The sequence below is a fragment of the Cannabis sativa genome, unplaced genomic scaffold (assembly GCF_029168945.1).
Source record: "Cannabis sativa cultivar Pink pepper isolate KNU-18-1 unplaced genomic scaffold, ASM2916894v1 Contig3, whole genome shotgun sequence".
NCBI classification, from domain to species: Eukaryota; Viridiplantae; Streptophyta; class Magnoliopsida; order Rosales; family Cannabaceae; genus Cannabis; species Cannabis sativa.
The window spans coordinates 3,260,163-3,332,251 of record NW_026870039.1 but is presented as its reverse complement, the minus strand read 5'-3'; the positions used below and the strand labels follow the sequence as shown (position 1 = coordinate 3,332,251).

Here is a 72,089-nt window from a genome sequence, read left to right as displayed (position 1 = left end):
TTAGAGGGGGATAATTGTAATATCCGCTAACTCCGAAAGGGTATTTTTGTAATTTTATTTAGCTGAGAGTATTTTTTTTATTTTACATATTTATGGATTTAAATATGTATGGGATTATTTTTATGATGATATAATATTTGATTTTATTGGCATGTGGATAATGCCTAATAGATACATATGTCTAGATATTGTTATATGGGTATATTATTATTATTATTATTATTATTATTATTATTATTATTATTATTATTAAAATATTATTATTATTATTATTATTATTATTATTATTATTATTATTATTATTATTATTATTATACGTATTATTATTATTATTATTATTATTATTATTAACAGTAAGTATATGCGATACGTATACACGAACCGAACCGAACCTAATGCCTATTTTGGTGGAATGGGAATCGCTCCACTTCGGTTCAATGCGATATTTTTCTCGGGTTTAAACACGATAGAAATTAGGTTTTAAACTCTATTTTTCGTTCACCCAAAACAGAGAACCAACGAGAGAGAGAGAGAGAGAGCACGTATACGGCGTATACGATACCGAAAATTTTTGTTTCTTCAAGCGGAGTGAAACCTGGGTGAACGTGGGGGTTTGGGATCACTTATATACGACCTAAGGAAGCTTTTTAACGTGGTATAAGGGGCGAAAGTCGTCGTTTTAAGATTCGCCATTTTTGAAGCTTCAAAGGTGCGGCTTAGTTACGGACTCGAATTCGAACGTGTTTAAGTTTGTTCTTGGGTCAAGGGAGGTTATATTTGAGTGCATGGGACCCTAAGGATTGTTTTTGACGTAAGAAAACGAAGCTTTAACGTCCAAAACGAAAATCCAAAATTTTGGACTCCATTAAAGACGGTACACCGCCAACGAAGAAGACAACCCCGATCTGCCTTCTCGGACCACTTTTCTTGATCGTTTTGAGGTCCTGAGCATTGTGGAGAGCTTCCCCAATCGAAAGGACGCTTCAAGAGCAGTCGGAGACAAAGTTACACTTTACCGGCGACGAAACCGACGAGAACTCCGGCGACACTCCGTTCAGGGGTTTTTGGAGGTTATTTTTCGATTTTCTTTCAGTTCTTGACTTGTGCTAGGTGTTCTTAGGCCTACTATGAAGTTTGATAATTTTCTTGCAATTATTTGATTTATTATGAATTATTTGGTTTATTTGTTAAATTAATTATGAAAAATACTTAGATTACTCAGAAAAATCTAAATATATTTTATATGATTAGTTATGAGATATAAACTATTGCAAAATTGGTAGATTCGAATTTCGGTTAATTTTGTATTTTTCATGAATTATTTGTGTTATTTATTAAATTAATTATGAAAAATACTTAAGTTGCTCAGAAAAATCTAGATTTATTTTATATGATGGACTATGATATATAAACGGTTATAAAATTAGTAGATTGAATTTTTAGGCGATTATGTATTTTTCATGAATTATTGATGTTATTTCTTATTTTAATTATGAAAAATACCTAGGTTGCTTAGAAAATTCAAATAAAATTATTTATGACTTATTACAGATTATAAAGTGTATTAGAAGAGTTAGATTTGGTTTTTAATCAATTTTGGTATTTTTCATGAATTTACTCAATTAATGCTTAAGTTAATTATGAAAAATAGATAAGCGTTGTTAAAATAGTAAAATGTATTTTTGAAATACCATTTACTGTCTATGATATCAAAAGGAATATGTTTTATTATTTATTGGTTGCTAAAGGTATTTATTATAATTATTGGTGATTAATTAACTATTTATTTGGACTTTAATAAGAATAAATAGTATTTTAGTAAATTTTACGTAAAAATGTGTTGTATGAATTCATGTTTTACGTTAAGAATATTTGTTTGAGTCCATGCAATATGTTTGTGTGAATCAAAATAATAAATGTTATGTATGGTGTGTCATGCAAGTGAAATAGACCTATGTGTTACGTATTTTTACGTAAGTTTCTGTATGAGTTTAGAGATTCATACTTGAATGTATTTTGAGTGTATTGTTGTGTTAATGAATGTCTAGGATCTTGTTCTCAACAAGGAAATTCGTTGAGGTGCTCGAGGTAGCAAGTGTGGTCTTAAAGCTTATCGAGGTAAGAAGAGTGGACATACGTACACGGTGGTGTATGTTATGCATACAACTTGGGTTGGTTTGCTATTTAATTTGATTGTGTTATGATTTTCTTATATTTTGTGAGCATCGTTAGCATGAGAATAATATTAGGGTCTTGCTGCTTGTGTGAGCATAACACTTGCAGGTTATAACATTATCATGGGTGAGTACAACTTATGGTAATTAATTGCCCTGTTGGATGCCAAGTGTGAGAATAACACAAGGCAGGATAGGTTACCTCATGTCTGATCAACATGAGAGAATAGTTGATTATCGTATGTGAGTATAATGTGCGGTACGAGACTTGATGTGTGCATGTGAGAACAACATGCGTTGTGGATATATTTATGGAATGTGAATTACTGTTGATTAATATTAAAGAATAAATTATGTCAAGTAACTAGTTAGGATGGTTATGTCCTACATAGCTCTTCTTACTGGGCGTTAGCTAACGGGTACTCTGTGTGCAGGTAAGGGTAAGGCTAAGCAGTGAGAATGAAGAGCTCGAGGCGTGGACCGCATGTTAGGGGGGCTGGCACAGTATTTTGCTTTTAATGTTTTTTTTAACTGCTAAACATTTTGGAACTATTATTTTGACTTAATTAGTTCTTATTTAAGTTTACGGTACTAAAAGAATTTTGTTTTAAACAATGAGATCTCATGCTTGGATATTTTTCAATAAAGAAGTATTTGTTTGTCTTTATCTTATTAAATTGTTTTATACGGACTATCCTATGTGACATCTCGGGAAATCGGGGTGTTACAGTGTTTCAGTCTCTGGCCATTCACTTTGAATTTTCTCCCATCGGTTGGGTCTTCGATCTCAACAACACCGTGGGGGAAGACAGTTTTGACAATATACGGCCCAGTCCACCGGGATCTCAGCTTCCCAGGGTGGAGATGTAGTCGAGTGTCATAAAGATGCACTCCCTTATTTGGCTTAAATTCTTTCCTCAAGATCTGCTTGTCATGAGCCGCTTTTAATTTAGCCTTGTAGATCCTAGAGTTGTCATAAGCATCATTCCGTAACTCCTCAATTTCAGACAACTGGAGCTTACGATTAAGGCCCGCCGCGTTGAGATCAGTATTTAGGCTTTTTACAGCCCAGTATGCTTTATGTTCCAGTTCAGCAGGGAGATGGCAAGCCTTGCCATAGACTAGTCTGTAAGGAGACATGCCTAGCTGAGTTTTGTAAACAGTGCGGTAGGCCCAGAGAGCATCGAGAAGCCGAGAGGACCAATCATTGCGGTCAGGGTTAACCGTCTTTTCTAAAATTTGCTTAATTTCACGATTAGCTAACTCAGCTTGGCCATTTGTTTGTGGGTGATAAGGTAGGGCAACCTTGTGAAATACACCATACTTTTGCAGCAAATGCTCAAAAGAGTGGTTGCAGAAATGGATGCGTTGATCACTAATGATAGCTCGTGGTGTGCCAAAACGAGATAACACATTTTCTTTTAAGAATTTCACAACAGTTGTGTTATCTGCATTTCGACATGGCACGACTTCAACCCACTTAGAGACATAGTCTATGGTGAAGAGAATGTAAAGGTAGCCAGAAGAAGGCGGAAATGGTCCCATAAAATCAATTCCCCAACAGTCGAATATTTCTATTACGAGCATTGGGTTCAATGGCATCATTTGTTGTCGGGACAGTGCACCTAGTTTTTGGCACCTTTCACAAGATCGACAGAAATTGTTAGTGTCTTTGAACAAGGTGGGCTAGTATAGACCATAGTGTAAGATTTTTGCAGCAGTCTTTTTCATACAAATATGATCACCACATGCTTCGTTGTGGAAAAAGTTCAAGACTCTAAAAATTTCATCATTTGGAATGCAACGTCTCATAATTTGGTCGGGGCAGTACTTGAAAAGATATGGATCATCCCAGTAAAAGTTACGGACCTCGACCAAAAATTTACGGTTATCCTGTGCATTCCAGGAAGCAGGAATCTCACCAGTCACTAAGTAATTAACAATATGAGCGTACCATGGTAACTTAGTGATGGCGTAGAGATGTTCATCAGGGAAGTCATCTTGGATGGCAGGGCCATCAGCGAAATCAGAAAACTCAAGACGGGATAGGTGGTCCGCTACCACATTTTTAACTCCTTTCTTGTCCTTGATGGTCAAGTCAAATTCTTGTAATAGAAGGATCCACCTAATTAAGCGTGCCTTAGCATCCTTTTTGGAAAGGAGGTACTTAAGGGCAGAATGGTTGGTGAAGATCGTGATAGGGGAACCGATCAGATAGGAACGAAACTTGTCAAGTGCGAATACTATGGCAAATAACTCCTTCTCAGTAGTAGAATAGTTCATTTGGGCACTATTAAGAGTTCTTCTTTCATAGTATACGACGAAGGGCTTCCCTTCCCTTCATTGACCAAGGAAGGCCCCTATAGCATAATTGCTAGCATCACACATGATTTCGAATGGCAAGTTCCAATCTGGTGGCTGAATGATAGGGGCACAAGTGAGTTTGGTGACAAGTGTTTGGAAGGATTCCTCACACTCGGGTGTCCAGTTGAACACCACGTCTTTTTCCAGGAGGTTCGATAAGGGTCAAGCTATCGTCGAAAAATTCTGGATGAACCTCCTATAGAATCCAGCATGCCCAAGAAAGGATCGAACATCCTTAACAGTCTTGGGGGCGGGCAGCTTTGATATGAGTTCAATCTTGGATTGATCAACCTCAATTCCTCGTTGTGATACAATATGCCCCAAGACTATGCCAGATGGCACCATGAAATGGCACTTCTCCCAGTTGAGTACTAAGCCTTTCTCTTTCCAAATTGAGAAGGCTTGATTCAAATAAATCACCAAAGACTGTCAAATCATCCATATATACTTCCATACAATTCTTGATCATATCACTAAAGATACTCATCATGCAGCGCTGGAAGGTGGTTGGGGCATTACACAAGCCAAATGGCATACGCCGAAAGGCATAGGTACCAAAAGGAAAAGTGAATGTGGTCTTTTCATGATCTTCTAAAGCAATCTCGATTTGGTAGTACCCTGAATAACCATCAAGAAATGTGTAGAAAGGATGACCTGCCACACGTTCTAAGATTTTATCGATGAATGGAAGTGGGAAATGGTCTTTACAGGTGGCGGCATTTAATTTTCTATAATCAATGCACATGCGCCAACCTGTTGTGACCTTGGTAGGGATGAGTTCTCCCTTATCATTATGTACCACTGTTACTCCCAATTTCTTGGGAACAACCTGAGTTGGGCTAACCCATTTACTGTCGACAACAGGATAAAGTATCCTGTAATCAAGAAGCTTCAAGATTTCTGTCTTTACCACTTCCTTCATTGGTGGGTTTAATCTCCTTTAAGGATCTCGTCGTGGTTTAGCCCCGTCTTCCAATTTAATGTGATGGGAGAAAATCAAAGGACTAATCCCTTTAATGTCAGCTAACGTCCAACCAATTGCTCCTCTTTGCTCTATAAGCACGTTGATAAGTTGTTGCTCTTGAGTTGCATTAAGGGTGGAGGATATGATGACAGGGAAAGTGTTGTTTGCTCCCAAGAAGACGTGCTTAAGTTCCTTTGGAAGTTGAGCCAAGTTTGGTTGACGAGCTTGTACAATGGATGGTTTTGGTATTTCTCTATCTTGAGGAAGTCCCTCGAAGATTGGATTCCAAAACATGGTTCTTTTGGTCGGTAATTGATTGATGACTTCAGGGTTGAATTTAGTATTACCCGACTCAGAACTCTCAGAAATTTTGAAGAGGTCGTTCAGATGAGTGGAAGTGTATTGTGCTTCTACCTCTTCTAAAATAAGTGTATCGATCAGAAATGATTGGAAACACTCATCGTTATCAGGTGGTTGTTTACCAATGTTGAAAACATTCACCTCTAGAGTCATGTTCCCAAAAGAGATTTTCATGAGACCATTCCTACAATTGATGAGTGCATTTGCTGTTGCGAGGAATGGTCGTCCGAGAATGATAGGAATTTTGGACTCTAAGTTGACTTCCGATTGAGTGTCCAAGATGAGAAAATCCACGGGGTAATAGAATTTATCAATTTGAATCAAGACATCTTCAACTATTCCCCGAGGTTTCTTAACTGATCGATCGGCCAGTTGTAGCACCACAGATGTGGGCTTAAGTTCTCCTAGGCCTAGTTGCAAGTATATGGAATAAGGCATGAGATTTACACTTGCACCTAAGTCGAGAAAGGCTTGCCCAAAATCCTGTTCCCCTAGTTGACAGGAAATGGTGGGACAACCAGTATCTTTGTATTTAAGCGGTGTCATACAGTCAATCACCGCACTAGCTTATTCTGCCAAGAATGTAGTTTTCTTGACATGGTGCTTCCTTTTGATAGTACATAAATCCTTGATAACTTTGGCATAAGCTGGTACTTGCTTGATTACATGAAGTGATGGAAAGTTAACCTTAACTTGTGTCAAAAAGTCAAGGATCTCACTATGACTTTCCAGTACCTTCCCAGTGGATTTCAAGGCCTGAGGAAAGGGCACCTTTACTAGAAGGTTCTGTGTCACGTCAGCATCTGGAGCGGGCATTGGTACACTAGTGGTTGTTTTTGGTAATAGTGATACCGTACTTTGACCACTTCGAGTAGTAATGGCATTAACCCCTTTGAGATTAGACTCTGAAGAAGCGGAGGTTTGTGCCATATGTTGCCATTTGGGAGTGATTAGAGGCTGAGCAGGAAGCTTACCACGCTCTTAAATGACTGAAGAATCATTTAATTTTGTTAATTGAATCTTTATTTCTTTCAATTCCTCTATCACCTGAGTAAAATAAGTCCTGAACTCTAGTTGAGAGTCTGCAAGAATTTTCATGGAATTCTCAAGAGACTTATTTTGTTGATCAAGCCTCCATTGGCTCCCAAATTCTTGATTTTAACTTGTATCCTTTCAACTGAAATTGGGATGGTTACGCCAACCAGGATTGTATGTGTTGGAGTAGGCATTATAAGGATTCTTGTAATCTCCTAAGGCATTACATTGTTCCTCATCTCCTCCCCTCAACATACTAAGAGTAGGGCACTCTTGTGGTTGATGATCAGTCCCTCCACAAATGAAGCATGGTTCTTGCTTTTCCACTTTTGCAGCCATCTGGAGTGCTTTACCTTCTTGAGTTTTGAAAGCCTCAAATTGCTTTTTCAAAGCTTCAAGTTGAGCTTTCACACTGTCCTCCTCCTTCAATTGGTAGACTTCGGTTGTTCATGGCTTGTCAGTAGGACTTGGCGCACTCCATGTGTAGGATTTTTCAGAGATTTCTTCAAGATATTCCAAAGCTTCTTTGGGATCTTTCTGAAGGAAGTCGCCATTGCACATCATTTGTACGAATTGTCTTTTGTCGGCTGTGAGACCGTCGTAAAAATAGCTGACAAGACGCCAACTTTCATATCAATGATGTGGGCATTGGCCCATCAAATCTTTAAACCTCTCCCACACCTGATGAAACGTTTCATGGTCCTTTTGGGTTAAGGTAGAGATTTTCCTCTTAAGGCTGCTGGTCTTATGGGGTGGAAAAAATTTAGAGAAAAATACTTTTGTCATTTCATCCCATGTCCCAATAGACCTAGGCCTTAAGGAATACAACCAGCTTTTGGCTTTTTTCCTTGAGTGAGAAAGGAAAGAAGTTCAATCTCACCAAGTTTATGATGACAGCTTGGTTGTTGAATGTGGCCACCACCTCTTCGAAGGCCTGAATATGGACATATGGACTCTCATTTTCCATACCATGAAAGGTTGGTAAAAGTTGAATCATGCCAGGCTTGAAATCGAAGTTGGGCATATTAATGGGGTACATTAGGCATGAAGGTGTGGTGGTACGCGTAGGATGTAGATAATTCTGTAGCGTTCTTGGTTGGGCTTCCTCTTGTTGAGCCATCATTGGCAGTGCAGGTAGTATGGGTGATGGTGGTGAATGAGAACAAGTGGAAGAAGACGATTTAGGAGAGTTTTCTAAAATTTCAATTTGTTGTTTTACAAATCTCCCTAATCTATCTCTATTTCGTGACATTCACTTTTTTTTTTTAATTTTTCTTTTTTTATTGTGTATTTTCACTTGTTAAATAATGTAAATTACAACTTTGTAAATAATGCAAGGGTATTCACATAAGATATTCCCAGGCCGATTGGGAAGGTTGCCAAGGTGCCGCTTCGTCCCAGACTTTTACTAGAACTCCCCGGGTTCCTAGAAAGTGTAGAGGGTACTCTACCACAAACCTTTAAAGCCAATCTTTCTTAGACAGAATAATCTCAGTTTGTACCAGTTTTACCATTACACACCTAAAAAGTTTATAAAAATATTTTATGCACAACTTTTTTTTTTAGCCTAAAGGATAAAAGTCTACAGCTAACCTAAAATAAATAAAATAAAAGTAGCTAATCCTAAAAAAAAAGTATACAAAATAAAATAATGTACCAAAAAAAAAAACTAACATCCTAATATAACAAAATAATAAATACAACTAACGAATAAACTAAAAAAAAACTAAAATACTTGCTGCTTTTATTTTTTTACTAAAAGAGTAAAGAAGAAAATAATAATAATAATAATAATAATAATAATAATAATAATAATAATATATAATAATTTTTTTTTGAATCTATATATAACTAAAAAAAATAAATTATATTATATTAACTAAAAAGTTTTTTTTTATATAAACAAATAAAGAGAGACAAAAAAAAAACTACTATACTAACCTCTTGTAGCGGAGAAACCTCCCCGGCAACGGTGCCAAAAATTAATGTCGCCCAATTAGTTACACTGCGATCGCGGTAGTAAATGGGCTATATGTCGTATCCATAGGGAGGAAAAATACACTCAAAAGGACAGTTAGTAATTTTACGAGAATAAAATAAGAACCTTGAATGTGATGAGAATATTGAAAAAAAATATATTTTTAAAAATTAAACAAGTAATTAAAATGAGAAGTGATCAGAAAATGATTATGGAAGACACAAGCTTCGTACATGTAATTATATTTTCTTAATAAAATTAATTTTTTAAACTCAACTACAATTCTACACCATTAATTACAGTTAGAAAATGTATATAATTAAGTTCACTGAAAAAATATGTTCTCTAATTATATTAATACTACTTCTAAAAATACTATCATATTATATAATTTAAATCGACAAAATACCACCGGCAGAATGCAGTAAAAAGCATACAATATAATAAACACCCTAATAATTAATAGCCTAACTTACATCAGAAAAGCATGACTGAACTTATATAAAAGGTACTATTAAATTTAATGTGCAATTTAGAAAAAGAAAAATTTAATATTATAAATATGGAAATGAAGAACAAAGAGAATCAATATATTAGAAAAATAAAAATTGCATGAACTTACACTTGAATCTTGCTAAATGAATTAGCCTAGAAAAGACATTGTCTTTACACTAAAATTAATAAAGTAAAATAAAGAAGAAGGAAAGAAAAGACAAAATTGTGGTATATTAGGTAGTGGTAAAATCTGATGCCTTTTACGTTGGATTTGGGTCCTATTTATAGTGCAAATTTTCTCCTCTAATATGGTATTTTCGTGTACCATTTAGTGGGATAAATCGCACAAAAAAATTGAGAAAAGTGCGACACATGGCTGAGTTGAAGTGTGGAGACAAATGTGGAGTGGCATGTAACCGTGTCCCTTGCTCGCTGGAATTGTTGAGAGACGAAAGGAATTTGGCCACATATATAATAAATTGATGTTGATTATGGTGGGCTTCTCTTTTCAAGTGAATAGATCAACATATAAGGCCCAATTACACATTAATACTTGAGGAAATTATACTTATTATGGGATTTTAAAAGTTCTTATGATAAATATGGCACATTTAAGTTTGACCAATTTATATGTTATTTTTTTTATTTTTAGGTCTTTTTATAGTATTTGATATGCCATATATATGTAATTAGGTTTTCAAATCTCATATTTAATGTTTTTATTTGTTTAGGAAATTTAATTTGTTATTGATGCTGGAAAAGTCACCGGAGTTGCTGCCGGTGCCGGAAAAGTCACTGGAGTAGCGATCGGTGCCGGAAAGTCGTCGGAGTTGCTGTCGGCGTCGAAAAATTCGTCGGAATTGGCATTTTCGCCGGAAAAATCACTGAAAAAATCACCAAGAAACTAAGAAACCGGTTTCTAAGAAACCGATTTGTTGGTAATTTTTCCGTTGACAATGCCAATTCTGACAACTATTCTGACGCTAGCAGCTACTCCGGCGACTTTTCCGACACTGACAACAAACTTCGGAAAAGTCATCAGAGTTGGCATAATCGCCGGAAAAATTACCAAGAAACTGGTTTCTGGTTTCTTGATGAAGAAACCAGTTTTTTGGTGATTTTTTCGGTTATTTTTCTGACGACAATGATGATTCTAACGAATTTTCTGGCGTTGGTAGCAACTCTGATGACTAATACACCGGCAGCTACTCCAGTGACTTTTTCAATACCGACAGTAAACTCTTGAAAATTCGTCAGAATTGGCATTGTCGCCGGAAAAATCACCAAGAAACTGATTTTTTTTCTTCATCAAGAAACCAATTTCTTGGTAATTTTTTTTGTTTTTTTTTCTCTATTTGGTTGATTGATGAAACTGGTTTCAATTATTTTCAGTGTATATCATTTTTGTTTTGTTTTTCACAATCTTTATTATTGTTCTGAAAAAAATTAGTTTCTTGATGAAGAAACCACTTTCTTGGTGAAGAAACCGGTTTCTTAATGAAAAAACTACTTTCTTGGTGATTTTTCTAGTGATTTTGCTGGCGACAATGTCAATTCTGACGATTTTTTTGACTCCGGCAATTTTTCCGACACCGACATCAAACACTAGAATAGTCGTCGGACTTGGCATTGTCACCGGTAAAATTACTAGAAAAATCACCAAGAAACCAGTTTCCAAGAAACCAGTTTCTTCATCAAGAAACCAGTTTCTTGGTGACTTTTCCAGCGACAATGCTAATTCTGACGACTTTTTCCGCGCCGGCAGCAACTCCGGCAACTTTTTCGGCACCGGCGGCTACTCCGACGACTTTTCCGGTGCCAGCAGTAAACTCCGGTGACTTTTCCGGCACGAGTGACAACTTCGGCGATCACAATAGTTTTATTTATTTTATTTTTTAAAAAAAATAAATATGAAGGAAATTTTAATAATTAAGTTTTTATTTTTTATGAATTTTAAATTCAGATTTCTTTTTAATGTTTTATATAATTTTTTTTCTAAAAAAAAAACTATATTTTAGTTTGATTGGTTAGATAATGCCATATTTAGTGGCATTTACTTTTTATGCCATATTTATCATAACCTTAATAATATTTCCCATATTTTTGAAAATAGCCCTTAATACTTTGAACCCATTTGAGATGCATATGGTCTTGGCCTATTCTCTTGGACTTTGAATTGTACTTTTCACACATTCTTTTTTTTAATCACTTATCACTTGATCATTTATACTTTAAACTTGAAAAATAACATAAAATCAAAATAAATAAAATATTTTCAATTAAAATAATTTTACAATTCAAACCATGAAAATATTAAACTAAATTAATTTTAAGAACACAATTAAACTTTTAAAATGTACGAATTTAAACTGTAATCAGACTTCCTGAGCCAAAATGACCCAACGAAGTTGGTATGACAAATGACCCAATTTAATGCTGCTACGACCAAATTGAGCCATCCACTGTCGGATTGCGACATCCTTAAAATATTATCGAAGGCATGATCAAGAGAAAAGAGATTGAAATTGACTCTTCTCCTTGAAAAACGAAAACAAATACAACCTCCTTAACATAGAATGACCAAATACTAAACGATCCCACACAAAGGGACGTAATTTCTGTGGCATTCAAAGTTGACAAGGAAGTTACAATAATCTAGGCCCACTCTGACATGTCGAAGTCAGGAAACCCAAATATTCCTACATTGTATGAGCTCATGACAGAGCCCAATCTAGAAATTTGGGATGACTGGTATGATAGTGAAGAGGATTCGAAAAGTACATGGCAAATATGTACTCTAAAAACCTTACAAAAATTCCATCTCGGAAACCATTTGGAAACCCCAGAGTCAAATTTTGGGGTAGACTAGATATAAAGAATTAAAAGAATAAGAAAAGGATTGGAAATCAAAAGGCCGTTTCAAAAGAAATGAATTTGAACAGCCAAAATGAAATCCGGTAACTCTGGAGGAGTTTTTACCAAAAGGGTTACAGGACAAGGCAACTGTTGGTGTTGACAGCGTGTCAGATTGCTACATGACCTTATTAGCAAAAGATCCTGAACCTACCCCTCTTGAAAGTGAAAAAGATGTAGATGAAATCACCTTGCAAGATATGCGGCAGAAATTTTTTGCAAAGAAGGAACAAGACCCTCAAAAGCCTTCATCTTCGGCCAGCCAAGAATTTGATAATGATAGTGGAAGAGACAAAAGCACTGGTGAAAACGAAATGATGCGAGAAAAATATGATATATTAGCTCATCTAAAATGCATCCCTGCTCTGTTAAGCATTTAGGATGCACTGCGAATGTCTCCTGAGCATAGAAATGCACTTGTTATTGCATTGACAAGTCCTGACTTTTATACGGAGAAAATAGGGCGAGTGAAACCTACATCACTTGAGACACATACCTCTTGTATGGCATGCATAACCTTTGATGATAAGGACCGTCAGTTGGGAGCTGCCTTGCATAATCGACCTCTCTATGTGATGGGTATGGTTGCTGATATCTGCGTGAGCCGCATCATGTTGGATTGTGGATCGGCTATGAATGTACTCCCCTTAAAAACCTTGAGAGATGTTGGTTTACACCCACGTCAATTGTCTCCATCATCATTGACAATTCAAGGTTTTAACCATGTCGGAGATAAAAGTAAGGGGAAGTATTACACTAAAAATTGAAATAGGTGAATTAAATTCTAAAGCCTTATTTCATGTCATCGATTTAGATACATCCTACAATGTGTTGTTAGGGTGACAGTGGCTTCATGAATATGGGATCATTGCTTCAACACTTCACCAATTCTTTAAGTTTTACAAGGAAGGCAAAGTTAAAAGTGTCAATGCAGACCCAAATCCCTTTTACGGGGAACAAGTGAATTAAGCTGATGCAAAATTTTACAAGCCTGCTAATGTCACCATTCTGAAAGGGAAATCTGTGGAGGGTAAATGTCATGAAAGCTCAACCTCACAAAACTCCCTAGAAATTAAGAAACTATCCCTTGTGAAATCTCCTCAGCCCAAGGAGGAGAACTTAAAGGTATCTAACTAAAAATGGACCTTCAAGTACATCCTTAAAAATCAATGAGGAGTAGGGAAAAAAGCTTTGACACCGATTGAAGATTCGATGACAGCTCTTATGACAAGCTTCACTTTACTGCTAAGGTAAATTGATCAGTCACTACCTAAGGGTAAAATGCAAATTTAAATTTCCTTTGGTAAAAATAGCAAGAAAAATAAAGGTTTTGTTACTCTTAATAAAAAATCTTCCACTTCTATAACTTCGAAGGCCTTCAAAACGGAGAAGAAAAAGTTTAATTTGAAGAAACAAAAAGGAGTCACAATCCATCAAAATAGTGATTGTTTAAAAGCTTCTTTTGAACCAGACGAGTTAACAGAAGAGGAACAAAAAATGTTTTGCAATGATGACGTACCCACACCTCCCCGCGGGTGTCTATATTCGATAGACTTGAATCAAGTACATCCACCTCACGAGTGTCAGCATTCAAAAGACTTGTTTTCCCAATTGCTCCACAACCAAAGGGAACTAAAAAGCACAAGCAATGGGTGCCAAAACAAATGAAACCCTTGAGAGTTACTATTATTCAGGGGCGTAAAATAGAAGATGAATAAAATTTTGCTCAAGTCAACTACCTCTCTTTTGAAGAAAGTTTGACCATAGAAGATGAAGGCTCAAGCTCAAACCTTTCAGAAGATTTTATAGACATCTTTCAACCAGTACCTCAAGAATTCGAAGACAAAGGACAAGCAACTATGGATAATTTAATAGAGATCAACCTTGGGACTGAGGACGATCCAAAGCATGTGTTTGTCAGTGCTTTATTAACTGAAGAAGAGTTACCATAGTATAAACAAGTCCTTTGTGAGAACAAAGATGTATTTGCTTGGGGGTATCGAGACATGCCATGGTTGAATGCAAAGGTTGTTGTGCACAGGTTGGCAGTATCAAAAGATGCTACCCCTGTTAAACAATCTTAAAGAAGAATTTGACCAGAATTACTTCCCAAAGTCGAGGTAGAAATTGACAATTTAAGACACTACTGGTTTATTCGGGAAGTTAAGTACCCTATTTGGCTTGCAAACATCGTCATTGTGATGAAGAAAAATGGGCAACTCCGTATATGCGCGGATTGCCGAGATCTTAATCGGGCTTGCCCAAAAGATGAATTCCCACTCCCCATCATTGAGTTATTGGTAAATGCTACCACTAGTTTCAATGCCTTGTCATTCATGGATGGGTTTTCTGGGTACAACCAAATCAAAATGGCACTCGAGGACGAAGAGCTCATTGCTTTTAGGACACCAAAAGGTCAATTTCACTACACAATGATGTCATTTGGCCTCAAGAATGCAGGGGCAACCTACCAAAGAGCAATGACCATAATTTTTAAAGACATGATGCACAATATTGTTGAATGTTATGTTGACGATTTAGTGGTCAAGAAAGAAGAAAGGAAAAATCATCTTGATGATTTAAAACGAGTCTTTGATAGGCTCAGGCAACACAGATGAACCCTCTAAAATGTGCATTTGGGGTAACATCAGGAAAGTTCCTCGGGTTTATTGTCAGACATTGAGGAATTGGAATTGACCCCGCGAGAATCAAAGCAATTTTAGAAATGCCTCCCTCATGTAACTTACATCAACTACGTGGACTACAAGGAAGACTTGCATATATCTGAAGGTTCATCTCAAACCTGTTCGGTAGATGTCAATTTTTTTTCGAGATTGATGCAAAAAAAATGTCCCATTCATTTGGGATAAGGCATGCCATAATGCTTTTAAAAGTATTAAAAAGTACATGTTACACCCACCAATATTGAGAGCTTCTATCTTAGGAAAATTATTGATATTATATATCACCTCACTTGATCGCTCCTTGGGAGCCTTGCTGGTGCAGAACAATGAGGAGGGAAAAGAAGTTGCTCTTTACTACCTAGCTAGAACTTTAATAGGGGCAGAACAAAACTACCCTCCAATTGAGAATGTGTGTTTGGCTCTAATTTTTGCCGCGACAAAATTACGGCATTATTTACTCTCACACCCTGTGACGACCATTTAAGATACATTCTATCAAAACCCGTGCTGTATGGATGACTATCCAAATGGTCTATGATTCTGTTAGAATTTGAAATTAATTTTGTCCCGCAAAAAGCAATAAAAGGACAAGCTTTGGCTGATTTCCTAGCTACTCACCCAATTCAAGATGATATGGAATTGTGAGAAGATCTTCCAGACGAAGAAGTTTTCACAGTTGATACTTCATCATGGAAATTATATTTTGATGGGGCAGCAAGAAGTAGTGGGGCAGGTGCTGGATTTATCTTTGTGATACCATCGGGAGGCCTAATACCTTATTCTTTCCATATTCTAGCTATATGCACCAATAATGTAGCAGAATACGAAGCATTAGTTATTGACCTCGAAGTTGCACTCGAAATGAAAATATAATCATTTGAGGTATTTGGCAATTCTCTTTTGGTTATTAAACAAATGAGTGGTGAATTGGCAGTCAAGCATGAGAATTTAGTCCCTTAATATGAAAAGGCTAAATATTTGCTTGGTCAATTTCAAGATATAACTCTAAATCACATCCCCAGATCAAAAAATGGTAAAGTTGATGTGCTAGCTAATTTAGTTGCATCACTAACACTTCTTGAAGAAAGGGATATCCAAATTACCATAGGAGATCGCCATGTATTATCCCAACCTAAGAAAAGAGTTGAAGAAGAAAATACAGTCAACTTGATAACTTTCCTACATAGTGCAAATGAAAACGGCTCGCATTAACCAATCAATGACTACATCTAAAATGGAGTCTTGCCAGAAGACTTGAAGAAAACAGTGGATGTAAAAAGAAGAGTGCCTCGATCTACTATTCATTCGATGGGATACTGTTGAGATGTCTCTCGATAGAAGAGGCGGCACATGCACTTCAAGAGACTCATGTCGGTACATGTGGCGCCCATCAAGCTGGCCCAAAATTATTGGCTCAATTAAAGCGGTTGGGTTACTATTGGCCTACTATGGTTCAAGATGCGATTAATTTCGCTAAATGTTGTAAGTCAAGCCAATTACATGGAGATTTTATCCACTAACCCCCGCAACCACTCCATCCTTCTATACTGTGATGGCCTTTTGAAACATGGGGAATGGACATCATTGGTCCTTTTACGCCACCTTCTTTCAAAGCCTATAAATATATTTTGGCCATCACAAATTACTTCTCCAAATGGGTCGAAGTCGTACCACTAAAAGAAGTACGGGTAAAAGATGTCGCTGATTTTATAAGGACTCACGTAATTTATCGATACGGGGTTCCTTCAAAAATTATCTCTTGTAATGCCGTTTATTTCAAATGTAAGGCAATGGTCAAGTTGATGAACAAGTACAAATTCAAGCATAGTTTCTCGGCTAGTTACAACCCGTCTTCAAATGGTCAAGCAGAAGCATTTAACAAAGTGCTATGCAAAATCATGAAGAAGATAGTGACAAAGAATAAAAGGGAATGGCATGAATGCCTCCTAGCAGCTTTATGGGCTTATAGAACCACGGTAAGGACCCGCGACTGGTTGCACACCATATAACATGGTGTTTGGGTCTAAAGCAATTTTACCTTTGGAGGTTCAAATACCTTCATTAAGAATTGCTACTCAATTAACAGACCCAGATGAAAATGTGCAAGTCCATCTAGCCGAGCTTGAAGCATTAGATGAAAAGCAGCTTGCTATTCAACAAAAGCTCAAAATTTACCAAGCCCAGGTAGCTGGGGCATTCAACAAGAAAGTTACATTTTGATCTTTTTCAGTTGAAGATCTAGTGCTTACTGTGAAAAGATCAAGTGTTATAACGAGAATGATGAAAGGCAAATTTGAGGCAAAATTGGAAGGACCTTATGTTGTTACTAAGGTCTTCCTAAGAGGAGCATATGAACTTTCAGATTCAGAAGGCCGACGCATTTATCTGTGTGTTAATGGGAAGTTCATCAAAAAGTTCTATACTTAAACAAAAAGGTATTTACCCATGGTGTAGGCAGCTGTAAAGACCGCTTAGCTTTAATTTTGAAATTAGCAGATAATTAGGGCCTAATTATGAAAATTATTTATTAGTATTGAATTATTTATTTATGATGATTTATTTGAATTCAGAATGCATTTTATGTCATATATAGAAATTTCATAATTTTTGCATGTTTTGTGTCCTGCAACATTTGAACGCGGTGTTTGACTATTAGAATCACATTCTAGTATTTTTTTTAAGTATAGCGGGACAATAAAGTTAAACATTGGGAATGTCAGGAATAGTCGGGATTTTAGAATTTCCCAAAATACCCTTAAGTGCCCTTTATGACTTTTAGTGTGGGAGGCGCAAAATGGTCATTTTGCCCCATTAGCCTTTTATCATTTTGTGAGTTATTTAAGTTGATTACATCAGATTTTTAGATAAATGATAAGCTGATATTTATTAAACAAAAACCATTTTATTACATTAATTTTACAAAAATAAGAAAATTGGAAAAGGAGGCAATTCTCTCTCTTTCATTCCTCTCTCTTTCAAAAACACTAGGCAGCTAGGGCTTGATGTTCTTCTTCAATCTGGCATTTTACAGCAAGGTTTGAGTGTCTTTATGTTCTAGGTGAGTTCTTAACTTCACCTTCTTTAATTTCTTGAATTGGAAGAAAATAGAGTTTTGCATGAAATGGAGTTTTAGTTGTTGTTAATACTATAGTTGTTTGATGTTGATTTCTAAAGTTAATATATGATTTAATATGTTGAATTAAGCATGTATTAGTAGTTGTTGATAGATCTAACCAAGTTTTGAGTTTTAGAACTCAAACTTGGAGCTTTAATGGTGTTTTTCAATTATGAGCTTGGGTAGTTGATTTATTGCTTGGAAATGGTTTATTGGGGTATAATATGCAGGTCTGGAATGTTTGGTTGAGTTTGGAATCGTTTTGGTGAAGCTTTGAATTTTTGTGGGTTTTCTAGGGAAAACCGGGTAACTGACTTTACATGTACCTGGTTAACCGGTTTTTGCAGCTGGATTCCCGAAATATTCAGCTTGTTGATTCGCGTTAGTTTCAGGTTTTTGTTTGGTTAGTTCCCTGCTAGTTTAGGGTATTGCCATATTAAGTTGCAGTAATTAGGGTTTTGGTTTAAAACCTAGGTTCCGGTTGTGATTTAGCACGTCACTTATTCGTGTTGTTATCGCTGTGATTTAGGAGCTTATAATTTGTCGAGCAGTTGTTCCACTCAGGTTGACCGGCACACCTGAATTCCGAATTGAGGTAAGATTAGTATAATGTCATGCATATGTTATTACATATTTAGCATACATGTTGTTTATGCCTATTAGATTACACTGAGAGCAGTAATAGTATACTTAGAGTTGTACTGATTACTGATAACTGTATGTTGGCTAAAATACTGATCGATGACTAGTATATTGAGTATAGGCTGATATTATGGTCGATAGTATTGTCGTATGAACGTTCTAGACTCAGTACCGTGTGAGACACGAGGATTAGTGTTATGATCGAGTGTATGGGCGCCAAGTTATAACCTGAGATATTAGTATGTTTTATGTTATGCTTTTCTTACTGAGTCCGTCGACTCACAGTGCTATTTCCATGTGTAGGTAAGGGCAAGGCTAAAGCTGATGAGCCGTGAGAGCTATCAGGTGAAGATTGTACATATCGGGGCGGTTAGGCTTGGAGCGTACGATCTTAGGGGACATCAAGGGTTTTGGCTGACAGTCGCTTGGCGACAAAACTTTTGTATATGTGTAACAAACTTTTATAAATGTATTTTGTAACGGGATTCTGGAATTTTATAAATGTAATACTTTAAGTTTTTAATTAATTAAGAAAATTTTAATTAATCACGATTTTTAATAACCTCGTTGATTAGCAATGAGCTGCACAGTACGTTAAAAATCACGCTAACACGCCTATATTAGTTAAGGTGTTACAACAGCGCACTTAAAAAGACGAGTGTGTAATGAACTACGTAAGGCTTGATCCCATTCGGGGTGCGTAGGCAATCTAGTTTATAACTAGGCCCAGCCACATAATGTTAAAAATTTATCTCCTCAAAAAAAATGTGAAGAACTACGAATGACTTGATTCTTTAGAAGGGTACGTAGGCAATCTGAACAAAATTGGATGCAGCCACAAAATATATATATAAAAAAAAATATATTATTTATTCCTCCTAACAAAGGAGCCAAAATTCTAAAAGGTCTAGATGACAAAATACTATTAGTCTTCAAGGCTAATAAACACAAAAAAAAAAAAAAAAAAAACTAACAAAAACTAAAATTAAAAATTTTGAGAAGCAAAATGATAAGATCTTCAGTCCATTTGGAGAAATAAAGTCAAAGCGCCAAGTCTTCTCTGGATTTCTTCTTCTTGAATCTTGAGTTTCATCTTCGCCCTCTCAGCTTCATGGAATCTGTCTACACCAGCTTGTTTCTTTGATCGATTTATCTCCCCAACAATATGTTGAAGCTCCTTCAAAGAATCATTAATACTAGAAAGATCTACTTCAAATGATGCCATTTCAGCTTCAAACTCAGCTCGTTGTTGTCTTATGGCCAGTTCTGTAACATTAATCTCAGCTTCCTTTGTCTCAAAATCTTTGAAAGCCTTTGTCTTATTGGAGACGAATTTAGACAAACGATCCACAGTTGCCAAATTATCCTCATCACGACGAAGGAGGTCCATGATAAGAGACTCATCAAGATTAAGGGCATTCTCAACAATTTGGGTAGAAGTGACAGGCTCTTCTTGTACTTTGAAAAAATCATTGACAGAGTCAGTAAACCATGCAACCTCTGTTAAGCCACATTTATAATGCCAACAAATGGTACTCAATACGTCAAGTTGCATGCCCATGTCAGCACGATGTTTTGAAATGTCTGTTGTTGTCAAAGGAGAAGACCACAAATGAAGAATGTCTTTCATGCATTCCATCACAAACCTTTTAGTATACTCATTCAAGTCGGAGTTGGTGATTGCTGAAGCTGACATTGTCAATACTAGGTCTGGTAGAGGAATAAGCGAATCTGAGGGAACAACTGATGATGGAACACCCATCTTAGCCGAAACAATGGATCCTGATGAAATGATTGGCTCTGCAGGCAATGCCTCACTGTTAAATCCCTTGTCGACATAATTATCAGAGCCATGAAAGTCGGTAAGTTCTTCATCCCTAGAGCTAGAAGTGCCAAAGCAAGTATCAAACGACGGCATCTCTAAACTCTGAGTAAGCTGCAAGGAGACATCTTCAATAAGACTAGACTTGTCATGCTTTGCATGTTTCACTCGTTTGAAATGTGGACCTAAAGAATGGTCATTTTTTGATCCGATGTCCGATTCAGTATCGACATAGTTGGCACCAGTGACGGCATAGTCAGCATCAGTAAAATCATACTTTTCATGGGCACATCTCACAAAAACCTCATCAAGGGTGGAGTAAATTTCTCGAATGTCCTTGATCAAATCTCTATACTAATTAATGGTGATCAAGCATTAAGAAGATGATAATTAGCACAAAATTTCATAAACGAATAACAAGAAAAAAAATATGGGAATAATCTAAAAACTTAAATTCATAATCTAAAATAGTTCCATCAACACTCCAAAATGGGTGTTTAGTTCATAATCACAAACATAATAACCACAATAATCATGTTCATAATTAAATAACAAAGCAAAAGAATAAAGAAGAAGAAGAAGAAGAAAAGAACTCTAATGATGATTGCTTGAACGATTTGTCAGATGCATCACTAGTGCTTGCAATATTGGCAGAGTGTTGTTGTCGATTCTTAAACTGTAACTTCCTACACTCAAACTTGGTGTGGCCTGGTTTCTTACAATAGTTGCACATGATGCTTCCAGAATTTGGTGTTCGATTATCAGGTCCTTGTGAATTGCCTCCTTTGAAACCACTTGGAGTAGAGTTTTTTTCCGGTGTAGAAGTATTACGACTCACCAAGGCGCTATTAAGAGGAGTTGAAGAGGTAGTTTCTATGCGAAGAACACGAGTAAACACGTCTTGTAAAGAGGAGACATCAGAACCAGAGAGAACTTGTGACTTTGCAGAGTCAAATTCAGATGAGAGTCCTGCAAGAAAACTCATAATAGTCATCTGCTCTCTTTGACGTTGTTGAACTTTTACATCAGGACTAAAGGGTAATAGCACATTAAGTTCTTCATACATTTTCTTGAAAGCCATAAAATAATTCATAAGAGACTTATCTTGTTTCTCCGAACGATAAAAGGCTTTGCAAACATCATATATGCGAGATATGTTGTCTTTGCCAGAATACAAAAACTCCAAGTAATCCATTAGTTCTTTAACCAATTCACAATGACTAATCAAACTAATTACCTCATTATCGATAGAATTTTGAATTTGAAGAAACAAGCGAGCATCCTCACGGAGCCATAATTTCCTTGAATCGTCTTTTTCTTTGGGAGGATCATCAGTCAAGTGATTATCTTTGTCAATACTCCTCAGATATAATCGAATAGTCTTACTCCATTCCAAATAATTCGAACCAATCAATTTATGGTCCGTGATTTTAGACATCACGGGAACCACATTAGAAACAACGATTGATTTCGAATCTGATTTTATCTTTGCCATAATCTTGAAACACAAAATGCCAAGAACCGCCAGAAACCGATGCAAGGAGGACGAGAAAGGTGTTGGAGTGTGACGGACGTCGACCGTCACCGGAGAAGACGCCAGACGCACCCTCACGCGCCGGCGCGTGGGATTTCGGGCAGCGGCAAACGGCGGCGCGTGGGGCCCACGCGCGGTGAATTTGGATGCCGGATTTTTGGGTTTTGCAGTCCGGCGGCTGGGCAGTCCTCCTATGTGGGCGGTGAGAAAAAATGTTCACTCCAAATAGGGTTTCCGAAAAACAACCCTAAACTCAAACCCTAATTTGTCTCTCTCTTTTTTTTTTTAGAACCCTAATTTCGAATTTTGAATTTTGAATCACAATGCTCTGATACCATGTAGAAAATAGTGAATCGAATTATATGTGTATTTCATAGAATAGTACATATTTATATACAAAGCTAGGAGACTAAAAAGGAAACTACCAATAAAATAGGAAACTACAAAATATCTAGGAAATATCAATTACCTTAATTCTCTTACAACTAATATACAACTAATATTCTAAGAAATACAAACTCTTCCACATTGTTAGAAATACAAGACTTATGAAACAATAAAGAATTTTTGGTATTCCAGTTGTGCCATAGTAAACTAGCAAAAAGAGGGAGGTCCTCTTTTTGTATTAAGTGAAGGCCTTGGAGATAGAACTCTCAAATATCAATCCTTCGATGATCTTTGTGGAAAATCTTAAACTTTGAATGCTTCCAAACATTACGAGCTCTGGTACAATCAATAAGTGCATGAGTTACCGATTCCATTCTGCCACCACAGAAATGACAAAATGGTTCATGTAGGACTTTCTTGTGGAACAAGTTTAAAGCACAAGGCAAAATGTGATTGAAAGCTTTCCAAGTGAAATGCTTAATTTTGGGGGGGATTGGGAGTGTCCAGAGAGTTTTCCACCATGTCTTAAGCGGATTAGAGTCAGAGGAGGAGGGATATATGACATTTGCAACAACAGAGGCAAGATGGTAAGCTGAATTAACAGTGAGAATGCCCGATTGGTGAAAACCCCAAATGAGAGAATCAACCGGGTTAGGGTCCAGAGGGATTTGGAGAACTGATTTGGCCTGATACATGGGAAGATAGTGCTTCAAATTTGCAACGTTCCAGGTGCTATCAGGATTGATGAAAAATTAGACAGTAGAAAGAGAAGGGTCAATGGGATGAAGGAGAGTAGGGTGGGAGATTCCATGTATCCAATTTGAAGCAGATAAAGGTATGTCTTTGCCACTACCTATTTTCCAAAAAAGATCCTTCTTAAGAAGTTGACGACCCCAAAGGAGGCTTTTCCAGGTAAAAGAGGAGTTGTAACTATTGGGGGCAAGCAAAAAATCCGAGTTTTTAAAATATCAAGCTTTGAGAATAGAATGAAGAAGAGAGTCTGGATTTGACCAAACTTTCCAAGCCTACGCGACAAGAAGAGCTTGATTATGATAAGTGAGAGTTCTAAAACCTAATCCTCCAAAGAATTTAGAGACCGAGAGAGTAGACCATTTCTTCCAATGGATTTTGTAACGCCCTAAATAATTAGGCACGCTACCCAAAATACTTATGAAACCCTAATCCCCTAAACGGGATTACTAATCAAAATAGCGCAGAATTTAAACTTTTATATTAAACAGAAAGAAAATAAACTTGTAATATATTTAAAACTTTTAAAATAGTTGGGATCCCAAAAATATTTACAAACGCTATTACAAGTCATTTATTTCTAGCCGACCTAAACGGCAAAATAGAATTCAAAAGTTCATCACTGATAGACCCTTAACCCGCTTGGTCTGATATGGCTTGAACATGTACATTCTTCATCTTGCTCCTCAAACTCATGGTTGATCAGCCACTGACTTACCCTTTCCTGCACAGTAGAGCACCCGTGAGCCAAGCCCAGCAAGACAGTATAAAACATATCAATAATATGCTCATCATACAATATAAACAACAATGCTATTCAAATTTGTCTGTGTGACACAGACCTGCATGTTACGCTCACATGCCTATTTATGTCTACGTGGCGTAGACCTACGTGTTGCGCTCACACGTCTATTTATGTCTACGTGGCGTAGACCCACGTGTTGCTCTCACACGTCTATTTACAATAAGGCCTTAGATCAGTTCATCTCGGTTCTTGTTACCGAGTCCAACCTGGTTATGCCTTGAGCGCATAACCCTTAGTCTCAACATATATATTTATCATATAATTATTGGTGCCACTGCACTATTTGTCTATTTGCTATAGACCTGCGTGTTACGCTCACACACCTATATATGTCTATGTAGCATAGACCTACGTGTTGCTCCCACACGTCTATATATGTCTATGTAGCATAGACCTACGTGTTACGCTCACACGTCTATTTACAATAAGGCCTTAGTAAGGTTTATCTCGATTATAATTACCGAGTCTAACCTGGTTATGCCTTGCTCACATAACCCTATTCATATATATTTACGTAATCCATACATTACGTTCTTTCAGTGGTTTATCCTAGTAATATACTAGGTCTAACCAAGTTATGTCTTATGCACATAACTCTTGAAATATATGTATGTATTCAATAGATAACAAAACATATAGAATCTTAGGGTAATAACCCTAAATTACATACCAAATAGTCTCTCATATAACATATCATTGCATGCTCAAAATAACACTTATAGAGATTTATAACCCTAATTCATGCTTTCACTTGATTAACAATATTATTGTACATCATGACTTTCTTACCTTCACATAACTTCTAGGGTAATAACCCTAGACCGCATTACTATCAAACTCAAGGTACTAATTTACCGAGTCTAACTTAATTATGCCTTGTGCGCATAATTCTTTATTACAATATATTTAGCATGGCATAGCATTTACACATTAATAATTACTAGGGTAATAACCCTAGGCCATTAAACCGCTCACTTTAGGGTAATAACCCTAATCTCGGTTTCTAATTATCACCAATATAATATTCAATATAAGCACCACCGTGCATATCTCTACGTGCAACTACTGTCTTACCTGTTGTCCCGCAAAGGCAGAGATTCCGAATCCCCGGGTGCTCCTGACCAGGTGCCGGTAATCCTAGTCACACAATCCGGGATTTTCACAAATAGGGTTAACCCCTGATTTCATATTCATAAAATAAATTCATGGCATTTCAAATAAAGATAATCACATAGAGCTCAAAAAGAGCTTTCCAACGGTATAAAGAACGTCCCAAACGGAGTCCCGAGTCAAAAGTTATGGCCGAAACAAAATTCAGCATTTCCCGATGAACTCCAACCGGAATTCCGGTTGTCTGGGCAGAGAACACGAAATTTCTCAATCTTTAAACCCCCAAAACTCACTCAAATCATCCCCAAACATTCCCAAACTTTCCAGAGCATCAATATATGTCATAATAAACATATTCCACAACTTAAACCCAACAATTGTACTAAAAATCAAAAAGTGCCATTAAAGCACCAAGCTTGAGTTCCATGAACTCAAGCTTGCTTTTTCACATCCAAAATCACAATTAATCCACTTACAGCAGCTAGCAAATATTATAGGGTCTAAAACACATAATTATGCATCAAAATTCAACAATAAACCCCATAATTTCAGATTGCACAATAATCACAAATCATGCTTCAACTAGCAAAACTCCAAGTTCAAGAACTTGAACTTTAACCCAACACATACTTATTCAATTTCTAGCAGTAAAACAATAGATAAAAATTTAGGTTAAGCATGTAAAACATCCTTGAATTGTACTCTAAGCCCAATCAAACACAAATCAAGAGATTAACACACAAATTATCAAGATTAAACATCCATTTCCCTAAACATGCAAACCAAGATCAAACAACTTAAAGCATGGTTTTTCCACAATAATTTCAGCAAGAATTCAACCATAAATTTCACATAAACTTAGCAAGAATCTACCTCAACTCCAAGCTCAAGAATTCACAACTTCAAAGCTCCAAAACAAGCTAAGAACCAAGCTTTTCTTCAAATTCAACTTGAAATAATAAGAGGGTTTGGGGGAGAGAGGGGGTCGGCCAAGAGTGAAAGTAAAACCAGAAATTTGCATTTCATTTCATCAAAAATCAATTTTAATCAAACATGGTAAATAGGGGTCAAATGACCAAAATGCCCTCATGGCTTATTATTCACACATACACCCTCACAAGGGTAAATAAGTCATTTCAATACTCAATTAATTTAAAATAAATTTCAGATTATCATTCATCAAATAAAATTCCAAATTATCAATCCAATTTACATTTCGGGCCCGAACCCGGTTCGGCCCGAAATTCCCGGTTGTGACTATACCGCGCTAACCTGTCAGAACACACCTGAAAAGACAACACAGGTATACTATATAATAATATAGTTCCATTAAGCACGTAATCAAATTGATTTCATCATTTTACCCTTCTCGGGTCATAATTACCAAAATGCCCCTGGCTCACCAACGGGGTCTTTAATATATTAAAATTCATATAAATCACATATATTGAACTATATAATAATATAATTCCTCCATTATACATAATTATCTAGTTAGGGTTTTGCTAATCTATTTCTTAATTCCGGGTATTACAGATTTTCCTAACATTTGAAGTAGAACCCCACCAGAATTTTGATATCAAGCGATGGATAGTTTGACAAATAGATTTTGGGATCTTGAAACAGGACATGGTGAAAAAAAGAATGGCTTGGATGACAGCTTTGATTAGTGTTTCTTTTCCCGCCCTAGAAAAAAAATTTATCATACTAGATATTCATCTTAGAAGTGACATTCTGGATAAGGTAATGGATAACAGAATTGGCAACCCTGCCCACCCAATGAGGAACTCCCAGATATTTTCTGATAAAACCTTCACTGGCAAGCTGCAAAGCAGTCCTGAACCTGTTTTCTGAGTCCTGAGAAGTGTTCGGGGAGAAAAGAATGGAAGATTTGTCTCGATTCACCAACTGGCCAGTGGCATGACAGGAGTAAACAACATACTATCGTCTGCAAACAAAAGATGGGATAAAGAAGGAGCTCCCCTATAAATTTTAATACCAGTGAAAACATCAACATTCTCTTGTAGACGGATGGCAGCAGAGAGCCCCTCAGCAACAAGGAGGAAAAGATAAGGAGATAAAGGATCCCCTTGACGAATTCCACGAGAGGAGTACAAAGTGTCAGACAAAGTACCATTGAGGGATAATCGGTAAGTGACCGTGGAAAGACAATTCATGATAAGAGAGATAAAGTGGGAAGGGAAACCCACATGAGCAAGAAGGTGTCTGAGGAAATGCCATTCAACCCGATCAAAAGCTTTTTCCATATCAAGCTTAATAGCAGCCCGGCCAATTTTACCCTATTTCCTGGAATGAATAGCATGAATGATTTCATTAGCAATGAGGATGTTGTCAGATATTTGTCAACCCGTGAGGAAAGCACTTTGATTAGGGCTAATAACACAATGAAGAACACTTTTAATACGATTGGCAAGGACTTTGGAAAGACATTTGTAAAGAGTGTTACGAAGGCTTATGGGTCGAAAATCACGCACAGTTTTGGCATGTTTCTTCTTGGGGATGAGAACAAGGATAGTTTCATTGATCAATGAAATATCCCCATGATGATTGAGAATATGGAGAAGAGCATGACAAAGCTTAGGGCCAAAAATATGCCAATGTTTTTGGTAAAAAAGAGAATTTAACCCATCAGGACCAGGGGCTTTATCGCCAGAAAGACAAAACATAGCCTTTTTAATCTCATCCTCAGTGAAATCCTCATCCAGGAAAGCAGTTTGAACAGGAGAGAGACGACTAGTGATCCCTTGGAGGATAGAGTTGATAGCCATTTGGTTGACTCCTTGGGTATGGAAGAGATTGGTGTAGAAGTTAAGAAATTGAGAAAGGATGGTGGGTGAGTCAGGGGCTACAGATCCGTCAGGAAGGGTTATACCATGAATGAAGTTATTCTTTTTCCTAATGAAAGCCTTATGATGGAAAATTTTTGTGTTTTGAACCCCGGCTCTAAGCCAGTCAACTCTAGCTGTTTGCTTCCAATAGATTTCATCTTTTTGAAGTAACCCATCTAAATCGGATTGAAGATAAGTGGCCTGCTGTAAGGATTGGGAAGTAGGCTTAGCATTGTTAAGGACTCTGAGAAGCTCAGTTTGGCTTCTGGCAATTTGGACCTTAAGGGGATGTTGGGAACTACTCAAAACTATTATTTTAGAGAGACAATGAGATTGTTTAGCAAGAAAATTTTGAAGAGGAGAGGAGGGAGATGTTGTAGAAAGACACCAGGAGGAATGTATAGTGTTGGAGAGAGATGGGTCATTAAGCCAATAATTTTCCATGTGGAAACGAGTGTGCTTGTGGGTGTTTGAAAGTGTGTCTTCTAGTTGGACTTTGAGAGCCCTGTGATCAGACCCGTAAAAACCCAAGTGGAAGAGAGAAGCATGGGGAAACAGATTCTGCCAAGGTTGGTTGACAGTACACCAGTTAAGGCGTTCCAAAATAAGACCATGTCTCCAAGTGTAATTGTTACCGGAGTGATTGAGTGGAAGAAGATTACATTTATTCAAAAAAGAATGGAAATGATGCATAGCATGTATAGGAGGAGCAGTAGTCGAATTTTTATCACTAACAGAAAGGTAGTCATTGAAATCACCTATAACTAACCAAGGAAAAAGAGGGGCTGTATGATACAACCGGTTAAGGAGAGTCCAAGTAACAGATTTTTGATCAGGATAAGGAGAGCCATAGTACCCAATAAAGTGCCATTGCATATCATTAAAATTACTTATAATACAATCAACATGATTAAGGGAGTAAGTAATAACAATGACATAAATGCAATTGTTCCAAAAAAGTAAAAGCCCTCCCCCTAAACCTTGCGTAGGCACTTCTAAAACATTATCAAAATGGAGCTTGTGTTTGAAGTAAACTCCACGGCATGGCTGCAACTTAGTCTCCATAACAAAAAAACAAAATGGGCTGATGCTGCTTGACCAGCAGGGAGAGATTACGGAACGCTCGAGGACTCCCTAAACCTCGAGCGTTCCAATTGCAGATACTCATTTTTCTCAGCGGGGTCGCGACGCGACACCCGCCGTTTGGTCATCATCAGACAATGAGGGAACCACGACTTCATCACTTGAAACTGCTCTTGCTCTTTTGAGCATGCTACGGACCGAGTCACCAACTTGAGCAGTTTGCCTAGTGAAAGGCCGCCTGGTTCCAGAGGAGGGAGCAGAGGAGGAAATTGGACGGGGTTCGTTAATGACGAGGCCTGTGCTTCTAGTGCAATGTGGACGGGGTGGGCTGGAATCAGTCATAGCAATTCCTTTACCTTTGTCAGTATGGGCGATGACAGAGGTGGTAATGATAGGTGGATGAATAGTAGAGTGAGTAAACGGCAGAGGAAATGACACCGGTGAGTGAGTGGGACAAGTGGTAGAAATCTCAGGGCAAAGAACTTGTGGTTCCATACGGAAAAACTGATCAACAGCCTGTTGCAAACCTTGATCATTGGTAGTGCTACGAGAAAAAAACTCCTCAAAAGGAGTGGAGTTGGAAATCTCAAACGGGTTCTTCTTGAGATGGGCCAGGGTTGTGGCATGGAGGTTTTCTTTGTATCCCAGGGATGGAGGGACGGGAAAGTTGTCACAACGTAAAAGGTATTTAGCACATTTGTTGTAGGTATGATCCATGAGGCCACAGAAATAGCAAAAATTGGAGAGACCTTCAAATTTAAAAATGATCCATTTAGGATCATTAATCGCACGAAAACGGATATTCATGCCCCTTCGCAGGGGCTTGGAGATATCGAGCAACACCCGAATACGAAGATAGGGGCCAAAACTCTCGAGAAAAGACAAAGGATAAATTTCCATCAGCTCACCAAGTTCATCAGTGATAAACTGAGCCAGTTGAGGACTTCTGCGCCCAAAAGGTATGTTGTGGGCTTGAACCCAGAACGGGATATATCGGATAGTAGCAGGAGTGGGTGTAGGAGAAACATCAGGATGGGTGAAAACTATGAGAAACTTGTCAAAATGCCATGGTTGTTCTTCTAAGACTCTGCGGCGATCTCCCTCGCATTGGAAAGTGGCCAAAAATAAGCCATAGTGGTACTCAGAAATCTGAACAGGGAAACGGAGAGTCCATGCATTAGACATGGCCTTCTCAATCCAAGCAGGCTTGACAGATTTGGGAGTGAGAAATTTAAAGATTAAACAAAAAGAGTTGGAATCATTTGGGTGGCTTAAGGAAATATGATCAAATTCATGAACCAAGTTTTCCTCATCAGTAAGAGAAGTGAGAGTATTTGGAGTGTGTGAAGACGACGCCATGAGAGGAATAGGATGAAAGACAGGGAGGAACGATGAATGTGAAAGTGGATGTGGTGGTAGGGATTGTGGATAGAGGTTTAAATAAAAAAGTAGAGAAAGGAAAGAGTTTAGAAGATACCTGGAACGCAAAGGTCATCTCGAGGATTGAATCGATCTCTGCAACATCTCTTCGATTCCTGCAAGGGGTGTTTGAGTGAGATGAAGGGAAGTAATGATTACCCTGATGCTTAACTTGGAGAAGAGAGGAATGACGGTTTGGGTTTCTCTTTGGATTCGACGAGGAAAGAGGAAGAAATATAGAGACTGCAAATGTATTAATTGTGAAAGGGATTGTGTCGCCAAAATTAAATGCAAATGAGAGAGAGAGAGAGAGAGAGAGAGAGAGAGAGAGAGAGAGAGAGAGAGAGAGAGAGAGAGAGAGAGAGGGCATTAAAGAGCTTCTAAGCTCGAGAGATTAGGGGGATATTCATAATGATTATGGGTGACGTCGTGGTAATAAATGCAATTAGGTTCTGATGAAAAAACCAAAAAAAGAAAGAGAGAAAGATAAAGACTGAGATTAGGGCTTGGAGAAGAAGAAAAGGAAAGATTAAGAAGAGGAGGAGGTAAGAATTGCACTTAAGAACGGTACCAGAGCCGAGACTATAAGAAGCTTCAAGAAGAAGTTTTTTAATGAAAAACTTGTATAACGGATATATCACCAGATTATTTTTAATTAAAAAAAAAATAGAGGCTTGAATTTCAGTTTTGAAGGAAATTAACGCATCCAAATATATATATATTTAAGTCGTTATACAAAATTGACAAAATACATGAGCGAATGAACCCAATTTTTTTTTTTTAAATGTATGTGTTCATCTTATATATATTTGATAGTTTCATACATTATATATCCTACTATATACTAAGAGGTGATATACCCTTTTGCTAAAAAAAATCGTCCAATAATTTCATTTTATACCATTCATATCCTTTATTTTGTGTTTGTCTTTTATGTACAATATCACCATTTCTTTTGTCTCTTATAAGAAGTGGGTTGTTTAGTTATTTATTGCTAATAGCCTAATAATATTAACAATATGTTATTTAGTTTATATAATAAATTTTTCGCCAATCTATTTAAAATAGTTTTAAGACAATTAAGTAAAATTTTGGCCTTCTTTTATTCAAAATGAAAATTCTTCATTGATGATCAAACTAACAAATTCTTTACTTAAGAAATAATAATTATAATTACACAAATTAAAATCAAAATAAAATTTACAATATAAAATTACACTATTTTTTTTTTCAAAAAAAAATATATTATACACCACTGAATTTTGAACTAACAAACAATATCATATAGTTTATCTTTTAACAATTAAGTACAGTATAGTTTAACACAAAATATTAATGTGTTCATAAATTTTAATGCTTTTTTATATTTATTATGTTGTTTATATAATTAACGCTAATCTAATTAGTTTTAGACTCCACAAGTTATTATTAAGCAAATAATATATGTATACTATTTAATTGGTATAAAACTTAAGAAAATTCTATAATGCACCCCCTTAAAAGAGATGCATCGAAATATCTCTATCTATTTTAGTATCCAAAATAATTTTTTAGTTAAATTTTTTCTCATGGTCATGTAAATTATAGTTATTTAAGACATCCTACAAAATTTTAAGAAATTCGGAAAAATTAAACACACCGAAAATTGTGTTCAACAAGTATGTTGCACCCGTGACTATTTTATTTTATACACGTATAAAATAAACTGTTTGAATATTATTTTCTAAATCCTGGATCACCCTAAAACTTATAATTAAAAAAAATGAAGAAAAACACATATTATTTTAAATAATTGTATTAATTAATAGAAACTGATCAACTTATTAAATTTAGTATTTTGAATAAGTTGTTTTTAAAATTGATGAATATATATAGGTACATGAATTTAATTTTAGTTGTATTTTCTTTTTTGTTGTATATATAATTTAGGGAAATTCTATAATACACCTCCTTAAAAATGGATATATCGATACATCTCTATCTATTTTAGTATCTGAAATAATTTTTAGTCAATTTTTTTTTTATGGTCATGTAAATTATGGTTATTTAAGATATCTTGTAAAATTTTAAGAAATTCGGAAAAGTTTAACACGCCAAAAATTACATGCACGCATGACTATTTTATTTTATACGCGTGTAAAATAGACTGTTTCAACATTGTTTTCTATATTGTAAATTATTACGAATTTCTCAAAATTTTGTAGGATATCTTAAATAGATATAACGTACATGAATATGAAAAAAAATTAGAACAAATTTTTTTTCTGGATGCCAAAACAAGTAGAGGATGCATCAACACATCTCTTTTAAGAAGGTGCATTGTAGAATCACTCTATATTTATATATAAACTATTCTAACATTCCGTTTCAAAGAAAAAAACTATTCTAACATTAACTATATTTTAAATGTATATATCATACTGTAAAGCAAGCTAGATATATTGTGTTGATTATATTGTTTAATTTTATTTACCTAATTAATATTTTTAGAAACAAAGTTATTCTTCAACTAGTATATATATACACTAGCACATATAAAATTTGCAACTCTTACGTGGCCACAGTAAGAAAACAAATATCCTCAAAAGTCTATTTGTTATCTAAAAGTACAATAAAAATAATAAAATCCTATATGTTTTTATATTATATATAATCCCACAATTTTGAGTAAGTGGACCAACGAATATTTTTGACAATCATACTTTATATATATAAATACAAATATGATTTTATTATTTTTTTTTTATTGTACTTTTAGATAAAAAATAGGCTTTTGAGAATATTTGTTTTCTATGGCCACGTACGGGTTGCAAATTTCATACGTGATGGCGTATATATATGGGTGCACTTTTAATGGGTATTACCCATGAATTCATGAGTAAAATTAGAAAATTTTGAATTTTTATGCTTAATTTTTCTATCTAATTAAAAAAATCTCTCATTTTTATATCATATAAGCTGAACACACCCATTTAAAAAATCTCTTTATGAAACTATCAAATATATATAGGATGAACTATCAACTATATATATAATATAAAATATATATACGATTTTTTTAAATGAACTATCAAATATATATATGATATAAAAATATATATATGATTTTTTATAAAAAAATCTCTTATTTTTATATCGTATATTTTTGTAATTATTTTTGTTGTTTTTGTGTATTTGTGAAATAATCCCTAAAAAAAAAGAAAGAAAAATTCGCCGTGCCTATGTAAATTTATGGCATATGAAGGGCCAATTATCCTTTTTTTAGGTATGTACGCTGACACTGAAATTTCTTTTTTCTTGAGAGTGTAACTAGTGATTATCATATACTATAAGTGTCTCAGTGTGAAAATAATAAATAAGCAAATGATATATATACATATAGATATTCTCAAAAAAAAAAAATATATATATATATACATATATATAGAATAATTTTATGGTAGTGACTATAGTTTTGTTCCTATACTATACATGTATTTTTTAGCCATTAATTTATATGACTTTTAAAAATCAAGATTGTATAAGATGTATTTGTTTGTAGATTATTAAAATTTCATTTAGAAAAAAAAAAAAAAAAAAAAAAAAAAAACCCATTAGAGATTAAAGCTCTACAGACTCAAAAAATTAAAACTTACAAATTCTTCTGTGCCAAAGATGTAGAACTAGAGTGAAATATATGAAAAATCCCATGAAGAAAAATAAGAATAACAAGGAAGTAAGTTTATTAAATCTGAAATCTCCAATATTTATTATCAACAGAGGACTCATCGCCGTCTTTAGCAAGTTATATTTACTGAAGAACACATAGATAGAGACATAAAAAAGCTAAAAAAAAAACAAATAGAAAGAAAGATACGCAAATGGAAGATATCTATTAGAAATTAAGATTTTTATATCTGCCCATAATTATACCCTAACTCCTTAATTTCTTCTTCTTCCTTTACAATACAAAGACAGAAAACAGTACAACACTGAGTCAATACGCTTACAAATTCACATTTACAGAGCATAGAGACATTAACAGCTCCAAAAAACCAAACTCATTTTCAAACCAGAATAGAACTCAACTATTTCTCAAATATGACATATTAATCCCACCCCATAACAAGTTTTTTACTAAGGTATCCTCCATTAGATTGAGAACCATTAGATTGAGAAGAGAAGAGATGGAGACGAAGAGATTGAGAAGAGAAACTTTACCTATAACCTTTACCTTCTTCCCCAATCGATCGTTCAAAACCACCTCGGTCATTCTTTAGTCACAAAATGGAGACGAAGAGATTGAGAAGAGAAGCTTTCAGCGCTATTGGTGGATGGTAATGATGATCAATGAACTATTGGAGGAGGTTTCTGAGAGAGAGAGATTAATTGGAGGAAGTTAAAAATAGTTAATTATTTTTTAAAATAATTATTATTTAATTTAAGAGTACTATTAAAAAAATAATTTTAGGAATAATCTAATACATTGTAAGTATCAACTATTTATATGCACTCATCAATTTATGATCCTTAGATTAAATATATATGGCTCTAAAAATGTGCCTACCATAAGGACAAAAATAAGGTACTTACCATAGGCATGTTCTATATATATATCACGCGTCCATTATATAATTCAAATAGTAATTGAATTATAAAATAAATATCCTAGATATTATTTTAAATTTTAATTGATCTAACTTAAATTTAAATTTGACATAGTATCTGATAAAAGATAAATTATTATTCCCTAAATTTTGGAATAAATAATTAAAATATTTGTCAAATAATCTCTTTATTTTAAATAATAGTAAAGAGATTTCAAGACTCAATTTGTCACTAAAAGTGATAAAATTCTAAAGCCACACAAAATAGCACAAAATTTCAAACGAGCTCACCAAAATTAATGTTGAAATATTAAAGAGGTCATTCACCTCTCAAAATTTCAAAAGAGGTCATTCACCTCACAAAATTTCAAAGAGGTCATTAACCTCACAAAAAATAATCTAAAAAATGGTAATTTCAACTAAAAAAAATTAAAAGTGAACTAAACTTTAAAGCCATAATAAATTAAATGGCATCCCTAAATGAGATCATTCATCTTAGCAAAAATTCAAGGTGAATTTACTTTCCACGGAGATATTTAGAATTACGTTTGACTTGATTCCTATAAAAGGATACATAGGCAAGTTAGTTGCTAAGACTAAGTGCATTCGCCGATACCGCAAAATGGAACATAAATCTTAAAATTCCATAAAAGGTCATACACCTAGGAATTTTTCTAAACTTTTAAATAGCAAAGAATTCTTAAAAGTGGTCATATACCATGATTCTTATATTCAAATTCTAAAATACTTCATGACTTGATCTTTCATAAATAAGGCATTTAGGCAGCTCAGTTAGTTAAAACTACTGAGTTCAGCTACAATTCTAAATTCATCTCAAATTACCTCAATTATTTAATATCATCGTAATTAGAATCAAAGGGTGATTCCTTTAAACAAAAGATTGTAATTAAGAGATTATTCTTATAATCTTGGATGGGTCAAATCTAAATTAATAAATTCTTATGCTATAAATTTAACATAAGTGAAATTTTGTTTTATAATTATTTTTTTTAATACCTAAATATACAATTTTTGCTTAACTATGACTAAGCACGCTCTTAAGGGTAGAATCTTGCTTGTTAATAGGAGGAAACTCACTAAGAAAGAGCTGGATTTGTTTGAGTTTATTTGCGAAATGAAAGAGGTGTTTGCTGTTGGTGGTAACACTGCTGCTATTTTGATTGGGAGCTGGTTTGTAATGTTGCTTTGTTTAGTGAATTATATTTTTTGAAGAAAAAAATTCAAATATTTTATTGCATGTACATGTTTTTTTTTATAACGTAGTAAATAATTGTTTAAAATATATTTTTAACATTATAAACTATTAAAATTTTCTTAAAATTTATAAGTAGTCCTAAAATCTACAACTTAAACGATCATAACAAAAATTTGTGTTAAAAACTCTACATTTTTTCCTTCTTTTTGAGATGAACCACTCGCCACATAAATTGCAATGGTTTTCACCATTGACTAACAAACACTCCAGCACCTTCAACCAATGACCATGTTATGTAGAAGCAACCAGATTAAGCATCGTAATATATCAAAGAAATACATGAAAATAAGAGTCGTTATTAAAATCATCTAATATAAGGATCGTAAAATATGTAGGCAAAGAGTTTGTGCTAGATCATCCTAAGTTCACTCTCTAGTTTGACTACAGAGTAAGACTCCTCAACTGGTTCTTAAGCCTCTGCAACCTAATTTACACATTACAAAATGGGCTTAGGACATTCCTAAATATCATCATTTTTTTCAAAAAAAAAAAACACATATATATATGGGAACGCATGTAAGCATGCATATAAGAAGCAAACTAAGCCTAGTAGATTTAGGATACCTTACTCAGCAAGAAAATCCTGATAGGCATTGGAATATTAAATAAAAAAGGCATAAGTGTAATTGTAATAGGGGTATTGTTATTATATATAAGACTCAATAATGAAGGAAAAGGGTGTGAAGAATTTGGTTAGGTGAGCTTTTAGCTCTTGGGAAAGAGCTAGGTCTCTCGAATACTCAGCAACATTGTTATCCTCTTCTTCTATATCAATATACAACTCACTATTTTCCTACAATTGCTATTCTTTGGCTTTATTTTCTCTATTTTGCTACTGTTTGTACCGAAATGATAGGAAAAATCTATCAAATGGTATCAGAGCACGTTGATCCGACGACCATGGAAAATTCAAAACTCATTTTTCACGGCGATGATCCGTTTCTTGGGTCACTAGCATTGAAGAGTATTTCCGACATCATTGAATTCGTGAGAGCATGAAAGTCTCTGTTGCCACAACTTGTCTAGAGGAGTTGCTTGGCGATGGTTTCAAGTTGTAGAAGAACAAGATCCAATCAGAAACTGGTTGGAGTTTCGTATAACCATGTTCAATTGCTGCAGTCGAATCAAAGATGATCCATACGATAAGTTGATGGCGCTACGGTATGAAGGTTCTGTGATAGAGTTTCGTAATCGATTTGAGACAATAGCAAACCAGCTCCCTAATATTCTGGTAACTTTTCTTCGGAATATATTCTTTGGTAATCTGCCTGCCGAGATTGCAATAGGGGTGCTCGAATATAGGCCTAAAACACTGACGAAGGTCATTGCTAAAGCGCTCATAGTGGAAGAACAAATGAAGATGGCAAGAAATTTCAGCAATGGTGGAGTCAACCAATCTGGATTTTCGGCTGAGGTTTTGAAGACCGTAGAAGAATCAACTACACCCTTCAAGTCAGAAGGGGATGTCCCTTCGTTTGTCACTGACGATGAAGAGGACATAAGGCAAGAAGAAAGCGCAGTGGGGAACGGCACCGAGGAAGGAAGAGATGTTGACGACGCCGCTGGTGAAGGAAGAATCACTAATGTCGCTGGAGTGGGTTCTACCACTAGTGATGCTACCGATGGAGAAATTTTCATCTTCAGGCAACGAAGAAGCTGCGTATGGTCTTCATCCATCGAAGAAGACAAGTCCTGGAAAGGGTATTAAAAATTACACATTGAAACCCTATTATTTGAAGCCCAAGCCCAATTCATTAATAAATGCTTTACTGACCCATTTTAAAAAATATATAAACTTCATTTCTCACGTTCCTGGGCTAGAAATATGGGATCTTGGTTCTCCACTTAAGTCACATCACTACAAGTCCAAGCCCAATTTATTATAGCTTTCATCTCAGATCTGGCCCACTTCAATACATTAATTGACTTAAAAATTTCAATTAATGGGCCAACCAACTTGGACTCAGATCCAACCCTCCAAACGAGGCCCACCTTGGAAAAACTTTTGGTCTAACTTTACAAAGTAATGGATCAATCTTTTGGGACCTTGGTAAGGCCGAACACACTTCTAAGATGTCCTCTTCGTCTCTTTGTCACGAGAAGGGGTTCTTTTTTCCCATAGCTTCTCTTTGTCAAGCGACTGTGACAGCAACCATTGGGTTACTCAGATTTGGGGATGTCGACTTCCAAGTCGTGAGATCGGGAATACAATCACTGCTGACAAGTTGCTGGCGTCAACATTCGGATGGCGTGGTGGTCAGTGAGCGAGTTCTATCCATAGCTTCACACGTGCGGGATCCGGGTTGGACTCTTAACATCAACTTCTCTGCTTCGGGTGTTCTTGTTTTTTCCCATTGGTTTGTCCATGGTAAACCTAGTTTGAACGTCACCTTCCTTGTCCAAGTTCATCCTCATGTTGGGGTGTACTGCCTATCTATCAACTACCACCACTTGGTGACAGATGAATATGTTTGGCCACTTCAAGAATGGAATCCTGGTGGCAAGAGATTCTCATCCTTGTATCGCACGATTAGAGAGGAAACGGTGTGACTTACAGAAGGTATCTTAAGTCAGCCAGCAAGGAAACAAGGGAGGCAAGACTCCGTGAGGGTGGCTGGAGGGAAGACTACTCGTCGAGCCTTTGACAGAGAGGGAAGAACCACTATCAAAAAGTGTATCCCATTCAAGGGCATCTTCTTCTCTCACCTTGGGGACAAGCTGCTAGTTTATGGCACAAGCAAGGTTATACCAGCTTCACTCAATGTTTTGAAATCTAACCTCCAATATTTCTTTGTTGTGAGTTGGTCATCTCAAGTTGAAGTTGCAAGCTTGGCAAAGGATACGAGTGTCTATATTAATATTGCTGGAAACAAATTCATTATAGCATCCCATAGGAATTTTAACAAAAGAAGAAATGTGTATGTGGACATAAGGATTGGTAGACAAGAGAAGCTACTTGAAATTGGTGACAAAAATAAAATAATATTGGAATCTGCAAGGAATTTCTACAGAGGAAAGAGAATCAAAATGGTTGTGTCAACCTAGAATTGGTACTTAACTAGCCAACTTGTGATTCTTGGAAATTTTTTCTCTTATCCCTATTTCTTTTCTATTAGTTTGGGGCAAGTGCACCAACAAAAAGAGATAGATATTGGAGTGTCCCTTCTGAAAAATATCTATGGATTTTGGGGGTGTATCTCTTGTTTTTCTCATTTATCCACTGGAGTGGGTTGTTTCTGGGTGTTCGACAAGGGCAAGACAAGGTATTTTGGGCAAAAATCAGTGGGTCTCTTTCAACTGGTTCTGTACACCAAGAGAGCAAATATCAATTTGCTCAGTTGGTTTTTTGATCGAGGTAGACTCGTGAGCAGTGGCGTCTTTCTTATGACTGAACACCTTGGATTTGTTGGCTTGGTTCTTTGACGAGGGGTGAGCACGGGTTGCACCTACTGGTGTTACAAGTTGATCTTCATCACCTTGAGGACAAGGTGATTTACGGGCGGCCGGTATTGATAGGCATTAGGATATTAAATAAAAAGGGCATAATTGTAATTGTAATAGGGGTATTGTTATTATATATAGGACTCAATAGTGAAGGAAAAGGGTGTGAAGAATTTGGTTAGGTGAGCTTTTAGCTCTTGGGAGAGAGCTGGGTCTCTCAAATACCTAGCAACATTATTATCCTCTTCTTCTATATCAATATACAACTCACTATTTTCCTATAATTGCTATTGTTTAGTTTTATTTTTTTTATTTTGCTACTGTTTGTACCGAAATGATAGAAAATTCCTATCAGATCCTCTATTTCTTCCTCGGCTAAAAGATCCTATAGTGACACTGACATTATAAAATAGGGCAGCATATGGTTGGGTTGGCTCGATTGAATGCATTTGGATGAGCGAACCCCATAATATCATGTTTGACAAATTTAACCCATTTAAATCATTTGTATTGTGACAATTTTCATGAATACATTAAGAGTTGGTTTGGGTTGTAACTCATTTTAAAATTTCTGTTAACATGTTTATAATCAATGATTCATATTAAAATGTTATGAAAAGATCATCAAATCACACCAAAAATGAAAAGAAAAAAGTTATATATATATATAAATGGTTTACTAGTTAGTACTTATGAACTACCCAAACATTACAGTCATCTAAACAAAGCATAAAGATAAGTCTGAAAATTATTACATTCATCCATCTGCAATAAGGAATAGTTTATCAAAATTATTACACTCATCCATCTGCATAAAGAAAGAAAATATCAGATGCACGCATAAAGGAACAGAACAGTTTATATCACAAGAGTTTTTCCCCTCTAAACAGATATTAGAGATATCCCAGCAGCATATAACAAATACATTATTTCTGGCTACAGCCAATTTACATACCACAAGGCTCTACTTTGTCATTCTCTTATGTAAATTAATAGATAAGTTTGTCAAGTAGAGCATACCAAAAGAATGATGTAAGTAGAACTTAATTTGCGTGTTTAGGGTATGTCATAAATTTATCAAATCATTCCTTTGAACTTAATGAAGTAGCATATGATTGTCGAGTAGTTAAATAGTGCCTGCAACAGCTGACCACAAATCTGTAGTAGCATAATCACGAGTTACAAAATAATTCACCATACACAGCACTGAATCCAAATTGATCAGGGTCATTGAATTAAATCATCATTGAAATCAGTCTAGACCTATACAAGTAAAAGAACAACATAATTTGATGGCCTATGAAGGAAAATGATCCATGAAAGAAAACAAAAAACTATCCACAAAGTAAAACCTTTGCTACAACTTTTATTTGAGCAAGAGCTTGCAACAAAAACACCCTTTTATATATAGATATATAGACAAAAGTAAACAAACAAACGAAAAGCAACTAGTTCTTTTGTTCAACCCAGAAACGTCTGATTAATCCTAACTATTGAACAGAGGAACAAAATGTATAAACAGTCCATGAGGAGATGAAACTCAAAGCGAACTAGCTTAGCCCAAGAATCCTCCCAAATTGCAATTCGGCGAAAAGTTCCTCCGCCTGGGGGGAATTCCACCTGATCTCCCAAAAAAAGGACGATGAGGGCCGGGAGGCCAAGCTAGAGCCGGGAAACGGTCATAATCTCCACCAACGAACGGGTAAGGGTTAGGATCTCTCCTCCTAACCAAAAGGGAAGTCACTCTCCTCCTCTCTTTTTTCTTCCGTCTCTCATGGGCAAAAGCACTCTTCCAATCAAAGGCTTCTCTCTCATTTCCAAACTCCTCCTTAAACTTAATCTTCCACAAATCATTGTTGCTTGACAAGTACTGCAGTTCCTTGCTTACACAACCCATTTTGGCGATTTCGGCAGCCGGAAGCAATTCCAAAATTTTCATCTGAAGTTCAGACGGGAGACGCATGAAACATGGTGGTGAGGGCAACCCTGCTTTTGCGCAAAGATCAATCAACAGGGGTGATACAAGCTTGTCCTTAACAATTTTCCAAAATTCGTAAACTTTTCTTTCAGAATCACCATCGGGGGATAGTGCCCCAATACTCGGCACGAATTTGTGTTCATCCAAACATAACCGGTAAGTTCCTGACCCTGAACCACCACTAGATAATGATCCAAATACAATTACAAAACGACCCATAATCTGAAACTTTAAACAAACTCTTTCAATTACTTGTGAAGTAGAGTCTTCATTTTTTCCCAGAATCTCAGGCAGGGTATAGTGAAACTGAGGTGAAAATGCCATGGAAGGTTTCCAATTTTCAAGACCAGAAAATTTATTAACAGGCGTCCCAGAAACCAAGTCGAACCCAACAAAACCAGATTCTAAAAGAACTGAATGAACCGCCACTACCATTAGCTTGTGGTCATGACCATCTTCCCCTAACCCTTGGTTCAAAACTCTCTTCATCCTCCTTACGAAACATGACTCTGGGAACTTACTCCCCACGCTACCGTCAGACTCGTCCTCAATTTCCATATCCTCAGCCCCGAAACTGTCTTCTCCTCCATCCAACTGCAAATTCGAACCCTCTTCATTTACCTTATCGGTTTCATCAGCAAGAGTATCGAGATTACTCACCTGGGCCTCCTGATTCAGGGGAGTCGGACCTCCTAGGGTACCGTCGTGACCAACATCGAGATCGCTTCGGGTCTCCATTGCCACAGGAGACTCCGAATTAGGCAGTGGTGTTTCAGAGACAATAGAATAGAAAATTAGGTCACCAGATGCGATACCTAGGGAATGGAGCGAATCGTGAGGAGAAGAAGCGAAGAGCTCATCGTTCCTGTTGAGGGAGAGGCGGAGAGACGAAGAAGAGGTTGTTGAGGAAATCGATTGAGCAATGGCGTCCTTGAGTTGGAGAAGAGAAGAGGCATTAGGGAGCTCGATTCTGATGGTCTGTTTGGATTCAATGGATCTCACTCTAAGTTTCATGGTTGATGTCTGTTTTCTTGCTTAGCACCGCAAATGTTCCTCGCTTATTTCTATCTCTTTCCTCTTATTATGTGTTTGGTAAAAATAAAATAAATCTATTATGAGTAATATAAAATTAAAATAAAGAAGAAGATGAAGTGATAATTTGAGAGAAGTGCTAAGGAGATTGCTAGTAGTTTTAAATTGGTTCATTTATCTATTCTAGGGACGTTCTTTATTTATTTATTTATTTGAAAGAAAGACATAACTCATTAAGATAAATCTACTATTACAAAAATATTTAAAAATCGTAAATAAGTATTTGTCCAAACACACTTTTTTAGTACAGTAACAGAGGTTGTTAGTGTGTGAGTAACACCATTCATCGATTGCGGAATGGTGCTGTAAGAACTACCACCAACAACAACTAATAAAAAAAATATCTAATAAAATTGACTTACAAACTAAAATTCAAATGAAGTTTATTAATCTAACCAATTGCTACTGTAGAATCATTATTAATAATGGAGATACTAAAACTATAATGATGCGCGAGAGTTAGGTCCAGACAAATAGCAAGCAGCTCCGCCACATTGATAGAAAAATCACCTACCATTCCATAGGACCACGCCAACCAAACCACACCTGCAACCACTGAAGCATCAGTCCCCTAATCCCTTCCCTGGAACCACTCCCCCCAATCCAACAAAGCCCCTCCCTGGAACCACCGAAGCATCAGTCATTAGAGCAAAGGAATTAGGAAGAGGTGGTATCCATAAAGTAGGTCCGTTTACAAATGGGTTGGCAAGGCCGAGGCCCAAAAGAAGACCCTGTCGACCATACTCCTTAAACTCTGACAGGTTACTATGGGCTAAATCTAGAATAACATCTAATCTCATTTTTATTACCAAACAGTACTGAGTTTCGATCATACCAAAGCAACCAAAGAGTTGTCATCATCAATTCAAAAGCCTCACAAGATAGCTTATCAAAGAGAAATATGAGAATTTCCTGCATTGGTCCATGTACACAACGACGGAGCACCAACCACACCCCCAACCACTGCCACACAGGAATCAAATCAGAGTAGGAAAAAAGAGAATGCTCAGGAGTTTCAAATTCTTCTCCGCATCATGAATAGCAACGAGATATCAACACCACATTTGACTTATTAAACTGCTGCACCGTCATTTAAGATTACAAGACATACTTGGTTGGCCCTTTGACCCACAATATCCTAAAATCTCTATAAAAAAAATAAAGCATGATTACCATCTGGTCCCGAAGCTTTAGTGCCGCCAATTGCCATAACAGCCTAGTAAATATCCTCCTGAGTAAATGGTGTTGTAAGACACTCATTATTAGCCACCGAAATATGCGAATTAACAACTTCTGTACCACGATGGATTTGGTTATTTGTCGAGTTGGATGTTTGAAAATATCTATAAAATATCTCTCCACTTCACCAACAATCTCTTCCTCAACACACAACTTTTGAGTAGTTTCCATCATAATCTCAGCATTTTTCTTCTTCCTCGCCGATGTTTTGTTATGAAAGTATTTTGTGTTTCTATCACCTATCAACATCCACTCTGATCTTGATCTCTGTTTCCAATAAAGTTCATCTCTACTCATAAGATTATCCAATTTAAGTTTTAGAGTTTTTATCTCATCTATTCGCACATTGAGAGCATTAGCATTCAAAAGTTTATCTATCTCCTTTTGAGTTTCCACTACTTGCTTAGACAATGACCCAAATCTTTACTTATTCTAAGTTGACAGGAGATTTGCACAGTATTCAAGAGATTCTCGAAGTCCCAAAGGGTCGGCCACATGTACCGTACATCTTTGCCAAGCCTTCAACACAATTGATCGACATTCATCTTCTTTAGGCCAATGTGGTTCAAAGCGGAACTGCCTTTTAACTCGCTCATGACTCTGTACGACAACATTCTCAAGTTTTGCAACTATGGGACGATGATCAGAACGAAGAAAATCACCATGGCACACTTGGACTGAAGAATACAACTCAGACCAAGCTTGATTGCACATAAACTGATCTAACTATTCTTGGACATGTGAAATACCTTGTCTTTTACTCCGGACATTTTTTAAGAGCATTCTAATGTTAGCATTTTTTAAAAGTGTTAAAACTGTATATGTTATTTAAAAATATAATAATTTATTATATCTCTTTTTTATATTATTTTTAGTACTCTTACTTCTAAAAATACTCCAATAATATAAAACACTTTAAGAATGTTAGTATAAATATAAGTAGTCAATTTTGTGCTCATTTTGTAAAATCACAAATTGTGTTCCGGGCACAGTGGGCCCAATGTACTTTAATTTTTTCTATCAATTTTTCTTATTTATTTGATAAAAATTTCTTCAACAGTTTCTTTTTAATTTAAAAATAAAAACATACAAAAAGGTTTAATCAAATGGTAGTTAGTAGTAGTTAATAGTACAATAGTACTATAGAGAGTGGGTCGATGTTGTCGGACAGGTTATTTTTGTCTTTTCAGTCTTTCATATTTTTTATGAATTTATGCGATAGTAATGGAGTAAGTTATATCATGTACCGAGTATATTTATAGTTTTGCATGATGTTTTGTAAAAGTAGAGTACAAAATATAATGTACCTAATACATGCCTTTATGTTTGGTAGTACATTGGTTAGAAAAAAAAATTATAACTCATGAAAGTTTGTATTTTAGGAGTGGTCAATAAATGAAATTATGTGTTGTTATATAGAGTTTTACATTGATGTATTTGTTTTCTTTTAATTAGGTTTTGTTGTGATATTTTGCACACGCAAGTGTACGTATCGTTATAAGTAGTAAACTCACTAAGAGTGAGGTCGATCCCACAGGGAGTGTAGTTAAGTACGTTAAAATTAAACTTTTACTTCTATTTGGTTAAATAAAAATAAAGAAAGAATTAAAAATAAGAAACTAGTAAGAAACAATTATTCAAGAGAATTGAAAGTTAATAAAAACTAGGGCTTCGATTTCAATTGTTTCTATTGAATATGGCCTAATATGATTATTTTCCTAATATTAATTTCTATGCAATAGCAGGTTTACTAAGGTAATTTATAGTCTTCTCATATATATAAATCTCAATTACATGCAAACTTTCTACTCTCGTGATAAATTTAACATGCAATAGGCATTAAACACAGAAACCCTATAAGCTATCTAAACCATATAGGTACTCTCGTCCTATATCGAAATTCAGTTCTATTTTACTATAGCATATTCGACACTCACTTCTCAGATCTCGCATCAAACTCATAGACAGATAATTGGTGATCAGGCAATTAAAAGTAATTAAGCACAAATAAAATAGAATACATAGAAATTAGGGAAAAATAAATCATATTAAAACCATAAACAATGTTAAACAATATCCATCTAACCCTAATAAAGTGTTTAGCTACACATGTTCATTGAAACATAATTACACATATTAACTTTAAGAAAAAAAATGAAAATAGAGAAGAGAAGAAGAGAAGAATGCTGAAAACCCTCTAAAGAATGCCTCCAATATTGCAGTTGATCTCTCCACTCTGTATCTGAATTCTCTCTTTTTTTCTCTCTGAAATTGCTTGATGAAATCAACTCCATTCTTCCCTTTATATAGGCATTGAAGGCCTAAAAATATGGAAAAAAACGCAATATTTAAATTCCGTTCGGATTTAAATTTTTGGGAAACCTCAAACGAGATATTTTTTTTCTGCTGCGTTGACTGATAGTATTTTGGCCATAACTCTCTCAATATTACTCGGAATCGGACGATTCAAGATGTTCCGAAAAGATAAAAAAGAGATCTAGATTTTTTATGTTTTGACTTTTTCCAAAATCCAATCCGAACACCGTCGAATTCAGGCTTGAAGTTTTGGCTTCCATAATTTTCTCTATTTTAAATATCATGATATTTTTTTTATCTTTTTCCCATCTTTTTCTCTGATATTTTTCTAATCTTCTTCTATTTTAAATCTGTGAAAATAAAAGATAACAAGCGTAAAAATGCTTCAAACACGATTAAAACTTAATTAAAAATATACTAAACTTAATCTAAAATTAATACTAAAAATAACCTAACAAATTCCCCCAAACTAAGCTTTTACTCGTCCTCGAGTAAAACACTAAACAAACATTAAACAAGTCAATCTCCAAAACACGAGTAATTTTCAAGTAGCTTCAATAACATTATTATGAAAAAAAATTCACTTATGCATATAATCCAGAATTTCAGTTCAATTACACCATTAACAGATTTCAATTTATTTTTATTTAGCTCGTGAAACCATAGAATGCAATTAACTAAAAATTAAACCACTTTATGCATGCCAATTACAATCATCAATCCACTAACCCAAAATTTCATATGCTTGCAATACTTACTATTCTCCACTAATATAGATTAATGCACAACTAAGAATCAGAAGGTCTTTCTAGGCTTGTAATGTTAAGCTTAGGGTAAAGGTAGTTGAAATGGTCATTTAGGCTTTCCTATACCATAAGCTTCTCCAATCATATCACCTACAATATTTTTCACACAATCCCAATACCCATTTTTTCTAATTACATGAGAGATATATTTTTTCAACAAGGTTGCAACAACTTTATATTTATCTTTTTTTATTATTTCTAGATTTGACACTAGTTGTCAGATTTTTCTTTCTTTTCTCCTTTTTTTCAAGTTGTTGTCAATCAATTTTTCTTTTTTCTTTTTTTTTTGTTTTTATATTTTCTCAATTTTCACACTTTTTCCACACACATACAACAAACTTCTCATCCAAATTCTCCCAAACTAAAGATCTACTTATGGTATAATTAGGGTTAAATATATTCATGGGTTTATCTTTTTTCTTAGGCTCAATATGTGTAGAAAAAAATAAGTTAAGGCTCAAAAAGGGTAACTAGGATAAAATTATAGGGATGGCTTGACAAGCACAATCGATTTAAAAAAAATTGCCTAAATTATTTTCCTAGTCATGCATAACTTATTATTTCGCCTCAAATAGCAAGCAAGCAAGTTCTAGAATTTCCAAACAACTTTCCACATTCCACAATCAACATACATAAAACAATTCAATTACTAGAAATTTACCTAATATGATTCCATGCTCAAAATTGAAATTAGTCAAGAACGTAATATCACCAAGCACACGAATTTTTCGAAAATAAGTGAACTTTTCAAATCATGCTATCTACCTACTTTCAAATTGATTCACATTAAGAAAATTGACTCACAACAATAAAAATTAAAAATTAAAAGACATAAAACTTAAAAACTCAAAATAAAAATTAAGTCACTCCTCCCCCAAACTAAAGTGACACATTGTCCCCAATGTGACATTAAAGAACAAGGAAAGGATACTTACCTGGGTGCCACATCAATAAGCGGTTGACGCCCATAATAAGCGTCATGCAAGACAACTTGAAAATTGTTGTTGTACTTGCCTTCAAGCTTGGCAAGCGATGAGTTTGAACAAAAGTCAGCACCAACAACATAAGACTTTGGATGATGAGCTTGGGGAGAAGCCTTTCGTAGCTCGCAGAGGATGTAATATGGTGTTGATGAAATATATGGATTCATTGGTGGTTTATTAGTCAATATCATTGATGAAGTCGAATCAATGATGTCATGTGCTTTCTCATCTTCCAATGTCACAGTATCTACTCTTTCATCTAACAAACCTTCTTCTTGTTGCTCACTCTCCACATGGCTATTCATACCCTCACTTGTGATTTCATATTCAATGAGTTCCTCTTCACAAGGATCTTGATCTTCAATTGTAGGCTCATTATCTTCCTTGTACTCAACTAATGACCCTTCTTCATTGTAACAATAACTCTCATAACTTTCAGTATTGGAGTTATTACATTCTGAATCATGAGCCACTAAATTATCACATAAGGATCTCACCATGTCTGTTAAGCGATTAATCTCTCCTGGAAGTGATTGCATAAGTGCTAGTAGTTGCTCCTCTTTTTCAGTTTGTTCAAATGAATTTGGGCAATAAGGTGGGTATTGGTGACTCCAACCCTGAAGTGATGGATCCCAATGCCAGTCATAATCAAAATCTGCCATGTTATCCAACAGATTTATTACATCATAGCCTCTCATTAATAGAGGTGCTCCAGTTGCCTCTGCTCCATAATTAACCCAGCTTCTTGTTTCATCATTAAGTCCGTTATAAAATAGCCATGTAAAACATCCACTTGAGAAAGTGGGATAACATCTCTCTCCATACTCTTTAAATCTCCTCCAAGCAGAATAGAATGGTTCATTGTGTTGTTGGACAAAATCGTCAAGGTATAGCATCTGGCTTTACCTTGCAGGTCAAGCTCATCAATAAAACATTAGTAAACTAAAATAAAACTAAATTAGTACTAAAAAGATAAAAATTTGAAGAAAAAAAAAATTAATACTAAAACTAAAAAGAAAAACCAAATTAGAACAAAATTTAATTTTTAATAATATTAACTATCACTCCCCGGCAACGGCGCCAAAAACTTGTTGCTATATTTTATAAACGCTACGCAAGTATACGCAATCAAGTAGTAAATCTCACACAGGTGAGGTCGATCCCTCAGGGAATTGGATTAAATACCACTAAATTATACTTATGATTCTATTCGGCAAATCGAAAGCAATTATGATTTAAAAACAGTAAAATATGAAAGAAATTCAGAAAACTTAATAACACAATTGAAAGTTGAGCAAGATGAGATAATAGGGAGGAGAATCCTGTTGTTGTTTACCCAAATCGTTAATGCTTAATTACTATCCTATTCTTGGAGTGAATGACAGATTATGAAATAACCTAGCTCCTTTCAGATCTTCTGGATTCTAAATCACATGTTATCTAATAAACTAACATGAAATCAGCATTAAGTAATAATCTACTCGTCACATAAGTCATGCAAATACTTTCGTTTCACATAGAACATCGATTATCTTAATTTTAGCATTCTCAATTCTCACTTTTCAGATTTCGAATTGAGATCATAGAGCATGCACAAGGTGATCAATCTTAAACATGAAATTAAGAACAAATTAAGATAATTTCACACACAAGAATTGAGGAATGGTAATTAAACATTAACTAGGCAAAACATTAAACAACAATCATCATCCTCCCTAAATGGGAAATTTAGTTCAGAAACAAATCCATAACCATTCCTATAGCAATATTCAACATAAATAAATTAAAGAGGAATAAAGAAAAGAACTGTTGGTGGATGAATTCTGGATCTTCACTTCAATCTCTGTGCTCTTCCTGCTGCTCTCAGGTGTATTTTAGGGTTTCTGATCGCTCTCCCTGACTTCCAATCGCAGTTTTCTATTTATAACTAAAATTTAGGGTTCGATGGACAAAAATGCCCCTGGTCCGTACGGGATCTCGCCGCGGCCAAGCTTCCTCTCGCCGCGGCGAGATAATGGCAAAATAGGGTGCTCTCTGTATCTCTTAAATGGCCGCGGCGAGACACTTCATCGCCGCGGCGACTGTAGCCTTGTAAAGCTTCGAAATCTAGCCGCGACCAAGTTGTGTTTAGCCGCGGCCAGATATGCACAATTACTCAAAAATTGTGTTTTCTTCGGCTCAGCACGTCTTTTATCGAATTTCTGCACCCGAGACCTCTTTTATTCCAAAGAACCTGAAAACATAGAAAACAAGCGTAATTCCGTCCCAACACAGCAAAAAACGCACATAAATTAGATCCAAAACATAGGCTAAAAATAGCCTAACAGGTTTTAGATTAAAAATTACCATAAAAATATTTTTTTCACCTTATAGGATTGGTTTTTTTATCTAAAATAATTTAGTTGTTCATCAATAATTATTTTAAGATTTGTTCAAGATGAGATAATTACCTTAAAAATTTAAGCATAACATGAAGTAAATAAAACTAGAATTTTTGAAGAAGTTATTAATGTCATAAAAGTTAAAACATTAATGGGAAAAGTAGCTGGTAATATGATTCATTGTGGTATGACTCTTGTCTTGAGACAGGCGGGTTCGGGAAATATGCATTGGTGTGGTCATTGAATGAGTCAACTCTATTGGTTTATTTACCAGGATCTAGATTTACTACTATGTATGTTGATTAACATCCTAAATATGAATATCGCTGATACGATGAAATTAAACACATAAGAGTTTAAAAATCTTCAATTGATTGCATCAGAATAATATGACTCATTCCGCTCAGATCTATAACCCTTGTTCCTTTCTGTCGCAGATATTATCAAGATCTGAGCCTGGATCTCTTTCTCTCCTTTGGAATGGTTACCACCGTCTTCTGCACTATGATTGAGTACTTGACTTGCTATGTGTGGGCATGTCACTCTATCATTATGGCTTGACTAATGAAGAACAATGAAGGAGGGTTCGAATCACTATAGAATGTGTCTCTCATCTACTAGTTGTCTGACATAGTTAGAAACTGGATTTGGCAGGTTGAAATCCATTGGATGAGATGAGAACATCATGTTCCTTTTATAATGTTTCAACTAGGGCTTAGGTTTGAATTATATGGATTAAAAAAGAATAAAATAATGGGCAAAAATTACACATAGTGGTCGACCACTAAAGGACCATTTATTAGTTACAATTTTGCCAATTTATTTTAACCACTTATTCTTCTTTCAATAGTACCATGTTTTCTAATTTCAATCATATAAATGCCAAAACTATTTATTTAATACTTATAATTAATTATCAAATAAAATTTCCATTTATATTATTTATTAAGTAAACCATGCAAAATCTCTTAATTAACAAATAGACCCAAAAACCTCTTTTTTTACAATTAAGCCCTTGCTATGTGAAAATTCATAAATACGACATAGTCTAATTTTAAAATTATAATTGATAAATTAAAACCAATTAACTGAGTCTGAAAGCAGTAATATCTCAACTAGTGAGGGGACCATGGGCCTATATAACCGAGCTTCTAATAAGTAGACCTAAAATTTACCAAGTAAATTTTTTAACTTATTAATTCCTCCTTGCGCTACTATAGATTCCTAATTGCACTCTCAATTATATAGAATGCTCTATATGTACCAAGATATAGATACATTATGATTATCCATTATTACAATCCTAATAGTCAAAGATCCTCTATAGATGATCTACACTGAATAGGGACAAATTTACCATTCTACCCTTCAATATATTTTATTCTTAAAATACTTAGCTACCTAAAAATGATATTTCAGTAAACTAATATAATTACTGAAAAGAGGTCTCAATCATTTATCTTTATTAAGCCAAACTCAAAGGAAATTATCGTTTCACTTTTAAATACTTATAGAAGCTATATATTATATATCTATGATTAGCGCTCCCACTCAATTGAACTACCATGTCCTTAATCTGTATGTCACGAGAAGATCCAATTAGTTGGTTTTAACGAACAAATTGAAGATCATAAATAATACAACTAAGATTGAACCTAACCATATCAGGATTAAGATCTATAAACCTAAGATCGACCACTGATATTGACTTAGAAAGATATAACGGTAAGTTTATGATATCTTATCCAAGATCAATATCGGTCCAATCCAATGTATACTCCATACATCTAATACTGATAAACTTTGCTAATGCCCTGGAAAGAACATAACACTTATCTAAGGTGTAAGTATACCTTATCGCCGATTATCATGTTAGTCTAAATCCAATGTACTGACAAATCATAGGACTTAAACTTCTGAATGTATAATCATGATTACATTTCACAGTGCTGACGACACTATAATCATGAACAAATATATATATATATATGTTCTGGACATAATATAATTTATACATTATATATTTAATCATGAAATAAATCATGCGAACCATGCCACATAAAATAGTTTCTGATCTTTTATGAATTAGTAAATCTAATTATATTGAAATGGATTTTATTTAGGGCACAAAACCCAACAAACTCTTGCTTGATTATTGGTAGATTGTGGCCCCTGAGATCCATTATTTTGTTGACAGTTTGGGTACCGACGATAATCATGGGTGAGTGAGCGACAAATGCAGCAATTTCTTAAGTTTCCTTGGATTTTCTCCCTGCTTAGTCCTTCCCTTGTATTTCCTGTACCCTTGGTTCTCACAACTTTGGGGTCTTGAATAATGTTTGGGTTGTTACGATATCTTCCAAGTTGTGGCATCTCTCCTTCTGAATTGGAGCTCAACTCAAATTCTTTCTTGAACATTAGTGTTAGCCATTCAATCTCTTCCTTTGCATGGTTGTATGAAGTCTCTAATTTTACTGCATAGAATGTCATGCTATAAGTTAGTGAAGTGAGGGATCCAAACCTAGCCATCTCATAAATTTATTGTTGTTGTGGTGTTGGCTGGTTAAAATTTAGGTGGAGATTTGTTAGCATGCACCTCCCGAGAAAGGTTTAGGCCAACGATAAGTACTTCATATTCTACCTTGTTGTTGGATGCTTTGAACCCAAACTTGGTTGCTCTGTGCAGGGGTTTCCCCCATGTGTGATGAGAGTAATCCTAGCTTTGGACAACTAATCAGTAGATGATCCGTCCACGTGTAATTTTCAAATTGGCTTATCTTCAATGCTTTCTTCTAGTGGGGTGCTTTTTCTTGCTCCTTTTTTTGGCTCGGTATTGTCTTTTGAGTTGCTTGCCTCCTTGCCTGTGCACTCAGCCACAAAATCTGCCAAAGCTTGTCCTTTTACTGCTATGCGAGATTGATAGGTTATTTTATACTATCCTGACTCAATTTCCCACTTGAGCAGCTAACCAGATGTATATGGCTTCTGCAAAACATGGCGTAAAGGTTGGTCGGTGTAAAGTTGAACTGGATGAGCTTGGAAGTAGGGCCTTGACTTCTTTGTGGCTAAGATCAAGCAGTTTGTTAACATTTCAATTAGGGGGTACCTGCTTTCAACCCTAACTAGTCTTTTGCTGATTTAGTAGATTGGATGTTGAACAATATTATTTTCTCTGATCAGTACGACACTTACAACATGCTCAGTGACTGTAAGGTAGATTTCTAGCTATTTTTTGTCTAGAGGTTTTGAGAGGATGGGAGGTTCCACGAGTTGCTTTTTTATCTCTTAAAAAGTGTTCTCACATTCATTTGTCCACTTAAATTTCTTGTTACCTCAAAGGATGTTGAAGAAAGGAACACACCTATTTGTTAATTTTGAGACAAATATGCTTAGTGCGGCTATCCGGCCAATTAGGCTTTGTACTTCTTTCACCTTTGTTGGAGACTCCATATCTAGGAGTGCTTGAATTTTCTCTAGATTAGCTTATATTACTTGAGCATTAATAATAAATCCAAGAAACTTACCTAAGCTGACCCCTAAGGAAACACTTTAAGGGATTGAGTTTCATCCAGGTCCTCTATGTGCCCCCCAACCTTCCTAGATTTGACGAGTATGTCATCCACATATACTTCCATGTTACGCTCAATTTGTTCCTTAAACATCTTGTTGACTAACCTTTGGTAGGTAGCCCCAATATTCTTAAGGCCAAATAGCATAACTTTGTAGCAGTACAGACTAACATCTACTCGGAATCGTGTGTGCTCTTAGTCAAGCAGATGTCTTCTTATTTGCTTGTACCCTGAATAGGCATTCATAAAGCTTAGGATTTCATGGTCAGCTGTTGCGTCCAAAAGCTGATCAATTCTTGGAAGTGGATAACAATCTTTTGAGCATGCCTTGTTGAGGCCGGTGAAATCGATGCATACTCGCCATTTTTTTGTTCGGCTTGGGTACTAGTACAGTGTTAGCTACCCATTCCGGGTAGAAGGCTTCAATTATGAATCTATATATGCAGAGCCTTTCTACCTCTTCTTTTAGTGCTTGCACACGTTCCTTGTCCAACGATTTCCTTTTTTGCTAGGCGGGACGAAAGTTTTGGATCAATGTTGAGTGCATGAGACATTATAGTTGGATCAATCCCAACCATGTCTCCATGCGACCATGCAAAAATATAAAGATTTGCTCTTAGAAATTTCATCAAGGCTGATTTAATTTCAAGCAACAAACCCTTTCCGATCTTGAGTTTCCTGGTTGGCATGGTGGGATCAATTTTAACTTCTTCTAATTTCTCTACTAGCCCAACATTTGTATCAGGTTCCCCAAGGTAAGGATCCACATCTTCGTCCCCGCCTTGGGCGATGCTTTTTCCTTTCTCTAAACTCTGGCCAGAGGTTTCTTTTTTTTTTGGCCTTAGATAGAGCAAGGTTATAGCATTCATGTGCAGTTCTTTGGTTTCCTTTTAGACAACACACTCCATTTCTTGTTGGAAATTTTACACACATGTGATATATTGAAGTGACAACCTTCAGGTCATATAAGGTTGGTCGACCTAGCATAACATTAAAGGCTGAAAGGCACATCAATCACTAGGAATTGAGCCATCACCGTTGTGCTTGTTGGAGCTTGTCCCACTGTAAGTGGTAGGCAGATCTGCCCAAGTGGAGCAATGCTTTGACAGGAGAAGCCGTATACCAGCTGAGTGCAGGGGACCAAGTCTTTAAGTTGAAGACCCATATTTTCATATGTTATTTTGAACAAAATATTTGAAGAGGCTCCACTTTCAACCATGGTTTGAGCCACCATTTTATTTGCAATATGGACATCAACAACCAAAGGTTCGTTGTGTGGATAGATAATGTGGTCATAATCTTCTTCACTAAAGGATATTATTGGTTCTCCAATGTGCGGTTGCTTAGGCTTTCTTTCTTCTACGACCAACATTGCATCAATTTGTTCACATTGTATGGTTTGGGCATATTTTTCCCTAGCTTTGCCAGAGTCTCTAGCAATGTGGGGCCTTCCAATAATGACTTGAAGATGTCTGTCCACTGGTGGAGGCATCAACTGGTTTTGTGTGTTATCTGGTTGGGCCGCCCTTTTTTTCCTGGTCAGTCTTGACATGTTTCTACAAGTGTGGGTCATTTTTCCTAATGAGGAAATCTATTTTTGACTTCAAATTATTGTACTTGTTAGTATTATGGCTGTAGTCCGCATGAAAGCGACAGAACTTGGTGGTATCCCTTTTACTCATATCTTTCTTCATGGGAAGGGGGTTTTTTGTATGGCACCATGGACTAGGTCATTGTGAAAATTGTTTCTATATCCTCTGTTAGGATGGTAAAAGCAATGAACTTTGAGGCATTCTCCCGAGGATGCTGTTCGAAGTTACCATTGAATCTAATTTTCTTTCCATTACCCTATCAGTTGCTATTGTTTGACCTTTTACCACCTTGGCTCGAGCTACTGGGATTCTAGGAATTTTGGTTTTGCTATACAGACGTATTGGCAGTAGTGGTGTATTGTTTGTTCTTTTTTTGTCTAGCTATGTCCACACGTTGAACTGATTCTTCGAGCTTTATAAATCCATCTGTTTAGTCCAAGAATTCTACCATTGACCATATAGTAAGTCTTTTAATGTCTTTCCACAATTCTTCTACAGGCTCAATACCTCATAAGATTGCAACAAGCCTCCCTTCCTCGGGTAACCCTTTCACTTTTGTAGCTTCAGTCATGAAGCTGCTAATGTAAGCTCTCAAGGGTTCTCTTGGTATTTGTTTCACTTCGACCAGGTCCTCTAAGTGAGATGGGAGTTGCCGAGAAGAGGAGAACTTTGCATGAAACTCTGACATGAAAGAGTTCAATGAACTAAACTTTCCTAGAGCTAACTTGAAGTACCACTGTTGGGCGACCTCCGCTAAGGTAGTTGGGAAAATTCTGCACCGTACCTTACCTTTCACCGCTTGTAAATTCATTTGAATTTTAAAGTATTTAATGTGAGACAAAGGATCTTCCTTGCCCATGTACATTTTTCATGTTGGCATTTTGAACTTAGGCGGTAGGTCGAGAGCATTAATTTCTGGTGAGAATGATGATCCTCTGGTCCGGTCAAGTTCTAGATCTGTGAGTTTTAGGTCAGTTAGGCCTTGAACGAGGCTCTTAAGTTGATTTATTTGGGCTTGCACCAATGTATCAACTTGACCTACCTGTTGGCCAACATGTGTCACGTGAGGATCTCTTAGAAAAGGGTCGGGTAATCTGTATTATTTGGCTAAATAGTAGGAAGGATGTCCTGCTTGTCTAATCCTCCTCTACGATTTAAATCATTCTTAAGATCATACATGGTGCCTAATCGATCGAAGACCGATTCTCCTAGAGGTCTTTGCGTCTGGCTGTTATTAATAATGGGTAGACTCAGCATATTCGTCTGAGAACAAATGTTATGCTGATCATTTCCTCCCAAGTAATGAGTTGGCAAAATTTTCTCATCTATCGTGTGGCCCACAGTTTTACTCTGTGGCCTCGGATTAGATAGCCCATTAACTTGGGTTTGCTGAGTGTGTTCTACTGGATGCTTTTCTGGCCCGTGCTATGGCCTAGTTGGAATGTAAGTATCTACCACAAGTTGTTGGTCGGTGACTTAATAGACTCTCCTAATTATTATAGCGGCCTACTTGGAACAATTGTCAATCACTTCTTGTTGGGCTCTCATGATTTCCATCTCTCAATCCCTCCACTCTTGAAACTGGCATCTTTGTTCTACAAAAGAAAGATTTATAACTGCTCTAGTATCCTGCTGGTCGTAATTAAAAGTTTTATTGTGGCCTTGTATTTTCCCCAGTGTAGCTTGCAAGTTTTGTAGTTCGGTGTCATCACTGATTGGCCATAGAGAATTTGTAGCAGATGGGATTCCAATACTTGGGGCAATTTGCTTGGTCCGAGTACTAGTGGTTCCAGTTTCTTGCATTCCTGGAGTGAACCTAGCCAGATGGGTAGTCACTCTTTGCCCTACTATTTATGGGCTTGTTGGTGGCCGAGTATTAGTCGGATCAGGGTCCAACTTGACTAGATTTCTAGGGTTTGTAGGTGTTTGCACGTTTGGATCTGTAGCTATTGGATCCGTAGTATCAGTCTAATTTCCCCTCCATGCTGTTACAACCATCTTGTGTCTTGAAAAGACTTAAAATAAAGACTTTTTTCTTTGCTCGTAATGAAAGTACTTAAATGTTGACCTCACTTTTAGTCAACGACAATGAGTCAAATTAAAGTGATTTAAGAACAATTGAAATAACAAATACGAATAATGTAAAGTAAAAAAAAAACACCAGAATTATAGAGGTTCGACCCCTTGATGGTTGTAATTGCCTACTCTCCTTTAGTTGTATTGACTTGTGAGTAGAGAAACAAGAAGACCTTGATCTCTTTCAAAAGCTCTTACAATGATCTTTGAGTATTTTTCTCTTGAATCTAGATTTCTCTCGCATGTTCCATCTGAATGAAATTTGTGTCCCTTAGTGAGATGATTCCACTATTTATTGTGATTAATTACATCAATTAGTTTCCCAAAACTAATAAGAAGTAAATGAGAAAACTATGTAATAACCTATAATTACAATGAGCAAAATAGGAAACTAGGCAAGTTGTCTTTTCTTCTTTGACACTGCATATCCATCCCATAAAATTAGAGATATTATCACATCTTCCAAGCATGAAGATATGTGAGATATCTCCTCTAAAAATATTTAACTCGCACCCTCTGGTCGGCTCATGCGAGTTGCTTAGATGCTGGAAGCTGGTCAGATGTTCTCACACGCTTTACTCGAACGTTCCATCTTCTATTGACTTCGAGTACCTAATCTCTTTATAAGAGGTCATAAAATTTGTTACGTGTTACCTAAGTGGATGCCACATCACCTTACCAAATCACATATTGTCTCATAATTAAACTTTTTAAGTCAATGTTTGACTCTCATAATAACATTAAAATAATTTTACTATGGAGAGAGAAATATCGCACGCGTACTGGAGAGAGAAATATCGCACGCGTATTGGAGAGAGAAGATATCGTGTATTGGTTGGGACGTCGAGAAGCTTCTGTTCGGTTCAGTCGGCCGGCGTCGCTGATTAACGACGGCCAGTCGTCTGAGAGTAGTTTCAACAACAGTCGTCTGAGAGTGGTTTCAACACCAGTCGTCTTCGATCGTCTGTGAGGGGTTTAAGAGCAGTCGTCTGAGAGTGGTTCGGTTTGGCTCATCGACGTCCTCCGTTTTAGATTTTTGTTTTCGTTTATTAATTTACTATTATTAGTTTAACTCTAATTAATGTTTTTATGGGATTAGAATTATAAGGAGTTCATTCCTTAATTAATTTTAATTCTGTGATCGTGTTTATGTGTTGAAACTAATTTAATTTTTTCCATTAGTCTTGTCTTTTGACATGGTTCTTTAGTTTTTCATTTTAGTTTTTCTCATTCGTCTTGTCTTTTGACATGGTTCTTTAGTCTTTTCCTTTTAGTTTTTTCTAGTTTGAATCTTGTCTTTTGGCATGGGTTGTGTAGTTCAGAATCATCATGGTGCTATGGTAGAAGCATTCAAGAAGGGGAAGATTGGATGTGTTCAACCTGAAATTGCTGGGATAATAGGCATTAAAGAAGCCTTGAGTTGGATTGCAGCTCATTCGTGGGATAGAGTCATGTTAGAAACAAATAACTTGGTGTGTGTCCAAGCGATTCAAAGCGCTATTTTTATGCCTTCACAGTTTGGTTTTATTGTTCTAGATTTTCGAAATTTGCTTTTGGCTTTATCTTTTGTTGATTTGTGTTTTGAAAAACGATCTGCGAATAAGTTGACTCATTACTTGGCAAGAGATTCTTGTTTCTCTGCAGGTAGTGTGCTTCAGTTGGAGGACTGTTATTCTAAAGTGCATTATATTGTTTTGAACCAATTTATTAATTAATAAATCTTATTATTTTTATTAAAAAAATAAATAAATAATTTTACTATTGAAGCACTCTTATAAAATTTGTACAGCCAATTTTTCCTCTAATTATACATGGGAGATGGTCTAAATAAAAAATTTGACCGGTATCCTTAGCAACGGCAATATCCAATTATTCATGGGAGTGGGGTCTGGTCTTTCATGTCGTTACCTTAAGAAACTACTCCACCTGTCTCACTTCTCCAAACTTCTAGACTTCTGATCGCTCTTCTCATTCCTTCCATAGAATCCTTTTTCACTCCCATGGCTTCTCTCGTTTCGCATTTCATCATTCAACAACCTCTCGAATCCCAACTACAATGGCGACTACTCTCTTCTCTGCTTCGCATTCTTCTATGTCACCATGGCACCTCAACAACAAGAGCAGAACTACTACTTCTTTAACCAAAAATCGATTTTCCAACAACACTCAACTTTCTTTTTCCCTATTTTCCAAACCCAGTTCAAGAAAATCTCTAAGATTCTACATTAAAGCCGAGGTAGACAACAAACCCAGTTCTTCTTCTTCCTCTGCTGCTGTTTCAGAAAAGGCAGTTAGCGAAAGCGGTACTGATACCAAGAAGGGTGAAGAAGTTGAGAGTGGTAAAGAAGAGACTAAAGTGATTGATGGAGAAGAACAAAAACAAGAGAAGGATTGGAAAACAGACGAGGAGTTCAAGAAGTTTATGGGCAATCCCTCCATTGAAGCAGCCATAAAGTTGGAGAAGAAAAGGGCAGATAGAAAGCTGAAGGAGCTTGACAGGGAAAACAGTGGTAACCCACTTGTAGCTTTCTTTAACAGAGTTGTACGTGATAGCTTGACTAAAGAGAAAGAGAGATTGGAGCAAGCTGAGGGGACCTTTAAAGCTCTTGACCTCAACAAGGTACTTGCTTTGCTTTAGCTTCTCCAAGTATTTTTCTTTCAAAAAGGTATTCGCTATATATTAATGATCCAATCGTTTGATTATAAGATAGACAGAAAAATATATAGAAGTATCAATGAGTTGACAATAATAAATTATAAGAAAATTGTCTCAGCTTTTTTAAGAGAACTTAAGTTCTCCCATGTTAGGCTAGTGACTAATTTCATAACGAAATCACACAATACAAATCATTTAATCTAATACCACTTTTTAACTACTATTTAAGCACAATAGCTTGTTATTGATAATTTGTTGGGGGTAACGTGTGATATTGCAGTTGAAGAGCTGTTTTGGGTTTGATACATTTTTTGCTACTGATGTTCGGAGATTTGGCGATGGGGGCATTTTTATCGGGAATTTGAGGAAACCCATTGAAGAGGTCATTCCTAAATTGGAGAAAAAGCTCTCCGAGGCTGCAGGAAGGGATGTAGTGGTGTGGTTCATGGAGGAAAAAACAAATGACATCACAAAACAGGTACTCAAACACTAACTCACGTTTCTAAGTTTTCCTCAACTTCTTATGTTGTTGTATTTGTCTTTGACATATTATAGATGGTGTATCTGTTTTTATTCTTTCTTTCTTTCCCCCTTTTTCAAGTGAAGATACTCATTTCTTGTTCTTGTTTAAAACTTAGGCATGTGTAGTTCAGCCCAAAGCAGAAATGGATCTTCAGTTTGAGTCAACCAAGCTCAGTACTCCATGGGGTTACATTAGTGCAGTAGCCTTATGTGTTACAACTTTTGGGACAATAGCTTTGATGAGTGGCTTTTTCCTTAAACCTGATGCTACATGGGATGACTACGTTTCTAATGTTGTGCCTCTCTTTGGTGGCTTCATTTCTATCTTGGGAGTTTCTGAGGTATGTCATTATTATCTTCTATGCTTTGATTTGATGAGATACGTTTTGCCTTTGTTCTTACAGTGTTTATCTTATGCAGATAGCCACAAGATTAACAGCAGCTCGTTATGGTGTAAAACTGAGCCCATCTTTTCTTGTGCCGTCGAATTGGACAGGGTGTTTGGGAGTGATGAATAACTATGAATCATTGCTGCCAAACAAGAAAGCTCTTTTTGATATTCCAGTGGCACGTACTTCTAGTGCATATTTGACATCACTGGCACTTGCTGTTGCAGCTTTTGTGGCCGATGGCAGTTTTAATGGGGGTGATAATGCATTGTAAGCCACTTATCCTCAGAAACAATAGATATAGATAATGAAATTATGTCATCATTAATTAAGAGAGTCCATATATATTACTGAAAGTGTCCTACTTCATTTTGTTTTGTGTTATTGAGTATAAATTATCGAATTCTCTCTTCTGATTTAGTTCATTTCTTAAATGATTATGACTTAATTAATAAACCTGGTGAACTCTGCTATTATTTTCACCATCTCTTGTAACAGTTTTAATTTTTCGTTCATCAATTTCTGCCAACTGAAACATGTGCTGGTAATAAATTTATTGGTTCTTTGTGTTCTAACTCCTCTTAATGTTAAACCATTATTACTTAATTTTATTAATTGTTCTTTTCTTTTTTCTTTTTTCTTTTTCACTGTCTTGCAGATATATAAGGCCTCAGTTCTTCTATAACAACCCGTTACTTTCATTTATCCAATTTGTTATTGGACCATACACAGATGACCTTGGAAATGTATTGCCATATGCAGTAGAAGGTGTTGGAGTTCCTGTGGATCCCCTGGCCTTTGCTGGACTTTTGGGTAAGTCCTTAAAAAAATATGGACTTAGCATAACCCATCTCTAATGATCAGTCAATGAAATGCCTCTATTGACCATTTTGATGCAGGAATGGTGGTGACATCTCTTAACCTGTTGCCTTGTGGAAGGCTGGAAGGAGGCCGCATAGCGCAGGCCATGTTTGGAAGAAGTACAGCCACACTGCTTTCTTTCGCTACGTCTCTTTTGCTCGGGATTGGTGGGCTGAGTGGAAGTGTTCTCTGCTTGGCTTGGGGTCTTTTCGCAACCTTCTTTCGAGGTGGTGAAGAACTACCCGCAAAAGACGAAATCACACCCTTGGAAGATGACAGGTACGCTTGGGGATTGGTCCTTGGCCTCATCTGTTTCCTAACTCTTTTTCCTAATGGAGGAGGCACATTCTCAAGCTCCTTCTTCAGTGGACCCTTTTTCAGGGGTGATGTGTAGATAAATTTGATTTGTACAGAGTATATAGATAAGCCAGTGTTTTCAATATTCAAGTGTATATTAGTTTCTGTATTCTTTTCGAAAAATAAAAAAAAAAAAATAGTTTCTGTATTTAACTATGAGATACCTCATCTATTGTTTAGTTTTCTTTTGCATGTCTAATTTGTAAAGCTGAAAATGAAAAAGCCAATTAATCTTAAAATAGGGGAAAAAAACTAACTGCTTATGTATATGTTTGCAAAGTAAAGCACATATATATAAATATTAAATATATTGGTTTGTATCTAAGGTAATTTAGTTGGAGAAAAGAATGGAATCACTTTTTATTCCATTTTCTTGTTTGGTTTCAATTTAGGACATTAAAATCCTATTCTAGGTGTTGTATTATCAGTCCTAAATAAAACCAAACCAGCTCATTAATGACATGGGAAGGAAGACAATAGAAAAAGACACATTAGTAAGATTTCGGCCAAGGCTGACCGAGTTACTTTGTTTGCATCAGAAAACATAAATAGAGAGAGGAGAGATCAATGTATCTTTTGCATTAGAAATCATAAAACATAGATAGAGAGAGAAGAGAGATCAATGTATCTTTTGCATCAGAAAACAAAGATATAGAGAACGAATAGAGATCAATGTATGGTGAGGTATTTGTCTTTGACATCAAATGCCAACTTAGCTATTGAGATGTCAACTTGGTTGTTGGTTGCTTAATGTAATGACCGCATGATTAGATTATGGATTACTAATAGTGATTAGTTTAATTTTTGGTATTTTATGGTTATATATGTTGTGGGTCTTATTTTTAAAAAAATAAGCATTAGAGTTATAATTTTTTAATTTCAGAGATTTTATTGAACTCTCTGTATTCTTTATGTCATATATGAAATTTATAATTTTTATGATTTTCGCTCGGTGACGATGGAAAATGCGACGAACAACTAATTTAGTCACATACGTTAGCTTAGAACCTTTGTCTTAGGAGAGTACTCATATGTTGATATTTGAAATATCGGGATTAGGTAGGGTTATTGCATTAGACTATTTTATCCCTAAGTCATTTTGTAAATTAAACACTTATGTGAGGGTAAAATGAACATTTTAGTGGGTAAAATGAACATTTTAGTTTTAAATTTTGTGGCTGATTTCTTTAGATGGCAACTTGCCACTAAGTCCTTAGTAATAAACTTAAGTTTATTATTAATTTATTAGATTAAGCAAATTAAAAGAAAAGAAAAGAAAAAAAAATCCATTTTTATCTTTCTCTCTCTTTCAAACCCAATAAGACGCAAGGAGAAGCTGAGTTTTGGTGTTTGATTTATGAGATTTCAGTAAGAAATCTTTGGTAGCTAAAGTTGAGGTAAATCCTAAGCCTTTCCGTTCTAGTTTTCGAATTTCTTTTTAACTCAAAACATGCAAAAAATGGTGATTTCACTTCTATCCGAGTTAGGATTTCTTCTTGAGTGTTTTCAGAACTATAGTGAGGTTGTTTTAAGCTTAATTCATGTGGTTTTGATAGTTGATTCTTGAGTTGAGCAAGTTTGAGTTTTTGAACTCAAACTTGGCTCAACAATGGTGAAATGTGTAATTTTGTGTTATATCTAGTTTTGTTGCTTAGAAATGGCTTATATTGATGTTCATAGGAATTCTGAAGTTTAGTGTAGAGTTTGGGGTTGTTTTGAATCAAATTAGAGGGTCTTTGTTCTTTTGCAGTAAAAAATGGCAGGCCAATTCTGCAGAACCGGTCTACTATTTTTACTAGTGTAGACTCAAAAAAATAGCTTGCCATTTTTAGGCAATTTCCCCGTTTAGTCGTTTTTCTCGTGTTTCCTCAAGCTTTGTCATGCTTTTATTGATAAGAAAACTTCTAATTTTGAATTTAGATCCCCGAAAAGGTTTTAAGAAGTTGTTTACCCGTTTTGCATGATTGTAACATAATACCTTTGTTCAGCAAGTATTTCTATTTAGGTTGACCGCCACGCTTGAATTCACAAATGAGGTAAGACTAGCATAGAATGTATCTTTATGTATTACAAGTGGCTATATAACGACAATTCTTGGTTTAACGATCCTTTATTTATTTTAACTTTTTCCTTGTTATGCAGTTAACATATTATTCTCGTGAAATTGTAAAGTCGTTAACCTATGACTCTCATGAAAAAAAAATGTAAAAAAAAGTTTAAAAAGCCAGTGGACTCTTCCATTCACACTCCCAATCCCAATCAAGCGATTGATTGGTGGATGCCCATGAAGCCTTTCAAAAAGTTAGATCTGAGAACTTCGTTGTTATTTCATTAGTTATCTAATGCGCTCAAAAGGCTATCACTTTTATTGTCATACTCGTGGTATACAAATTGTTAAATTGCAGACTGCTAAACTTCTAGAATTTGTTGTTGCTTGAAATATTCCTTCAACATCTCTTGAAATGAGTGAATTATCTAAAGGAATTTTTATTTCTATATCTTTTCAAGAGATGATAATAATAGCATTCTTATTCTTACTTTAGTAGATAACGCTCCCATTATTGATGAATATGTTGCTCTTGATATCGAAGATGACGAGAGTCCTATTATTGTTGAGGAACTTATTATTGAAGAAGGTTTTATTGTTGATGAGGGTCCTGTTATCGGAGAAATCCAATTGTGGAATATGTCATTCAAAATGATGATCAACAAATAAAGGTTATTCCAGAAGTATCTCCTCTATGGCGATCTCAAAGACAAAAGATGTCAATAAGGTGTGATGATAATTTTGTTTACCTTGAAGAAGGTGAATATGATCTTGGTCATTTTGAGGATCCTCTCACTTTTAGTGAAATATACTTAATAGTTCACATTCTTCAAAATAGATAGAAGTTATGGATGATGAGATTGAGTCCATGGAGAAAAAAAAATGATGGATAAGAGTTAGTTCTATTATTTGATGGTTTTCAACCAATAGGTTGTAAGTGAATTTTAAGAACTAAAAAGATTAAAGGATAGATTGAAAGGTATAAATCACGTTTAGTGACAAAAGGCTTTACTCAAAGAGTATTAATTACATTGAAACTTTCTCACTTGTTTTCACTAAAGATTCATTTAGAATTATTATGGGTTTAGTTGCGCACTTTCATTCAGAGTTGTATCAAATGGTTGTTAAAACTGCTGTTCTGAATGGAGAATTGAGTGAGCAAGTCTATATGTCTCAACCTAAAGACTTTGAGGAAAATAGAAATGACAATTTGGTTTGCAAATTGAAATGATCCATTTATGGTCTCAAACAGGCATCTCACCAGTGGTACTTGAAGTTTGATAAGGTTGTGACATTGTTGGGTTTCATCGAGAATAAGTTTGACTAGTGTATCTATATGAAGATCGGTGGGAGTTGTCATATTTTTCTTTATGTGGACGATATTTTACTTGCCAACAGTGATTTGTCATTACTAAATGAGACCAAAATTTTTATGTCTACCATTTTTTGATATGAAGGATCTTGGAGAGGCATCTTTTGTTTTGGAGATTGAGATTCATCATGATAGGAATAAAAAATTTCTTGGTTTATCTCAAGAAAGCTTACATTAATCGTGTGCTCAAAAGGTTCAACATAAATTTTTTGTAAGCCTAGTTCTGTTCCTATTCTGAAAGGGATAAATTTACTAAGCAACAATGTCTTAAGAATGACTTGAATAGAAAACTAAGGAAGAACATCCCAAGTGTAGTAGGGAGTTTGAAGTATGCTTAGGTTTGCACTAGACTTGACATTGCTTTCATAGTCGATGTTCTTGGGAGATAATTATGTGATCCTAGCCATGATTATTGGGTTGCAACCAAGAAAGTCATGAGATATTTGCAAAGAATGAATTGTTTTATGCTTGTGTATAAGCATATCGACAATCTTTGAGTTGTTGGTTATTCATATTCAGATTTTGGTAGTTGTGTAGATGATTTAAAGTTGAATTTTGGTTATATTTTCACTTTTGCTGGTGTAGCTATTTCTTGAAAAAGTATTAAATAGACTTTAATCACATCATCTACTATCTATGTTGAATCTGTGGCATGTTATGGAGCATCTGTACAAGCTTTATGATTAAAGAATTTAATTTTAGAGATATGACTAGTGGATTCTATTTCCTCTCCTATACTAATCTATTGTGATAATAATATTGTTGTTTTCTTTTCAAATAATAATGAGATTAGTAGTGTTTCTAAACATATGAAAATAAAGTATCTCATTGTTAGAGACTTGGTCAAGAAATGAGACATTGTGATAGAATATTGTAAGACCAGGTTGATATTTACAGATCCTCTAACCAAAGGATTAAGTGTCATATTGTTTAATAAACATGTTGTTGATATGAGCATTTTATAATCTTTTGCACCTTTGGGTTAGTGGGAGTTTTTTATTTTATCATTTGAGATTACATTTATATGTAATTTACTTGTTGATGTTATGAACTACTTTGTGGGCCAATACTTTTTTTTTATTATTAAATGTTTATGCTTTCAGTTATGCTTTGTTATATTCTTGAGAATAATTGAATTGAAAGCATGTAGTTCATATCTTGTTGTGATTATGGTCTTTTAAGTTTAATTACTTAATGTCAATGATATTTTGTTGGCTTAATTTTTTAAGCAAGTTTAGTGACACTGACTTATTATTAAGTATTGTATGGGTAATTTCACTGGATTATTCATTAAGCATCACAGTATAAGTAAAATTGAGAACTAATAAGGATATTATGTTATTTTAAATTGATCACATGTTGAACACAATTTCTTACCACACTACTAGACTTATTGACCATGTCGATTTAATACTTTAGGATTTATGATTATGAATGTCTTTTGTTGAGTTAAAAACAATATGACTAAAAAAGTTCATTATCAAATGTTAAATTTGATCGGTATGTTGAGATGCTATCAGAGAACTATCATTTTTAAAGTGGCCACAAATATTTTCTTGTTGTTCATCCCATGAGTTGTTTTCAAACAAAATTATTTTAATTTATAATATATATGTAATAAAAGTTAATGTAGCCCAAATGGGAGAATGTTAGACTTTATTTGGGCTTACATTAAATTTTATTAGTTTTATTAAAATTTGGGTTGATTGGATAGTTCTTTGCTGTGTTAGCCCATATTGTTGGTGATCAATAGTTAGTGGACTTAGTATCTGTGTGTAAAGTCTAGGTGAAACAGAAGTGTGGACTTTTTTAGTTAACTGAAGCCTTTGATGAACATGCCCAGTCTAACTAGGGTTATATAGCTAAGTCCCCTCCCTAACTCTATAAATACATATTGTCTCATCACAATTGTATACTTTTGATAATCAGATAAATAAACTGTTTCTGATTTTGAGATCTAGGGAGGACTTAGTTGATAGTATTGCACTATCAAAATGTGGTAATTGTTATGGATTAATCATGTACGCATATACTTAATTATTATATATTATTATTGTGTTTTATGTTATATAGAAATAGATATTGAGTTTATTGCTAATTTATCTAACATATTTTTGTAAATTATATATGAATTGTAAATTTTGTATATCAATGCAATAGTGTGGGAAATTAATTTTTTTTTTCCACCAGTACACTATCTTGGTGGGCTCTTTAGATCACTGAGATTGACCAACATTAGGGGGTCGGGCCCGTCGAGATAGATGTCAGAAAATACTAAATTAGGACAAAAATATATCTCTCTCGGCAAGTATAAACTACCGAGATTGCATCATTATTACTGGCAGGCTTTGCCCACTGAGATTGCCTCCAATAATAATGGAGGTTGGGATTGCCGAAATAGACTCACCACCAATCTCTTCATTAAAATTTATGGCGGACCAAACCCGCCGAGATAGATCAATAACAGAGGATCGGGCTCGCCGAGATAGACTTTTTTTTGTAGTGCTCGCTTATTTATCTTTTACAAAATATAAAATATAAAGTATAAATAATATCTGTTAAATAAAATATTTATTTATAATTCATGAACTCTTTTTTTTTTTTTTTGTTATTTTATTTTGAATTACATAATATTTTATTGTTAAAATTTTCTTAATCCTTATGGGTACCAAATAGGTTCCCATACTCAATAGGGATTTCCCTATTCCGAATCTATTAAAGATTAAGCGGGGCGGGATGAGACCGGAGATGGGGCATAAATGGGGAGCATGGAAGGGATTGGGGTGTATTCCCCATTTACTATCGATCCAATTTCCATCCATACTTATTAGCGTGTGGTGTTTAACAACAGATGGACCCTTAGCAGTGTTCTTAGTGAAAGTAGTATAATTTATGTAACAAGTAGTTTTCCTAAACTAATTGCGAGGGCCACATGAAAACATGCTAGACCAAGCGAAAGCAGATTATAGCTCGAAAAGTAATAATGATAAAGCTTATTTGTGGTGCTGGACAATATATATAACAAAAGATGTTCAACTTGTAAAATAATATATACACAAGAATGTGAAGTGTGAACCACCAATATTTAACGTGTTTGGACTTGTAACCAACACACCTAATTATGTTTATATATAAATCCGTGAATAGATGTGTGTGTCTATATATATAAATATATATATTTGTATGACTAAAGAAAAAGCCATGAAAGGTAGAAAGAAGAACAAATCAAAGAGGCTTATCAAATAATGTTAAAGAAAAGAAGAGATCTGAAGCATTTTCATTACAGATTGTCACGCTATTCGAGTCTTTTACCTTTTTCTTATCTTTTTTTTTTTCTCTTTCGACTGTTAAAGCTCACCCAATCCAACCCCACCATTAAACACCATACTTTCAATGGCCTGCCCCATATATATAATCCTTATTTGTATGGCCTTTGACTTTTTCCCATTTAAAAGAAACGTTGAAATAATCAGTCAGGCTCCCTTTTTACTTTTTTTATTTTTCTTTTTTCACACTATTGTATGAAACATACAAGATATATTAATATTTAATGTAAATCGCAATATGAGTGACATTAATAATACAAGGTATCTTCCATTGGATTTGTGATGTACCTTTTTGAAATCATGTTGAACCGCATCATGAATGGTGAGTGGTGCATAACAATTATGTTCCCTTATTTGATGCAACTTATTATTCATGTCTGTTTTAGCTTTTATAAGTTGTTATGTTGAAAAAATTGTTTAATTTGCACTAATTAGTATATAGCACTTTGGTCTAAAAATATAAAGAAAATAAATATGTTAAACAAGTTTTTAGAAGTAAAACAAATAAGAGATAAATATTTAAATTTAACTTTCAGTTAGAATTTTTATAGATACCTAACTCTTAAGTATCCAGACATTATCCACGTCTTATTTTTTATTGGTATACTAAAATTAATTTTTAAATAAAAAAAAATAAAAATTTAATAACTTGAATCAATCATAAACTATCACATTGTCATTGACTTGATTCTAAATGCCCAAGTACCTAAAAAAGTTTTATTTTATTTTTTTGAAATAAATGCAAAATTCATTAATAAAAGTCCACTGTTACAGAAGAACTCAAAAATCGAGGACAAACATCTGTCCAAATACAATCTCCTAAATTAATAATAGAGGTTGTCAGTGTATGAGCAACACCATTCGCTAATCGCAGAATGGCACTGCAAGATCCACCAACAATAACAGCTAATAAAGAATAGACATCTAATAAAATAGACTGCAAACTAAAATTAATGTAAAGCCACTACAAGAAATGTCATCTTTACCAACACATTTCACTGTAAAGAGGTCAAAGTTTACCAGCATACATTTGCAGTGGCTAAAATCTAACTTTTACCAGCATTTACGCGTTGGGAAAAGTTATTTTTGCCAGCGCTTTTCATTTTATGCTGACAAAAGTTCTAATACCAACATTGATTTTCCAACTCTCTTTTGCCAACACATCACAAGTAAATTCTATTTCACTAGTGCAATACCAACTTTTGCCAGCACAAAAATATGCTAGCAAATGTTACATTTCTTGTAGTGAGCTTATTAATCCAACCAATTACTACAATAGAATCACTATTAACACTAGAGATATTAAAACCATGTTGATGCACAAGAGTCAAGCCCAGCCGATTGGCAAGTAGATCATCCACATTAGCAGAGAAATCACCTAACACACCTAATGATGACCAGTGCGCCACCCAAATCACACCCAATGCATCCCGTATCACTCCCCCCAAACCAACAAAGCCCCTCCCCAGAATCACCGAAGCATCTGTCGTTAGGGCAAAGGATGGCATCTATCGAGTAGCTTGGTTTGCCACTGGGTTCGTAAGGCTCAATCCCAAATGAAAACCTCGTCAATCATACTCCTTAAACTCTGTGAGATGGTTATTGACTAAGTCTAGAATAATATAAATTAAGTTTGAAAATATAAATTAAGTATTATTACTGTTAAAAATTAAATTTATGTATTTATTTTTAAATAAAAATTAAATTTAATTATTTATGCTGGCAACTTAAACAAATTATTGTGTTGCCTTGTTATTTCCTTGCCACTCGTGAGCTGTCCTGGCTTTGTTTGTGGCAGGATAAAACGAAAACAAATGTAATTATATTAGCAATAATACATATGTATAGTTACATAATTTGCATTATTAAAGTAGTAAAAAAGGGCATCATGATGTGACTTAAGAACTCTAGTTGACTTTGATGTCGAGAAGCTTATGATTTGAGCATGCATGATATTTGGGTGCAATAATGTAAAGGTGTAAATTGATCAACATTGGCACTAAAAATGTTAAATAATGCTATATTTGGTCTTGTATCTAAAATACACAAAATACAATGTAACTCAAAAAATATAATATATAATAAATGCCTAATGGATGGAATTTGTCGTGTTTAACAGATCTTTGTTGTGGATATTTTCTGTTTATTTTAACAGTTTAAAATTGACATTGTTAATTAGTAATTGTGACTATTCAAAAGAAACACCAATTCATCCAATTAAATAATAATTCAAAAGACAACAATTTGACATCTATCAAAAAAACTGTTCTAAGAACCAACAAGAACTAGAAATACATTAAAAATACAAACTTAAAAATTGCTATTGCTGCATTGATGGGTTTAAAATTGCTACTTCTTTCATTTAGCAATGTTGTCTGCCTGTAGTTATATTGTCTTGGGGTCTTAATTAGTTCCCAAAATTTCATTTAGGGATGTTCTACCAGGTATATATAGTTTTTATTGAATATATATGACCAAAATTATAATGAAGATCAAAAAAAAATTATCAACCAATTAAATATAAAGAAGCCAAAAAAAACTAATTTGTTTCCATTGATAGAGACACCCACTAAAAAATGAGAGACAATTAAAATCAAACAATTGAGATTGAAATCGTTAATATAATGATCTTGGGAATAATTGGTTTTTCTTTCATTATGTTCTTTAAGTTTATTAATTATTTTATTTATTAAGACCATCTTGACCCCTTACCTAAAGAGCATCGCGGTCCAAGCCAACGC

General features: G+C 35.2%; 4 protein-coding genes, 1 long non-coding RNA gene and 1 other non-coding gene across 6 annotated transcripts; 3 read left to right on the top strand and 3 right to left on the bottom strand.

Annotated features, from left to right (window-relative positions):
• Positions 1-5,478: 5,478 nt before the first annotated feature.
• Positions 5,479-6,408, bottom strand: LOC133033108 (uncharacterized). The gene has a single exon (XM_061107709.1). It carries the CDS (start codon positions 6,406-6,408, stop codon positions 5,479-5,481), a length of 930 nt encoding a protein of 309 aa, XP_060963692.1.
• A 1,120-nt stretch (positions 6,409-7,528) lies between these two features.
• LOC133033319 (small nucleolar RNA R71) lies at positions 7,529-7,635 on the top strand. The gene has a single exon (XR_009685575.1). It is a non-coding gene; the product is annotated as a small nucleolar RNA R71 (small nucleolar RNA).
• Positions 7,636-16,757: 9,122 nt separating this feature from the next.
• On the top strand, positions 16,758-18,468 carry LOC133033106 (uncharacterized). Its single transcript, XM_061107708.1, has 3 exons — positions 16,758-16,943; positions 17,014-17,151; positions 18,430-18,468. Exons 1-3 carry the CDS (start codon positions 16,758-16,760, stop codon positions 18,466-18,468), a joined length of 363 nt encoding a protein of 120 aa, XP_060963691.1.
• A 5,208-nt stretch (positions 18,469-23,676) lies between these two features.
• On the bottom strand, positions 23,677-25,304 carry LOC133033215 (uncharacterized). The gene is made up of 2 exons (XR_009685548.1): positions 25,097-25,304; positions 23,677-23,941 (listed from the first exon to the last, which is right to left on the bottom strand). It is a non-coding gene; the product is annotated as an uncharacterized LOC133033215 (long non-coding RNA).
• A 15,799-nt stretch (positions 25,305-41,103) lies between these two features.
• On the bottom strand, positions 41,104-42,934 carry LOC115702945 (F-box protein SKIP22). Its single transcript, XM_030630451.2, has one exon. It carries the CDS (start codon positions 42,776-42,778, stop codon positions 41,342-41,344), a length of 1,437 nt encoding a protein of 478 aa, XP_030486311.2. The 5' UTR covers positions 42,779-42,934; the 3' UTR covers positions 41,104-41,341.
• A 16,774-nt stretch (positions 42,935-59,708) lies between these two features.
• On the top strand, positions 59,709-62,688 carry LOC133033231 (probable zinc metallopeptidase EGY3, chloroplastic). The gene is made up of 6 exons (XM_061107902.1): positions 59,709-60,438; positions 60,755-60,952; positions 61,113-61,337; positions 61,417-61,655; positions 62,044-62,198; positions 62,285-62,688. Exons 1-6 carry the CDS (start codon positions 59,875-59,877, stop codon positions 62,638-62,640), a joined length of 1,737 nt encoding a protein of 578 aa, XP_060963885.1. The 5' UTR covers positions 59,709-59,874; the 3' UTR covers positions 62,641-62,688.
• Positions 62,689-72,089: the final 9,401 nt, after the last annotated feature.

Coding starts and splice junctions, on each gene's coding strand:
- LOC133033108 (XM_061107709.1), bottom strand. CDS start 6,408: ATGACACCGCTTAAATACAAAGATACTGGTTGTCCCACCATTTCCTGT.
- LOC133033106 (XM_061107708.1), top strand. CDS start 16,758: ATGGTCAAGTTGATGAACAAGTACAAATTCAAGCATAGTTTCTCGGCT. Junction 16,944..17,013: donor TATGGGCTTATAGAACCACG/GTAAGGACCCGC, acceptor TTACCTTTGGAG/GTTCAAATACCTTCATTAAG. Junction 17,152..18,429: donor TCAAAATTTACCAAGCCCAG/GTAGCTGGGGCA, acceptor CGGTTTTTGCAG/CTGGATTCCCGAAATATTCA.
- LOC115702945 (XM_030630451.2), bottom strand. CDS start 42,778: ATGAAACTTAGAGTGAGATCCATTGAATCCAAACAGACCATCAGAATC.
- LOC133033231 (XM_061107902.1), top strand. CDS start 59,875: ATGGCGACTACTCTCTTCTCTGCTTCGCATTCTTCTATGTCACCATGG. Junction 60,953..61,112: donor CAAATGACATCACAAAACAG/GTACTCAAACAC, acceptor TTTAAAACTTAG/GCATGTGTAGTTCAGCCCAA. Junction 62,199..62,284: donor GGCCTTTGCTGGACTTTTGG/GTAAGTCCTTAA, acceptor ATTTTGATGCAG/GAATGGTGGTGACATCTCTT.